Raw genomic sequence first — 70567 nt, forward strand, 5'->3', positions numbered from 1 at the left:
TGCAGAGTGAACTAATTGCTGGAGGATACACCCACCAGAGCGAACAGCCGAAACATTCACTAGATCATGGCCGAAGATTGCATAATAATTTTGGTTGTTTCCTCAAGTCCGTCCATCAAGACAACATCAACGGTCAACAGAGCTTCAACTGCGCCGTCTCCTTCGGGTGACGAGGTGAGCTTAGGTTTTTTTTATGCGCATTCATGGCTTCGTGCCGATAAGATTTTAGCGTGTGGTACTTCAAACAATTCAAGGGTTTATGGCCAGAACGGCAACTCTTGAGCACTGGTTCTTAGGGGCATGTACACGAAGACTTTTCGGTTACCATCAACACGACCGACCGAGCTAGCTGCGGTAGAGGAGCGACAACAACGCGCGTCGGCAGCTCATTCCGTTGGCAGGAATCACCGTTTGGTGGTGCATGGTCCTTGATGTAATTTTCAAGACCACTTTTCACCTCGCTTTTATTCACATGTGTACACTTTCATTCCGCACTACTCATTCGCACAACATAATCTCTGGCAACAAACTGGAGTTTACCGGAAGATGGATGACACTAGAATTCCAACGTACTGCCATCTCTTCAAGCTTGGAACTCTGAAGAGCGATTTTGAAAGCCAGCTAATTCTCGCTCTGAGGGGGGGTTGAGGCGATTGAATCTGATCGATAAGCGCCGAAATAGCGGGTGGTTACGCAAACACTGGACTAGTAGTAGTACACAACATGAGAAGGCTCCATGTGCAGCCCCCCATGTGGCGTTGTTCCTGCCACGTGGACGGATGGCCCCGCTGCCTGCCTGCGTACACCCTTTTGAATTTGGTTTGAGAGTCACCGCAGCAGCAAATTTTGACAATGTATGTCATTACAGTTTGGACATCAGACAGCTGGTACTGGTAGTCGTCGCACACGTATAAAACAGACATAATTCCCGTAATCGAAACCATTATCCTATGCAGCTAGATCGGCAAGCAAAATCAAGGTGAATTCACTGGTGCAAGGACGAGAACCACCTTCAGGAGTGCTAGAACAACTAAAGCCGGCCTTCTCAAATCTTCTTTAAACGTCTACGAAAGTGCCAGGTCACTGACCGGACAGAAAAGAGGGAAAACAAAGTGACTTAACCGGACCCCTCATATCATCCTTATACATTCGGGCTATCCACGAGCCTCCACATATTTTTTTTAGGGATTCAGTTAAAACTTGTCGAAACGTGGCACTGACTTGCAGGCCCTAGGCCTAGTCTAATAAAAAAAAGATTTTACAGCAAGATATTTACGGAAACTAGAAAAGTTTTCATAAATTATACAGACATCCCATAGAACGACTTTTACGGAATGTCTTTTAGGCGAGTACTTTGAGTTGCTCTTTTTCTTTTTCTTTTCATAAATCAAGGTGAATGTCTTTTGGTTTTTTTCGCTATTCGACCATTTTCCTCTTTTTCTTTTGCAGTCTTCCTTGTCCTTTAATTTTTCTTCTTATATTTTGTTTTCTATTCCCTTTAATTTTCATTTATTTTTTTTCTTTTCCTTTTCATTTTAATTTCATAAATATAATTATTTACACCTAAACTAGATTTTGAAAGTACATGCTGATTATTTTCCTGATACCTGATGAAAAAAATCAATACACATGGATCATTTTTTAAACACGTGATGAATATTTTTTCCATAAGTGTTTATAGATGTTTAAGATGTTCGCCAATTTTTTATTTAAAAAAAGTCATCATACTAAAAAAAATTCATGTTTTTTGAACAGTACTCATACTCTAAAAAATGTATTTGGAAATAAAAAATTCCACACTTCTACAAAATGTTCACATCGAAAACGTATAAACCAAAGTAAATCAAATCAGGAACGGTTCTTGCTAGTTGGCCGGCCCAATCGTCACTATGCGCAATGATAGGGATACATGTTACCTCCCTATCCATCGACATATGCGTCAAATAGGATCAACTGATCTTCTCCTTACAAAGATTAGTTCATGTTAGCTGTTGAAGACTTTTTTTTGGAAAAGATAAACCCTGAATGTTCGGATATTGTTCATGACAAACATAACGTTTTTTATGAAAACTTTAGTTGATGTGAGGATGACATGTTTAATTTGCCATCCTCGTGTCGATTAAAATTGTCATAAAAAATATTCGATTTATCATGGGCGAAATCCGAACGTTCGGGACTTATCAGGCTCTCTTTTCTTGTTGAAAAAAGCTTTCGGTTTCACTTTTTGGTGGTATCCAATTCATTTTTAGGCCTTGGCAAGCAGAACGGGCATGAGACGCTGGGTTCGTGGCCAGCGAGGCAGCGCGCCACCGTCTCATCTGATGGCGCCGAGTGTAGTCACCGGTGGCGATAAGTATAACGGCCAGCTCCAGCTGCGTGATTCCAAAACATAAATGGACGGGCCCAGCCAGCCAGCCGACACGAACCATGTGCGCGCGCCGTCCGCATTATCGAAGACGCTGCCGTGACGCCGCCCCACCGCCAGTTCACCACCAGCTCCGCCCAGCCCACGCGAGAGCATCTAACCAAGAAATCATCAGCCTAAAAGGGGAACAGCACACTGACACCCTCTGTACCAGCCCGCGCAGAGGTACTCTAGCAGAGCAGCAGCAGCAGCGACCATGGCGGCTAGGCCGTCGGCCCTCCTCGCCGTGCTGGCGGTAGCGCTCGCCGCCTTCACGGGGGCCAAGGCCGACTTCGACGACCAGTTCGAGGCGATCGGCGACCGCGACCACATCGGGTACCGGGACGACGGCAAGGACAAGGGCCAGGAGTTCTCGCTGGAGCTGGACCAGGAGTCCGGCTCCGGCTTCAAGTCCAAGGCCAAGTACCTCTTCGGCGAGTTCGAGGTCAAGATGAAGCTCGTCGACGGCAACTCCGCCGGCACAGTCACCTCCTTCTACGTACGTGAGCCTTTTCACCTTCATCTTCCGTCCTTGTGCTGTGCTAAGTAAAATGGAAAACGTGTGGTGCAGCTGACCTCCGGCGAGAGCGCGACCCACGACGAGATCGACATCGAGTTCATGGGCAACTCCAGCGGCGACCCCTACGTGATGAACACCAACGTGTGGGCCAGCGGCGACGGCAAGAAGGAGCACCAGTTCTACCTCTGGTTCGACCCCTCCGCCGACTTCCACACCTACAAGATCACCTGGAACCCCAAGAACATCATCTTCGAGGTCGACGGCGTGCCCGTGCGCACCTTCAAGAAGTACGACGGCCTGCCCTTCCCGTCGAGCCGGCCCATGACGGTGCACGCCACGCTGTGGGACGGCAGCTACTGGGCGACGCAGCACGGCACCGTCAAGATCCACTGGCGCCACCACCCATTCGTCGTCCCCTACAAGGCCTACCACGCCAACGGCTGCGTCCACGACAAGGCCACCAACAAGACGGCCTGCCCCGCCGGCAGCGACGCCTGGATGCGCCGCGAGCTCGGCGAGGAGGAGCTCAAGACCGTCGCCTGGGCCGAGCGCAACTGCCTCTCCTACAACTACTGCGCCGACGGCTGGAGGTTCCCCAAGGGATTCCCCGGCGAGTGCGGACGCGACCTATGAAGTATGATTACTGAGTGGTAGCACAACTAGCAGTACACCTCCGAGCCGAGATTTCATTGATTAATTTCTTCCTTGCTACAGTAGTACAATCAATTGTTCTTCTTGTTCATTCCATCCTACCTTACCTTACATAAACCTGTGCCATTTTTCTTTTCTTCTGTTCGTGTACATTCATTTTTGCCACCCTTTAATTGTTTAGAAGAGATGTGAAGAAAGTGAGAGGAAAAGGGTGTGCGTGCGTGTAGTTAATCTCTTTTGGTTGATGATGTGTTGACATCTTGTCTTGGGTGTCAGTGTGTCACTCACATGCATGTTGGCTCCAGAGGAAAATGGAGCTTTGTATGGATGCGTTTCTGACTTTTTGTTACAAGAAAGATAAGTGTGGATTCTTGCAAGCAAATTATATGGTTGTTGAGTGGGAAGCAGACAAGCGACGGTGGGTGCGCATTGAGTGATGGCACATGCTCTACTACTCGCACTCGGTGGCACCACGTTCGAGTGGTGCCCACTGGCCGATCTACCTCTCCCGCCCGGTACTCTGTACTACTAGTGTAGAAAATTAAAGAGCAATTAACCAATGCTCGTCGCTTGCATTGCACACGGGTAACACTAGGCCTGAAGGTGGTTCCTCGTCCTTGCACCAGTGAAGGAAGTCACCTTGATTTTGCTTGCCGATCGATCGAGCTGCATAGGATGATAATTGTTTCGATTACAAAAATTATGTATGTCTGTATATACGTGTGCGACGACTACCAGCATGCAGTTTGCCGTCCAAACCGTAATGCGAACGCCATGCATTGTCAAAATTGGCTGGCTGTCAAATTCAAATGGGTGTACGCAGTCAGTCAGCGGGGCCATCCATCCACGTGCCAGGAACAACGCCACATGGTGCCTGCACATGGAGCCTTCTCAGGTCTCATGTCGTGCACTGCCATTTTGAATGCGTTCCTACGGTAGACTGGTAAATAAAATCCTGCTGCTGGTAAAAGTGCTGGAAATATTAGTATCTTTTTGATTAATCTAGTCCACGAATAGATAAACATGATAATCACGATATACAACTCATACTGATACCTACGCACGTGAGCACGTGCAGTACGTAGAATCGAAACATCTATGAACCCAGTATATACGGCTAACACGTACGTGAACAAGCAAATAGGGGATAAACGAATCATACCCTCCGGTTGGCCATGCCAACGTGACGACGGCATCACCAATCTCAGCGTCGTCAGTGGCCTTCTTCTTGGCATCGACGTCGTCGACCGTGGGGTCGATGCAGGGAAAGTAGTCGAAGCATAGGAGGACGGAGACATGGACGGATCGGGAGCGGTCGCGCCGAGACGCTCCCCAAAAACCTTATCGCTGTTTTCCTAGGCAGGATCTCGAACGGCGTGGTTCCGGAGACACTTGCTCTCCCGATCAATCGTGGACGCGGTCGTCGCGATGAGATCGCCGAAAGCAGCACAATGAGAGGAACAGTAGATGACGGCTAGGGTTGTGCAGGAGAGAGAGAGAGAGTGGGTTAGGATTCACTCCACAGACCAGCACCTCCTTATATACGCCGTCGGGTAAATGAGCCTGGGCCCACGACTGAGTCCACGAACAGCCCATGGTCCAATGTCTCAGACGGTTGCACTTCCGTTAGTGACTTGTTAATTAATCTGTAATCATTTCTAGCTAGCAAAACCCGTGACACGTGCGCCGAGGCATGCGGCGGAGGAGAAAAAGCGCACGTGTATAACTCCTATCCCCAAGCTTCCAATGACACGTGATAGAGTAGCCTTTAGAAATGGGGCTCACTCTCACTACTGCAACAGTATAATAATAAACTTTACACCACTTATCATGCATCTAACGGGCCTCAGAGATTAACCAAAGATTATTGTCTTTTATGAATCAAATCCATCTATCATTAGAAAAGACGGCCACGAACAACGGCACATGCATGCATGCATGCATGGCGTCTTCTCAGGTTGGTCGTGTACATTTCTTAACGCGTTCCTTCCTGTGCATGGCCGCAGCGCAGCCTCGATCTTTCGTCCATTTGTGCGAGACGTCTCTTTCGCGCCTGCTAGACTCTGGACCCAGAGAGATCGATGTGGCTCCCCTGCATTCTAGGGCCATCCATGTTTCATAAACTCCAGTTTGTTGCCAGGCATTATGTTGTGAGAATGTAGTATTTTTTGCGGGTTTATGAGAACGGGTAGTGTGGGATAATAGTGCACACGGACGAATAAAAATGAGGTGAAAATCAGTCTTGAAAATTGCACCGAGGATCGTGCACCACCGAACGACCATTACCACCGTCTTGCGTTGTTGCGGCTCCTCTCTATCGGACCCAGCTTGACCGTGTTGATGATAGCCGAGAAATTTGCGTCCACATAAGAACCGCCGCCCCAAAGTCGCCGTCGTCGTCATAATATGTTTGTTTGCAGGGTTGAGCGTACTGTGGAGCTGGCATTTTTCTGCTCGGAGGAAGAGAGAGACAGCGGAATTCGACCTGTGGGCGGTGGGCGGGGCATGCATGCAGCACAAGCTGATGCACGCTAGTTGGTGGAGGGGGGCCACATGTCAGAAACGGGTCCAAGTGAAGCTGGGTGTGAGGGGGGCCCTCACGGCATGGCCAACGCTCCAGCTTGGCCCAATGCCCCGCGGGTACACGTCGGACTAGCAGCTGGCGTGGAGCCGTGGAGGAGAATGGGAACTGCTTGCAGAGCGTGACGAGTTGTACAAATAGGAAAAGCAAGGGCTGTGGGAAAGATGCGGGGTCCCTGAGGAGATGCTGCTTCTGTTGGATAGGTAATTGCATATACGTACGGTGGTCTTGCAAAAAATATCATACGTGGAGGTTGAAAACTACACACCATTCCAGTGCCACCATAGCTCTTGCCCTGAACAAGCTAGGGCGCCGAGAGGCGAGAGCCCTCCATGCAATGATGCAAGCATCCCAAGCTCGAGATTATCTTACGAAGCACTGTCATAATGAAATGTCTACAACTGGCTCTCAGTGTTTATTTAATTTGTGTCCGTGCGTTAATCAGGTGTGTTTTCTTAGTCATGATTTTGTAGTTGCCACCTTTTTTTTACGTCCGTGTGTTTGTTTCTACTGGAAAAATGCTCAGATCGCGCAAGAATTATTTTCCCAACTATATGTATTATGATGATTATCTTAGCTGCTTTTTGTGCTGTTCTTTTCCCGTGGTTGATTGTGTCTCCTTTCTTAGTTACTAGCTGTGTGCGCCATATAGGAAAAAAAGAAATTGATAAGATAACGCGATTGCAAAGTGTGGTGTTGCAGGATGCAACGTTTCTCTATAGCATACGTGGACCGTGTGCGAGCCACCTGCTGAGCAAGGCTTTTGAAAATGATGGAAATTAGGTTTTTGAAAGGATGGAAATCAACTTTTTGTATGAATTGAAATCAAATTTATAAATGGGTAAAATTATTATTTTTTGAAATATGATTTTTGATAGAGTAGGAAAACAATTTATGAAATAGTTGAGATTGTTTTTTGAAGAGTGAAATTAGTTTGTAAAACTAATTGAAATCCAACTTTTTTGAAAGAATTGAAACATATTTTTCGAAAGAATTGAAATCAATTTTTAAATGAGTGAAATAAGTTCTTTTTGGAATAATAGAAATCTATTCAGCTTCTCGAAAATAACTAAAACTACTATAAATCACTTGAAACAATAGAATAGGTAAAATCATGATTTCTAGAATGGGCATGGCTATGTCTCAATCGACTGAAACTTAATCAAGTCTAAGTCAAGCGACATAACATGGAAGAAAGAAAAAAAAAGTAAACTAAAAAGAGAAAAAAATACGCGGATCTCAATGTAAGATCTCACGAATATAACATCGATTCGGACTTAGTTATGTCTCAGTCGACTGAGATTTCGCAAGGCCGTTCTCGAATAATGAAATAACATGTAAAAAGTCTAATCTTCACATTATTTTGGATTTTTGTTGGAATATACATTTAAATAATATATTTATTAATTTTTTTATATATGAATAAATATAGGAAACCAACATATACATGCTATAAAGCCTAGAATACAAATGAGGAATACTTCTTTTACGAGATGTAGAGGAGCATTTTTTCGATAAAGGGTGGAGTACTTATTTCGTCGCCGCAGACCAAATCCAAGTAGTGGAAGTTCCCATTCGACGCCCAGCCACAGTCTACCACCACACCGACTAGCACCGATGACAGAGCACACGCTTCAGCCGCACGAACCTTGGCGCGAAAGGCCCAATCCTCCGGCCGTCCCTAACGCCGGTAGAGGCCTCCCACCGAGCTCAGGGCGCTGCAACCACCGCCTGTCAAGTCCTGCCCGCAACAGCGTTGCTGCCCGAACCACCAATGCTTCATGTGCCCACGAGCGCCCCTCCGCTGCGAGCAGGCACCCCGCTGCTGTTGTTGGGCTGCACAGGCTTGGCCCAGTGGCGTCCTCCGGCGACGGCAGGAAGAAGAATTATGAGATAGAGTACTTAGGACGTGTACAATGACGCTATCGCAGGATTACCGTGTAGGATAAATGCTTTGGTGAGGAGAGAAAAAAATAAAAAAGCATGCTTTCTTTTAATTAAGAGATGATCCCTTGGCAATAATTTCTCTCAGCGTATATGTTACTAAAGATAAGACTAACATATAACCAATAGTACCCATATTTTTTATTATTGTCTCTAAATTACGTGTTAGGCTTATAGGATAAAAATGTGCAAACCAGCCCTAATTGACCCTGTTTGATTGTTGAAGTTTAAAATTTTGATTTTTTTCAGACGGTACCAAATTCTCTCGGGCGTCACTGAAATTTTTAGAGCCACGCAGCTGCACATATGATCCCGGCCTACCACCGTACGCCCAGTTGTTGCATGACACGCCGCCGGATAAGGTTGTGGTACTCAACCAGCTTCTCGACCGCTCGTTCGCTAGCCCCTTCTCGTGTCCTCTCTCTACCTCTGAGCCGTTGCATCGCAGCCCCAGTCTGCTCTTCTTCCTCCCCTGCCAAACTCCTTGCAGTACCGTGGTTAATCAGTGTACAGCAATGGCTGTGGCCTCCATGGTTCACGCACCATCTCTGCTGGCAGTCCAGGCCCTCCGCGGACAGAAGAATGCTGCCAGCGCTAGGTGCTCACCAAGAGCGACGGCTTTCAGAGTCCGGGCAGCGAAGCTTCCTGCCGGAGTATGTTCCTGTATCCATGGCTCCCTTGCTCGCTTCCTTCAATTTCGTTTTTATCAGATAAAAATCTTTTGTGCTGGCTTCATGTCTAGCATTCAGAAGTAAGTGCGGGCTTTAACTTCTGAAGTTTATACTGGCAATTTTGGTGTTACTTTCTGTCAGGTCCAGGTGCCAAGGGCGCAGCCTAAACTGAGCGAGCCGTTCCTGGGGTTCACCAAGACCGCGGAGGTATGGAACTCCAGGGCCTGCATGATGGGCCTCATCGGAACCTTCATCGTGGAGCTGGTAAGAAAGTCTACCAATCGTTCAATTACAAAAGCACTATCATAATTCGATTTGCTTCATTGTATATATATGGCCATGCATGTATGATGATTGATGTGTTTTGGGGCTCTGTTTTTTTCTTTTCAGATATTGAACAAAGGTGTTCTCGAGATAATCGGTTTCGAAGTGGGAAAAGGCCTCGATATTCCATTGTAATCTGCTCTCCCATCCCTGTATATGAGATGTTGATCCTCGGGAGATAAGAGCCACAAGAAAACGTTACCAATGGCTATGCTATGCATCATAGTAAATATGTGATGGAGCTGTGAGCATTCCATTGCGCTTGCTATTTTTCATTCTACACTCGTCTTACCGAAGTGATCGACAGAGTGATCTTCAACACTCAACAATATTCTGCTGAGATGGGTGATAGTTCGTGCCGTTAATATGAAAACTTGTTCGTTGTTTTGAAAAGAAAAACTGAAGTTGTCCATGTTTTGAAACGTATGCTGACTTCTAAATCATAATGAAGTGGTTCTGATGCCATGATATTCTGAACTAGTGTTTCTACATATGAGTACAATGTTTCACTCTCTCTTTTCGGCTCGTGCTTTTGGATGGACTGCTAAGGTCAGGGTGGATTGACGAGCTGCTCGGCTCATTAAGGCTTGGCTCGCAAAGTTTGTACTCCCTCCGTTCGGGTTTATTGTGCTTCACAGTATGAGCTGTGAACATGTCCGTTTTTATAAGGCCTCACTTAGGAAGCTGCATGCATGCACCCACTTCAGTGGTTGCATCGAGAGCCTTGTTGCTGGTGCCATGGCTTGAGAAATAATTCGCTGCACCTGCATGCGTGATTTTTCTATTGGCTTCATGCGTGAGCTGGCATGTGAGAGAGTGCATTGGGACCATAATGGAAGAATTGTTATGAACAAATTACTACCAAGGGAGTACTCATTAAGGCTTGGCATATTAAGCTCTTTAAGCTTAACTAGCACAGAACCATGTCCGACTCTATTCGTCTAAAGCTCATTAAGCTCGTGCCTTTGTGAGCTTAACATACTACGATGATTTACGGCCCATGCGCTGAGAGTGTGGGTGTGATTTTTGCGAACGAAGATGGTGACTACATGAGGAGATGTGCTAGAGTGTTGCCTCTTATGAGCTAGGTTGGGTCGATTAGATAGAATAGATGAGTTGAGGTGTGATAAAAATATTTTCACGTAAGACATGAATATGTGTTGTGCTTCACTAGCGAGCTTAACGAGTTGCTTGTCAAACTCGTTATCTCTGCATTTGACTTTCTTCATTAAGAAGTGATCTACGAGCTTAACGAGGCGACCTATCAAGCGCTCATTAAGCTTGCAAGCTATGTGCTTTTTGTCCACCCCTAGCCAAGGGCATCCACACAATATGAAAAGCTATGTCCATAATGAAACAAGTGCTATTTGTGAACTCACATGACAGTTGGAATTTCCTGTTCTACACAAATTACCTAGCATAGTAGATAATAATTATTCTATGTGTGGTCGCAGTCAGTACTGGTCGTGGTGGTGGATGTTGGGCTACACGACATGCAATTGTTGCTAAAGAATTTTTTTTCTACCAAGCAGAACAATCAGGAACATGCTTAGGGTACACTAGAACACAAGTTTACAACTAGACACATCCATGCAGTGGAAGTAGAGTTGGAGTAGCATGTCGTCCAGCCAACTCATCTCCTCCAGTTGATTCCCTTGAGCACCCGATCGCCGGTACCCTTGAGCTGGTCAGCAGAGCGATATAAGCCTCGTCGAGAGGTTTCTGCGCATGTGGGTCAAAACGTCGAGTGGCTGGTTGCTAGACCCGATCGCAGGAGTACGGTGTGCGGAGGTGGCTAGGTCTTCTGACCGTCAATCACCCAACTCGGGTAAAATGCCTCAACTTATATAGTTGTTCCACTGTGGGCCCAACACTTGAAGCCCACTTGAACCATTAATCACAAAATCAACTTAGCCCATGAACCGAGTTGCCATGGGATCACATCCGAGTAGCGAAGTCGAAACCAACCAAGTGGGGTTTTCCCTTAAGCGCGCGCCCCTTTAGATTCATGCACACATGGTCTCGAGTCGGTACCGTCTGCTAGCAGAACATCCGACTTCCAAGTGTATGCAAAAAACCTGACCTGGCAGACCTGTAGAATTTGTTATATTCTGGTTCTTTCTGCCTTAGGATATATATTGTGGATCCATGGTGAGTCGGTCATGCCTGTGGCAGCCCGTCCTCTTTCCTCAACCTATGAAGCCGACTACCAAAATCATATTAACGATTAATCCAATTTGCATGGCCAAGCTTTGTTCGAGTCGGATCACACGAGAACATCCAAAGAATATCTCTCCAAGTTAGAGGGACAAATACCTTCTTGGTCAACCATGTCTCGCGATATGGATATGGACTTGCCAAGAATCTACTTTTATAACTACTCAGTTATGTACTAGCATTTGATGGTAGTTCATAAACTTGTCGCTCATCACCCCAGGTCCATATGTTGATTTTCTCGTCTAGTTTTCGTTCATTTTGTCTTTATTATATTCTTCGTTATTTTAAACCCACAAACAACTTTTCCAAATTTCATGAGCATTTTATAATAATTCATTTACAATTTCAACTTGTGATTTTTTAATTTCATGTTCAAATTTAGAAAATTAAATAGTTTAAACTAATGAACATTTTTTCAAATTCATCGTCATTTAAAAAAATCATAAATATTTTTAAAAAATAGAGAAATACTGATTGAATTGAGTAGATAGCTTGTATGGACATTTTTCGAATAACATGATTTCATTTTGCATTTTTTAAACCGGATAGAAAACAAAGAAAAGTCGGAAAAGGTCGGATAAAACCATCTACCGATCATTTTGCCAGTAATGGGCCAGCCCATGATGCTTCTTGTGTGCAATTTAGCGACAAATTTGTAGCTTCGAGCATAGAATAGTCTGCTTGTCATCAACCTACGTGTGCGGGGCTCCTGGGATGTCCTGGGCAGCCCTCTTCGGCCTGATGCCCGGGCTTTGACGTGTAAAGGATTGATCGAAATCACTAGTTAGAGGGTACCTTTTGCAAATGTTACTCCCACCTTCACTCATGGTGACAAGTGGTGCACTGGTTGTGTGACATTTGTCGAAACCTAGGAGCTTTGCATATTTTTCATAGATTTGTTTCTTCAATATCCAAATCACGAACAGTTTTCATCATTGGGTTTCTCGCGTTGAAACACATGTTAATAGGTTTGGAAGAACTTTGTTCACAAAAAATCCAGGAAAAAAAGAATATAAGAAACGGAAAGAGAAAAAACCAAACACTAGGGAAAAAAATAAAAAAGGAAACCGGAAGAACACCCAAAACCTGAAAATAAAAACCAAAAAAATCATAAGGACAATTGTGGTTTTCACTTTTTTTTTGGAAAGCATACTCGTGTTGTTCGCTTTTTCAGAAAGCATAGATGTGCTTTTACACGGAAGCACAATTGTGCTTTGTTATGCTTGACGCAGAAGTTTTTTTTTTTTAACGCTGAAGACAGTAGGAGAGGCTTCTACTGACGTTAGTTAACTTAGCAGAATGTTTACAGAGTTTCCATCCTCACATATATCCAGCTAAACAGGGGTGGACACCAACTTGGGGGGCCAACACCCTTTCTAGGGATAGGTATGTGGAGAGGTATTAAAAAACAAGATCAGCCCAAACTATTACACAGATCTAATTTAATGAAGCAACGAAGGTGCTCACAAACCCTTTGAGCAGCCCAAACTATTACGCAGAAGCACAGTTGTCATTTTCACTTTCCAAGAAGCACAAATGTGCTCTTCACTTTTCCAATGTTGTGCGCCAGTTGTCAAATGACCTTCAAACTATGTGTACCTGTTTTTTTTACAATATTTGTTAGGCCATCTCTGTTTGGTGCTTAAACTGGACGCTACGGATCAAAATATGAGATATATTTGACCCAAACGCTGACATCTACACTAGATTTAGAGTCTGGTGGATAAGAGAACACAACTTTTTTTTTTTGGCGAAACTCAACTCAACTCAACTTTTTAGTTGTGTCAGCACCCCGAGAGTAGTGTCTTTGATGCGAAAGAAAGTACTCGTTTTCTTATATTTGTATTAAATTCTAGTTTTCCTTAAATGTGTCCATAGTTTTTTTTTTGCGAGTGTGTTGATAGCATTCTTGCATTGGAGATGATCTTAGAAGCCCAATTAGATGGTCAACGTGTGTACTGATGCCAAGTTGGATCCTAACATTTTTATTTGTGTGACTGTAGAAATAGAAATAAATAGTGATACGTGGAAATGCACATTGAAATGCTTGAAGGTTGGCTGCTAAAGCTATCCTAGTTGACAGGACTCCATTTCCATCGGACAACAGTACACTGAAGGTAAAATTAATCAAATTCTACGACTCTACGTGATCAAGAAGTTAAGACACACCTTTTAGAAACATACGTGCATTCATGCAGGCAAGATGCAACTGGCGCTCCAGTCCCATGGTGTTCTATACATGCCATGCATATCGTGGATGCACGATCGACGATAATACTCTACTGTGCAATAGTTATCCAAACGTCAGCTCGCGGCCAAATATCAAGGAAAGAGCTCGCGACACTCGCCAGCACCAGCACAGTTCCATTTTCCACCTACACGCCCTCTTGTACGCATGCACTCGTGTCGGTCTTGCGGACCTGGCAAGCTGCAAGCTGGCAAAGCTACCAGCCAAGTCACACCGATCAAGCTCGCGACGTGGGCATGCTGCATGCAGCGGGGCCTTCACGTTGCCACGTCGCCACCGAGCTCCCACGCATAAATATCGCCCGTCCATGTCCATCTATCGATCTCATCTCATACTCACACTCCTCAACCTGTTTTAAGCTAGGGCAGCAGCCATGGGTGTCAAGGGTGGTGTGGGCGTGTGGTGTCTCCTGCTCGCCGGGCTCCTTCTCCTGGCCGTGGCCTCCGCGGCGGAGCGGGACACGAAGAAGGAGAAGGAGGAGGAGATCCGGTGGTGCAAGGAGGACTGCGACTGGAAGGCGGGGGAGGACACCGGGAAGGCCAGGGAGTGCAAGGAGCAGTGCGAGCGCCGCCGCCACGGCCACGAGCTGCTCCAGGAAGACGGCGACAGCTTCGACAGGTGTGTGAGCAAGTGTCGCGGCCATGGGGGCTGGTGGGGAAAGGAGCGGTGGGACCGGTGCAGGCAGATATGCAGGCAAAGCCAAGAAGGGGAGGGGGGGGACGACGACCTCGACGAGGGCGGCGGCAACGCCGACGACAGGTGCGAGAGGATGTGCCAGCACTACCACGACCGGCGGGAGAAGAAGCAGTGCATGAAAGGCTGCAAATATGGCGAGTCGGGCCTCCTCGGCTCCGACGACGGCCATGAACACGGAGACCGCTGCCAAACACAGTGCAAGCGCTTCCGGCCCGGGTCATACGACAGGCAGCAGTGCGTCGAAAAGTGCCAGTGCCAGCAGAAGGAGGACGAGGAGGCGATGGACCACCACAGCGGCGGTGGCCATGGCCACGGAGACCGCTGCCAGGCACAGTGCAAGCGCTTCCCGCGCGGGTCGTACGACAGATGGCAGTGCACTGAGAGGTGCCAGAGCCATCAGCAGGACGACGAGGAGGTGATGAACCACCACGGCGGCGGTGGCCATGGCCACGGCGGCGGCAGCTGCGAGCAGAAATGCCAGCAGCGATACCGCCATGAGCACGACAAGCAGCAGTGCGTGCGAGACTGCAAAAGCGGCGGTGGCGGCGGCGCCGGTGGGCGTGGCCGCGAGGGCGACGAGCGCCAGCACGGCAGGGAGATGGTGGTCGAAGCCATCCTCGAGGAGGTGTAGTGTAACGCCTCGATGAAAGTAGCCAGCTCAGCTCTTTCCAGGATCCTCGACCTTTTTACCGCTCCTGCATCTTGCTATGCGTACGTGGTAGGTGCATGTGTGAACTAGAATAAATCGCGGTAACTAGAAATGGCTCTCTAGCTTGGAGAGAGCCGATGTACGAGGAATCAATCTGGAAAGTTATGTGCTATATATAACGAGGCTATGAACTCATCTGCACCCGGTAAATGAGGTTCGCTCCAAATATGCACCCGGTAAATGAGGTTCGCTTCAAATATTAGCTCATTTGGACATCTGAGTAGTTTTTAGAAAAAACAAATCAGATCAAAATAGTACTCCCTTTATGTAAGGTGTATTATTTTTGGCATGGTGACCAAGACACATAATTATACACGTGGTAGGCCGAAATTAACCTTGGCAAAATCATTGATTAGCGGCAACTAAATCATTAGGCAAGGAAAGTAAGAGATAAACACAATCAGGAAAGAGATACTTCCCTTTTTTTTCTCTTTACAAAAAAAGAAGCATGCAATCAGGGGAGAGATACTCTTTTTTTTTGAAGGGGTAACAATGGAATTATGAGGAATTAGAAGAAATGCACCTTCCATTGTGGAATTTTATCAAAAAACAAATACACCTTATATAATATAAAGGAATGGAGGGAGTACATGAACAGTAAACTGTTTTCTAGACCCCGAATTTGTCTTTTTTAGCGATAGTTGCTCAGTTGTCCAAATGATTTGAAAATTGGGACGGACCTCACGCACCAAATTGTCTACTATGAGAATTTTTTTTAGAATTTTTTAGTATTTGTTTTGATTTTTTATTTAATACGGGTGCTGATGAGCCCGGGCTCAGAAAAGGATTTTCGCCCAAATATCGAAATCTTATAAACGAGAACTTACCTGAGTGACTCTTAACTCAAGAAGTCAAGATATATGTAGCCATGTGGTTGAATTTTTCTTCACATTTTCCTCCCAAGTATTATAAAGTGGACGCCTGTCATGTAAGAGCATATCCAATAGATGATGTAAATTTGGAGATGTAGAACTAAGCGAAAAGCGCATTTTACATCTTAAAAAAAGGCAACTCCAACAGATAATGTATATTGGTGATGTAAGAGTGCAACTTCAATAGATGATACAAATTGGAGATGGAAAACCAGCCGACGGCCGCGTGGCTGTGTACAACCCGATGTACAGCTGCATAATTTAAAATAAAAACATCCCGAATTATACTTAAAATTCCACCTATCCACGATTTCAAATAATTACATAATGCATAAAATCCACAACAACAAATGAAACAACAATACAACAAAGTTCATGCACAATACAACAAACAAACAATGAACTAGGTGACACTTTCGCCATTCCACTTTCAGTACTCCTCGATCAAGTCTTCAACCCTGATAAAAAGATTTCCATGTTTGCACGATTTTTTTACCTTGGAGGAATTTGCTCGAACACGTTGCGGGCGAGGTGGAGGCAATCGGCCGGTGCCGGGTCAGGTAGTAGATGGGCGGTGGCTACGGACGGTTCGCGAAGTCGTATAGAACAACGGTCACGACGAGGCTGCTCCACGCACGGGCGGGTGGGCGGCGGGTGGCTCCGGTGTCGTGCGGCTCCAGGCGGGTCCTCTAGCTTCGGCGGCATGCCGCGGCTAGCAGAAGCACCAACGCGGCCACGACCACACCGTTGATGGCATCACGACAGCAGCAACTCCGGTGAATCTCCGAATCGAATCGGCGGCCAAAATCATCGGCAGCGGCGGTCGTCGCTATGGCGGTGAGGCAAGCAGCGGGGATAGGCGAGCGGGGTCGCGGCGGGTCGGTGATGGACAGGTGGGCGGCAACTGCAATTTTGGGCGGGCGGCGGCGGCGGCGGAGGCGGGCAGCCGTCGAGCGGACGCGGGGCGGGAGGGCGGAAGCGAAACGAAGGATGTCGGGCGGTTGACGCGCGATTGCATCTACAGGTGTTGTATTTTACGTCTCCTGAAGGTGGAGTTGTAATGTTTTTTCCATCTACATCATCATCCGTTGGAGGTTGGTTTTGGGGCCTCCGAGATGTATATGTTCGTTATTTTTGAAACTATATCATCTATTGGAGATGCTCTAAGTATGATAAAATCTCTGGTTTTCATGATAACTATATAAATCATGGCAAAAAATACTAGGGATAAAAAATAGCCAAGCACATTTGTCATGCGCTAGTACCATCAGCGCGTGATGGTTGTGCCGTTGTGGTTGATTAATGCTTGAATATCAATACTTTTGGTATTGCTAAATATGTGTACAGCGCATGACGACGTCATGACATGGGCCTGATCTGGCTCATGCGTCGTCGGGTCTGCCACAATTTAGGCACGACATATGCTCGGCCCCGGCCATCTTATGAAGTGCGCGCAATTCACCAGGCTCCTTGACGAGGGACTAAAATGTTGAGCTAACTTGTTCGTGTAACTTGCCGAAATCACTAATCAAGGTGAGCTCCAGTTTTTTCCTCAAACTCCTGCGACTAGGGTTCTCCACCGTGAGTCTCATTGGTGGGCGGATAGATCCCGCGATCCAGGACATTTCTCCTCTTCTGCTTACCCTCTCCCCTCCCTCGCTTCTCTCCTGGGAATATGGTGTGCGCGGAATTAGAGTTTTGTGGGTTTTCTAATGGAGAATAAATCACTAATGCAGTTTACACAAAAATAGGGCATTTCTACAATATGCAAGAATAAGCATATATGAGTGGAACTTATGCAAAAAACAAGTTTTCTAAGAAGGAATGAATTAATATCATCGGTATTACCCTTTAAGAAAATAAAAAAAAATGAAATTTTGCACACAATTTACATATAAAATGTTACTATGCAAGAATAAGCATATAATAGAAAATTTTACAAAAGTAGTGTATTCTAAAACGTAATGAATAGTGACACTGGTATTACCCTTACAAAAGAAAAGAAAATGAAAACTAAAAATTTAAATAAGAAATAATTAATAAAAATAAAGTTTTCTATGGAAGAATGAATTCGTTGCATTGGTATTACCCTTCCAGATGAAAGAAAATAATAAAAAATTGAAATAATAAAGTTTTGCATGAAAGAATGAAACCCTTTAAGAAGAAAGAAACGAAAAAAGAAAAACTTTAAAAAACTTGCGCACAACTTTGCACTAAAATTGTGCTTTTTGAAATATGCAAATAATAGCACACTCTACTATAATTTACACACATGTTATTTAGAGCATCTTCAGCCGCGCCCCCAACAGCCCCCCTCCCCCCAGGCGTTCTTTTGGTGCCGGTGGCCGAAAATCGGCCCAGTCGCGCCCCAGGAGCACTTTTTCGCCGGTTTGGGTCGAAACTGGCGCCGGCGGACCCAGGCCGAACCCGGAGCGCCGGGGAACGCGTTTTTGGCGCGAACGGGGATCGGCCCGCCAAGTCAGCGAGACGCCGCTTCGTCGTCCTCATCGCCTCGGTTCCCGCGGGAATCAATGCCAAGGCTGGCCAAGGCTGCCGCGCCGGTCAGCCTCCATTGATGTCTCACGGGCAGCGCAGTGAATGCGCCACCGACGCGCGTCCCGCCCGCCACGCGTCGCCCGGCATGCAGGCTCTCGCCGCCCGGTTGCGGCTATAAAAGCCGATCTCCCCGCCGGTGAACGCCACACCTGCCACACTTCACCTCGCATCGCCACACAAAGCAACACACTCCCCCCTTCCCGCCGACGAGCAAATGGCTGTGAGGTACCCAGGCGACGGCGCGGCGGCGAACGGCTTCGGCCGCCGCCATCTCCAAGAGCCGGAGGCGCGCCTCCTCTACGAGGCCGACTATCCGGCGCCCCCGGACATGCGTGTGCCGGGGGCGTGGAAGTTGAGCGACGGCGGCATCGGTGCCACCGGTGCCCGAAGGGGCTGCACGGCGGGCCGAGATCGCTTGCATCCGCTCGTCGCTGACGGAGGCGCAACGAACCGCAGCTCCGACGCGGCGCGTGACGACGACGGCGACGGCGACTACACCCGTTTTTACAGGCTCCTCGGCATGTAGATGGTGGGCGGCGGCCGCGGCGTAGTAGCGCTAGGCGTAGGCGTAGTTTGGTGTAGTTGTAGGTGTAGTTTGCATGTTTATCTGTTTTGGTATAAATTTCGATGAAATATCGTCGGGTTTGTGCCAGATCGTCGAGTTTGTACAAATTTGTATGAAATATCGACGAGTTTGCGCGATTTTGGCGGCGACCTGGGGCGTTGACTGGGAACGCAGTCGCACCCACGCGCCGCGCAAGCGCCGGTTCACCCCAGACGGCTGTTTTTCGGCGTCTTGGGGGGCCGAATAGCTGGAGATGCTCTTAGTACTTGCGCGCATTTATACTTGGATGCATACAAAATGAATGAATTAGTGGCATTGATCCATTTAAGAAGAAAGAAAGTGAAAACAATAAAACAAAATAATGAATTAATGATATTGAAATTGCCCTTAAAGTACAATGAAAATGAAATAAAAACTAAAAGATATAAACATAATGAAGTTTCTGAAACAGAATGAATTAGGGGTTTTGGTATTTTCTTTAAGAAAAATAAATATAAAATAAAATAAAATAACTTGCACTCCGGAATTACAATTTTTTGAATATGCAAAGAATAATTATACAATAATGAAATTTTGGCACATAGTATATAGTGTTTGTATGTATATATTTACACTCACCCAACATCCCAAAAATATCCACAAAAAAGCCAACTAAAAGGAAAAGAAAACACATAAAAACAAAAGAAAAACAGAAAAAAAAACAAAGGAGAAAGAAGAAGGTTATGTCACACTGGAATGGGCTTTGGTCCGTTAAAGAATTGACTGACCCAAATATGGTATCGGTGAGAAAAAGCCCAAGACAACACATAGACTAGCCCAGAAAAAAAGGTATATGAATGTTAAAGTAGAAGACTAACAAACAAATCTTAAAGTAGAAATCAACGTGCCAAATATTGACTGGCCCAAAATTAATTTTCAGGCGACTAACGTATAGCTAAAGTGTTGACTTACATATGAGCAAGCCTATAGAAAATTCCCGATTGTACTGAAAACGACATTCACTCGGTACAATTGTCCATCCTCCAGAACCCAACTTTTCACCCGTGATAGCTAATCCGTTTAATATGGGAGTAATGGTTTTTACCGTGTTTTTCCATGTAGGCTTCCTCACATATGAAACATGCAAACAAGGTTTATGTTGTTGATCATCTTATTGCTCATATCAAAGGCATACAAGTTCCAGTTGTCACAGAGTGACACAAGAACCATGGTGTGTTGTCCTTTTTAGTCTCTTCAAAAATAGTGTACTCCCTATAAGTGCTAGTTTGGTAGCAACCTAAAAACCCAGGGCAACAAACCCCAAGGGATTTTCGGGGGCTAGATGAAATCCCTTTCCATTCAGGGGAACTTTCCCCAATCTGTACTATATTGTTTGGATGCTGGCGGATGTGGGGCAACGTCCAGGGTCGCTAGGCTCCAGGTCGATCGCGTGAGAGAAGTAGAGGAGTGGTTTTTCTCCCCGAGGACTCATGTCGTGGATTGGTCGCCCGGGGAAACACCACGGATCGGGCCAGAAAGTCCTGGGCGATGAGCGACAAAATGACCTACTGCTTTTCCACGGGCTGGTTCGCCGCGTGGGCCATGAGCCCTGGATTTTGACGGCGATCCCCCTTGGGATACCCGGTAACGAAAATGAGGCTTAAAAGACCATGCATGGAAGCACTCACACGACAGGATAAGATAACCACCTTTAAAACTTGATTTCACATACCGACATACCAGGAGGCAAAAAGATCCCACATAATACTTTAGCACTGCCCTCCGACACTACTCGTTCTTCTTCGGCGATATTCCTTCAGTGGAAGGAGACGTCCCCATAGACTTCGAGAGCGCTTGTGTCTTTGTCAAATTCAAGATGTAGTGCCGGCTCAGTATCTTGGATGTGTTTATAAGGGTAGGATGTGCGTGCGTACGTTCATAGGAGTGAATATATGTGTGTGTTTGTGGGCATCTGCATCTTGCTGCAGTAAAAACAAAAGGATTTTAGACCCCGTCACCGGCGACCAGCACCGCCTCGAAGAACCTCCGGGCCTCGACGCGATGAACGGGGCCGTGCTTCGTACCGGAGAGGACCATTTCCGGGTCGTCTTGGTGGGCCACGACGAGCATCACACACAGGCCCTCGCCTGCGTTTACTCATCGTGGACCCGTCAATGGGGCAGTGTCATCTCCGCACCAATTCCACCCGTTGTTTCCATAGTGACGGAAATTCCAGGTGTCCTGGCTGGGGATTCCCTTTACTGGTTGTCTTCTAGGAATCCGGATCATCCGACTCCCATTCTTGAGTTCAATTTGGGTACTCAGAGCCTCGCCGCGATACAGCTCCCGGTGAATATGTATGGACAGGGGAATCATAGCCTCTGGGTGATGCGGGCACAGGATGGTGGCCTTGGATTCCTCTTCCTGTGGGGCACCGATGCACAACTATGGAAAAGGACCGGTGATGGTGCTGCTAATTCATGGGTGATCACAAAGACTATTCAAATGGACAAGCTACTTTCCTTGAGCACGGAGGAGGAGAAGAGGAGCCTGTCGATAGAAGGGCTTGTTGAGGACCGTAATGTGGTGTTCTTCAGAACAGCAATCAGTCACTTTATGGTGCATCTTGAGTCACTCTGGCCATTGAGGTGCAAGGAACTTTCTGAAACCGACATCATACATGTGTTTCATCCATTCACAAGTGTCTACACCGCAGATAATAGCACAACTTCATGACACAGGTATAAAAATCTTCCTATAATGGTTGATATAAATGTATTTCACACCTTTAAGTCTTTTCTATTTTGCGGTGACCTTTTAGTGGTATAATAAACATATGTAAGTTGGTTCTTTTAACTGCTTGATGATTTCTCAAACACGCAGTGATGTTTTCTAGTGTTTTGTTCCAATACTTGTGTGGCACAATTGTTTGAGATGTTTAGGATCTTGGTAAACATTCTTTGGTCCTGGCTAGTTTCATTTATGTTTGTTATGCCATTATTTCTGCTTCCCTAACCAATGGGTCATCAGTGTTCTATTTTCTCGTGATTTTTTTAAATAAAAGTATGGGTGTGTGTCCCTTCTTCGGGAAAAGAAAAAATGTAGCATTTTTTTCTAATATACCCATGCCATTACTATTATTTATCCTGCACAACATGGTTTGAGTTAGAGCTAGAAAAAAAACAAATTATCAATTCATTCTATGATTCGTAGAATAAAGGAATGAATAAATTCTAAAATGGATTATCACGTATTGAATCCATCATCCAAATGGATTACTTGACTATTAACTGCTTTCATCACATATTATATATTTTTATTGGACTAACAAATGTTGTAATCAAAATGTATTGGCCAAAAGTTTGGTTTCCGATATTGTGCAAAGTTAAAGGAAATTTATGTCTATGTTGCAGTAAAAGAAGGATCAAGCCATTAGTTGATGCTTGCTTGACGCCTTGCTATGGTTGTGGTCGTAGCAGGCCCTTCCGCGGGGCCCCACCACAGTTTGGTTTATCACGTATCTGCCGGTGCCTTGCCTGCGAACATCACGCTCGATTCTGGTGGTATTATTATGTCAAGCCAAGCCCCTGGCTATAAACACTTATGGTCTCTTATTTCTCTATCGAGATTGTTTTCTTGATAACTGATAATGTAATAAACTCATTAATAAGTTTGACTGCATGGGTCTACTTCTAGCGTATAAAAGCTTTCATTATCAAAAAATTTGGTTTGGCCTCTTCAAAGAAATAATAATAATAATAAGAGAAAACCATCGGCTCGTTGCCGCCGCACCTTCCATGTCTGGCCCCACCCCACCGTGTCGTCGGTCTCTGGAGATTCATCTGTGCCTTCCATGCACGCGAGAGAGAAAGAGATAGAAAGGTTACCTACTGATAGATGGGGCACATATGTCACACCAAGTACAGAGGAAGTTGTTTTGGAGATCTGGTATAACGTCACACCTATGAAATGCAGTAAACATCAGGAATTCGCTTTGGCACATGGGAGCGTGTGCTCCAGCCACCGAATATTTGTTTTTAAGGTGTGAAAAATTGCAAACAAAAATTTGACGCGTACATCTCGACGTTATATGTGTGCACGTCAAGTTTTGGAGAAAACCAACTTTTTTTTGGCTTGTGTAAAAAAGACATTGTGATAAGCATTTTTTAACACCGGATTTTATCTTTTTCACACGCGACACATAACTTATCGGTTTTTGGCGAAACGACTTTCTGAGCATGTACACATAACTTCGAGATGCACGCGCCAAATTTTTGTTTGAATCTTTTTTGACATTTCAAAACACGTTTAAAACATATTTAAAAAATCAGGAGCGAAGCGCGTGCTTCCGTGTGCAAAAACGCCACTCTCGGTATTTGGTAGAGCCTATAATAAGCACATATAAAAAAGGTTTTTTTGGAATCTGCTCGAGACGCTCTAAATTCAGTTTAACAATAACGGTGAGCTACGCCCATCAAGCACGCCGGCCAGCTGCATGACTACTTCTTGGTGAAAGCTGGGCTCGCTCCTCCTGGGCTTCTTGTGGACGCTGCCTTGCTTCATTCCTTCTGATGGGAATTTTGTCTGGGTTTGGGGATGCACGGAGGGTGCTCCATGAAATGGGTACAAGGAACGTCGTGGCTGGAGACGCTATGGTAGCATGTTTCAAGGGGCATGGGACGTGGTGGCTGCATGTGAGGTGTTTGACGAAATGGTGGAGAGGCACCCGGTCTCATGGAACACACACATGCCCTGCGGCCTGTTTGGAGAGACGCCAGAGAAATGTCAACATTATGGATTTCCAGCCTGATGCTGGCGGTTGATGTCTGCGTGCGCAGACCTCGGTTTCTTGCCAAGTGCATGGATTTTTTACTCAAGGGGTTGTGTCATGGAGGGGACGACAACATTGAACTTCTATTAAGGAGCAGAGATCCCAATTTCATTCAACATGAAATTGATAACGCAGGGGTGCCGCCCCCCATGGGTTTGGCCTGAAATTCAAAACATATGGCAATCTTGTTACAGTTCAGCAACACACAGCTACAGCCAGAAACTTGTCCAAACCCTTGCAGAGCATCACAAGCTTGCTTTATATATGGATTTATGGTACATATTGTCTCTAATTATAATTCCCTACATTGAACCTCATTGTAGAAGTACAGTATGATGAGTGGTGATGTTGAGTCTCATAAATGGCATCCTCCTTTGTCATCAAATTCTTGTAGTAGTAGGGAGGTCCGATTGCGATACACTGAATCTCTGATCACTATTCTCAACAGGCACCACCTCTTTCATCTTCCTCCAGAAAGTCCTGTGATAGATGTTGCCACCGAGGGAGGGGGCACAACCTGGTCTTCAAATCCTTCATCTTTGCTTGAATTAGCAGTGAAAAAACTTGGTGGGAAATCTGGGAGCATTGCATCGCTTTCCAGGTACTGCATTACGAGTCGCATGCATGGCCTTTCCTTGGGGAGCGAGTGGGAGCATAGAAGTCCAAGTTTTAGAACTAATTCTATCTCTTCAGTGACATGGTCCTGTTCTAACCTCGTGTCCATTGCATCAACGAGTGAACCAGTTTGCCATGTGTTGAACACCCAGTCTGCTAGCACCAGAGGTTCACCATGGGCACTCGCCTCAATTGGCCGCCTTCCACATGCAACTTCCATCAAGAATATGCCAAATGCATACACATCTGTTGCCTTGGTCGCCTTCCCGAGCCTAGCCAGCTCAGGAGCAATGTAACCCCAGGTGCCTGCCACGCGCGTGGTATGGGCGTCGGCTTCATGTCCGTGCAACCTTGCAAGGCCAAAATCACCTAGTCTTCCATTCATTCCGTCATCAAGGAGCACGTTGCTCACCTTGATATCTCGATGGATAACAACCTGCTCCCAGTCCTCATGCAAGTACACAAGGCCAGCAGCGACCCCTTTGATGATGTGAAGCCTTTGATCCCAGCCCAGAGTTGGCTTATCCTTTTTATGCAAATACATATCAAGGCTACCATTTGGCATATAGTCATACACCAAAAGAAGTTCCTGCCTGTGGCGGCAGTAGCCAATCAGCTGCACAAGGTTACGGTGGCGGAGGTGACCAAGAATGGCGATTTCAGCCATGAATTCTTTCATCCCCTGCTTTGATTCTGGAGACACCCTCTTGATTGCAATAGTCTGCTTAGGGACAGCCAGCACACCCTTGTAGACCTTCCCAAATCCTCCTTTTCCTAGGAGCGATTTTTTGTTGAACCTGCTGGTGGCAATAAATAGATCTTTGTATGTGAAAGATTGCAACACCCCACAATCGATTTCCCATTTTTCGTGTGCAAGGGTTTTCTTCAACCACGACTTGACATCATAAGAAAAAATAACCACAAAAAGAACCAAGACAATGGGAACCAATGTGACTGTTGATAGCAGAGTACCCATGGGTAGGATGTGTTTTTTATGATGCTCTTGAACAGGAGGATTTGGCAGATCCTTTTCTACATGAGGATTTGGCAGGACTCGAGGAATATCAAAGGGGTTTAGTGGTGGAGCTTGTCCATTTTTCATGAAACTCCATCCAAGAACATATTGACTGCAATTTGTTTGCCCATTTGCAGCAGAGAACCCAGCATATACATGCTCAGAGTTTGACAGCAAAGGCGAAAGATTGACAATGGACGATAACTGTGGCAGGCTCAGCGGTTTAGACCGTTTGATCTGACCACCGAATTCTTCTAAGGTGACATTTAGCTTTTGCTCCGTGCCATTATAGTGTATCCACACTTGCATCGGTTTGGCACTGCTAAGGTTGGTGCTTTCGAATATGCTGTTGGCCCTGTATGAGCCGGTGGTATGGTTAACAGAGACTAAGCTTTTGACATTGATCTCCACATTGTCGTCATAGATGTAGTTGAGCTCGACTGTAAATAAGAATTGTTCACGTGAGTTGGAGCTGTTACCTCCTACATCAGCAAAACCCAGCTGGCCCTGAGCCAATGGGTTGTTGGGCAGATGTTGCAGCTCCATGGTGGAAGTGAGCACGAAGGCCATGCCAGGACCTCTCCAGATGCTTTCGGTGCTGCCAGAGTTGATGGCAAATACGAAGGTTGTCGAGAAGGAGGTCCCACCGCCACTGGGGTTGCTACTGAAATCGAGGGGCATGCTGTAGAAAGCATCCCCTTCTGTCAGGGTGACGCCACCGGTGAGCCTTATAGCACGGCCTACCATAGACGCTTGGCCACTCAGCTTCAGATTTGCCTCGGAGAAGCCGTTGAAGGTCAGTTTGTCGCTGCTGGCAGTGTGCTTAAATGCATGGAGGTTAACGACAATGGTGAGGAGGAGGAGGAGGAGGAGATGGTTACCCATGTCCATAGCTGAGTTACATGGACACTGAAGTATATGCCTGCTAATTAATGGAGGTGGCAGGAGCCCAGAAATTGTGCGGCCCAAAAATGCTCAAGATAACAGAAGACTAGAGCTGGCCGCAGGGACCAAGTGTGTGGTTGGAAACAAGAATCTTGGACTTCTTCCTGTTGCTTCTTGGATGGGGTTGTGAACAGATTTTTCCAATCAGTTGACAGTGAAACCCAGACTCCAGGTTGTCACCTATACTTCAAGTCGTCGGGGTTGTGAACAGATATTTGTTCTCTGTGGTGGTATGAATTTGCCACCCACCCGAAAAATCACCTAAACTTACCAGCACGACTTAACCTCCATCATGTTTACTCTAGCACAGATTTTGCACTATATATACCTGACTGCTTTAGTGTTTCCTTCACTCACTGCCCTACAGCTCAAGCTAGTTAGTTTACCTCTTTGGCAGAATGTTTCCTGTCTCTTGGCACCCCTACCTCCCTGTTCTCTTCTTCCTCTGTCTTGCCGACCACCTCCACACCTCTGGTGTTATCGCTGGTACAAATGAGCTGGTCTATAATGGCTTTTCAGCTGATCTGAAGCTTGACGGCAAAGCTTTGTGGATAGATGACCTGTTGAGTCTAACCAATGGCCCAGGTGGTACAAGCGGCCATGCTTTCTGCAGATATCCCCTAAGCTTTCAAGATAATCCCGGTGGCGCTATCTCCTCCTTCTCAACTACGTTTGTGTTCGTCATGGGCTTCAAGCAGTATAAAGGTAATGGGATGGCCTTCATACTTTCATCCACCAGTGACTTACCAGATGATTCGCCAGGCGAGTACCTTGGCCTCCCGCATTCTAACTTAGATGGCCATGCTTTCTTCGCCATCGAGTTCGACACCGTCTTGAATCCTGAGATCGGGGACATCGATGACAACCATGTTGGGATTGATGTCAACAGCTTGGCCTCAGTTGAATCCCAAACTGCTGGCTTCTATAACTTCTACGGTGAGTTCCAAACTGTTGTACTCAGAAGCGGTGAACGAATTCAGGCGTGGGTGGACTATGATAGCAAATTGTACCAGCTGAATGTTACCTTAGCACCTTGTCCTTCCTTTAAACCCCAACTTCCGTTGTTGTCGACCACTGTCAATCTGTCCTCTTTGTTATCATTAGGTCCAGTTTATGCTGGGTTCTCTGCATCCAGCAGAAAAGTCTCCTCCAGCCATTATGTACTTGGCTGGAGTCTGAAAGTAGATGGGGTGGCTCAGCCACTTCACAACTCTGTATCGTCTTTTGACACTGCATATGAACTTCAAAATCTATCCAACTTCGAATTTCCCAGAAAAATGAACATTTTAGGAGTGCCGTTGATTGTGCAGGCAGTCATCCTAATAGTTCTTGCTGTTCTGATCTGTCGGCAGTTGAGAAAGGCAAAGGAAGATGATGAGTGGGAGATTAAGTGTGGGATGCCATCTTTCACATACAAGGATCTAGTGACTGCCACTGAAGGCTTCAGCAATAAGATGCTCCTTGGGAAAGGAGGCTTTGGAAGAGTGTACAAAGGGGTGCTCCCTACCACCACACAGCATGTGGCCATCAAGCGGGTATCGCCAGAATCGAAGCAGGGGAAGAAGGAGTTCATGGCGGAGATCGCCATCCTTGGCCATGTCCGGCACCGAAACCTGGTCCAACTGCTAGGCTATTGCAGGTACAAGCAGGAGCTGCTCTTGGTCTATGATTACATGGCCAATGGCAGCCTTGATAGGTACTTGTATGACAAGACTACGCCGACCCTGGATTGGGCTCAGAGGCTTCGCATCATCAAAGGCGTAGCTTCCGGCCTCTACTACCTGCACGAGGATTGGGAGCAAGTCATCATCCATCGGGACATCAAGGCGAGCAACGTTCTCCTCGACGACGACATGAATGGGAGGCTTGGTGACTTTGGCCTCGCAAGGCTGCATGACCATGGAGTCGATGCCCACACCACACTTGTAGCAGGCACCTGGGGATACATTGCCCCTGAGCTGGCCCGGCTTGGCAAGGCGACCAAGGCGACTGACGTGTTTGCATTCGGAGTGTTTACCATAGAGGTGGTCTGCGGGAGAAAACCAATCGGCCCGGCCAACACCAGTGGCGGCCTTCTTGCGCTGGCGGATTGGGTACGTGGCACATGGCAGGGTGGCTCGATCGTCGATGCTGTGGACCCTGAGCTGAAAGATTACGACAGGGCCGAGGTTGAGCTTGTGCTGAAGCTTGGATTGCTGTGCTCCCATTCGCTGCCCAGGTCGCGGCCATGTATGCGTCTAGTCATGCTGTACTTGGAAGGAGGTGCAAGACTTCCAAACTTCCACCCAGCTTCTCTGGTCGCTGATGGACATGAGGATGAAGAGACTGATCATAAGGCGTTATCTACATCTGCAGCTACGACTGTGACCATTCTTTCTGGAAGGTGAAATTTCTGCTGGGGTGGTCATACCATCATACAAGCTTATCACCAATGTTTATTTGGGTCTCTGCAATTTCTCACCAATGTTTATTTGGATCTCTGCAATTTCTCGTGTTGTAGTCCGTGATGTGTGCACAAGTTTGCCAAATTTAACATTTTGTTGGGGAAAACCAGAATTACCTCGAAGTTTGTTGAACATTTTCCACATTAGCGTGTTATACTCCGTGCTAAAATTTTACTGTGTACGGTAAATCACCGGGAGCTCTAGTGGACTTGTGTCACAATGTTACTTGACCAAGGGCCAAGAAGCTCTGGCTGAAAGTTGCAACAATTAAAATGAACTTTGTTGGCACAGCTCGCAAACAAATTGGACACTAGTAGTATTGATGGTGTCAGCTGATCCGCAGTTTTTTTTTTCATCAGATTAGATTCATAATTTTAGATAGAACTTAGAGCTTGTAGAAAAACTGAATTAATCTGAATAGCTTGCTTGTCGAAGGCAACAGGGCATCACAAAACTCCCTGTCATACTTTCGGTGCCCAGGATCATCTGCACCCGGTTAGAAAAAAAATCGTAAAAAATTCAAAAAATTCTCAAAAAAATTCGTGCGGTAGAAAATTTGATGCGTGAGGCCCGCTCCAAATTTCAAGTCATTTGGACTTCTGAGCAGCTTTTAGCAAAAAAGAAAAATCCCTCCGTTCTGATGGACATGAGGATGAAGAGATTGATCAGGCTTTGTGTACATCTGCAGCTACGACTGTGACCATTCTGTCTGGAAGGTGATACTTCTATTGGGGAGTTCATATCATCATGCAAGCTTATCACCAACGTTTATTTTAGATCTTTGCAAGTTAACCTGCTGGATGCGCGGCCTCGGGGCCGGTGTGGTGTGTTGCTGATGTTTGTAAGCATGTACTCCCTCCGTTCCTAAATATAAGCCTTTGTAGAGATTCCACTAGTTAGACTACATACGGAGCAAAATGGATGAATCTACACTTCAAATGCATCTATATACATCCATATGTGGTTCATAGTAGAATCTCTACAAAGACTTATATTTAGGAACGGAGGGAGTAGTAGGGTGTCAACTAGGGTTGCTTGGGTGGTAGAGTCGTTGGGGTGCAGCCTCGAGGCTGGCGTGGGCTCGTTGTATCGGTTTTCGGCTGGTTTCCCTTATTGGCCAGTCAATTTTCTTCTTCTATATGAAAAGTTAGAACTCCTGCTGGTTACTCGAAAAGAAAAAAAATCACCGGGAGCTCTGGTGGACTTGTGTCACAATGTTACTTGTCCAAGGGCCGAAAAACTCTAGTTGCAAGTTGCAACAATTAGAACGAAATTTGTTGGCACACTCAGAAACAAACTGGACATTAGTAGTACTGATAATGTCAGATTTGCAGTTTCTTTTTCCACCAGAAAACTGAATTAATGTGTACAGATTGTTGGTGGAAGGCAACAGGGCCATCACAAATTTCCCTGTGATAGCTGGAGCCAGAAGCGTTATGTTCCGTTATCTTTATGATAGGCAGAACCTGATCCTATCCGGGATCACATGGGAGCTGGAGCCAGAAGTGGCACTATCGTTGGTCGTCGACGACTCGACTTCGGGGGAAAAATGCCGGCCTAATTACACTGTTCGTTTCATTGTGCAGTTGTCCCTAGCTAGTAGTAGCTACCAGATGGGAGTTGTTTTCCATGGCCGGCCCATCGCCATCACCATCCAGAGCAAGATTCCCACCATGTATGCATGTATGTGTGACCCCGGATGAAAGTCGAAGCCGCGTAAGAAAACTGAAACGATAATAGGAAACAAGAATATTCATATTAAGTTTAGATGCTTTTTCTCTCAGAAAGAGATTAGATGCAAATCAAATGGCAAAGAAGTTAGATGATACTTTCTTAATTCTCATCTAGATGTTAATTCTCATCTTCTCATCTAGATGTTAATTCTCATCTAGATGGGAATTACCAAAAACTGTTTTTAAACATCAGTTTTGTTAAAGCACATCTAGATGTGCCATAAGTATTGCATATCTAAGTCCTATATCATTGATCTTACGCGAAGATTCGTGTGAATATTTTCTTTTTTTTTCCTTTTCCTTTCTATGCTTGCTTGTGTCACTTAGATGTGCAATAACTAAGGCACATCTAGATGTGCCCTAGACAAACCTTTAAACATTGTAGCTCCATCTTTCTCTGTGTAAGTGCCCGAGTTCAATGTGTGTGGGCTAGTGTGGATCACCGCTACGAAACTCCAATAGCTCCCTAAAACCAGAATAAGATTAGATGTTTTTGTCTCGGAAAAAGAATACATACAAATCAAATGACAAAGAAGTAAGATGAGACTTTGTTAATTCTCATCTAAATGAGAATTAGCAAAATCTGTTTTTAAATATCGTAGCTCAATCTTTCTCTGTGTAAATGCCCGAGTTCAATGTGTGTGGGCCAGCATGGGTCACCGCTACGAAACTCCAATAGCTCCCTAAAACCTTATCATAAAAGTCGTTTTACGGGATGACTGATAATTTAGGAAAGTTGTATGACACCTATTTTTCTCAGTTCCCGTAAATATTTCACCATAACCTACAGCCTGCAAATCAGTGACATGTAGCGCATGTGGCCAACGTCATTGGCGGCGGCAGGACCGCAGCAGTGGTGGTGTCATGGCATGGCAGCGGCACGGGACCGCGGCAGTGGCGGCGCGAGGATGTCCGGTGTGAATGTCTAGGCAGTTTCAGGGCGCCAAAATTGCACGAGAAGGTCACCCCGTAAACTGAGGGGAGTTGGGGGCAATTATTCCAGATCCTGTAAAACAATTAGGTTTACGGGAGCTGTTGGAGAGCTATTTTTGCCTCAACTTTCCGTAAATAGTAGTTTTCTTTAAGGATACTGAAGCTATTGGAGTTTCTCTTAGGCCTTATACAATGCAAGGTGCTTATAGAGAAATAAAGCGGTGTTTCTTTAAGCACTGGTAGTTATTTGTAGAAGATAGAAGCTTAATTAGTCACCCCTCCTGTTAAAATAAGCATTGACGCTTGAGAAATTGACTAAGCACCTTGCATCGTACAAAGGCCTTACAGGTGGGTTTCTAACGGCATTGCACAAACCCATGACTCCTGACACAGACAGATCCATCCAATCTGAAAATATACATCTATATACTTTACACTTTAGCTCCGCAAATACTAAGTTACCAAGTGCATCGGTGTGTTTGTAGTTTGTGTACTTGTTAACTAGGGCTTGGTTCACGGCCCGGAGCGAGAGGATAGACGATTGCCCTCTTCAGCGATACCTTGGTGTGTTTCCCTAGGTGGTGTGGTTCAGTTACGGTTCGATAGTCTACGTCGCCGCATTTTAGGTGTGGCGACTGCTGTTTTTCACGATCATCTTCCGGTTGGTGGCGCTCTTCTCTCAGTTCCTTTTTAAATTTTGGGAGGAGGGGGGGCTGCACTGGAATCTTGTTAATCAAAAAAGGGGCAGGCCCCAGATGTACAGCAGTTATTACTCCTAGCCTCCTCCCCTAACCTCCCAGCCGCCGGCGCCTCGTTTTCCGCGTCTGCCCACTGTCCCGCCGCCACTTGTCGCCGTCCGGTTGGCCTGCGCCGCCGAGCAACCGCCAGCCTCCTCCACTCCCCTCTCGCCACGTCGCCTCCCCCTCAGCCCCCCCCCCCCCCCGCCACGGGCCGCAGGGCCCGGATCTGGCCCGCCCGAGCCCATCTGGGGCCCGGGTCAGCCCGCGTCGCGCCGCCACCTCCGAGCTCCCGCTCCAGCTCGTGTGCGCCGTCCCCGTCGCCCGGACGTCACCGGAGGCCACGCCCCGCCGCCTCGCGGCACCCCGGCGAGCCTCGCCGTCGCCAGCGCGCCTTCCCTCCGGCGCCTGCACCCCCGCTCGCCTCGCGCCGCCAGGAGGGCGAGCGCCCGACCCCGCGCCTTCCTGGAGTTCCGCCGTCGCCGATCTGGTCGGGGTCGCCGTCCTCGTCCCGGATCCCGCGGGAGCTCGTTCGCCGGCCCCGGATCCGCCCGTTCCCCCTCGTCCCCTTGCCGTTCCGGCCACCGGAGATCCCAGCGCCAGCGCCAGCGCCCGTCCTCCCTAGCGCCGTCGGCCTCGTCCTCGACCTGGCAGGAGAACGGCGCCCAGCGGCCTCCTGCGCGTGGGCACCCATGCCGGCCTCGGCCCATCGCGCCGCGTGGGCCGCGTCCAGCAGGCCCCTGCCTCCTGCCTCCTGCCTCCTCCTCCTTCTGGGCCGAAGCCCAATGGGTGAGCGTCATATTCCCCGCCCGTGCGTTGTTTTGCTATTAGACGCTCTCTGTTTTTTTTCTGTAAAAACGACTAAGTCCCAAAAAATTCATAATATGTGTGCATCTTTGAGTGGCCCTATCTGTGTGTATATAGCTTCGTTGTGCATGCATGAGATATCCAAATGTTCGTCATGAGATGCTTGTTTGAGGTCATGTTGATGCCCTAATCATCGTTGCAAGAGTGCTATATGCTGTTAACTGTTGCCTGTTTACAGAACTTGGTGATTTGTCTTTTTCATTGCATTTTGTGTGTGCATCCTATGAGCATGATCCATACATGTATTTTGATTTACATCATGCCATCTTTACAGTGGTGCTAGTGTTGTATTTTTAGGATATCTGTGGTGACTAGCACAAGCATGCAAAGTAGCCTCCGTGATGTGCTGATTTCTGTGACTTCATAATTTCTGCTAAGTCTGAGTCTATTATATTTTGTTGCCATATAAACCTGCTGCTACAAATCATTCTATGCATGATCTGGAGATGTTCACTAAGGATGTTTTGTTATACATGTTATGCTCTATCCATCTATGCCCATGTTTGCAATTATGAAGTGCTCTAGCATGTCTTAATCTTGCTCTACTTTTGCTATAAAATGTTCCTGGCAGATTGTTTACATGTTAATTAATTTTGCCATGGTTGTTACTAGTGATCCATGCACCCTATGACTATGCTATTGCCATGCTTAGCTTCATAATTATGCCTTCTTACTGCTGGTTACCTTGCCATGTCATGTAATGCTCTGTAGTGAGTGGTTCAAGCTCACCTACATGCCTACTTATCGTTATTTCTGCCATGCTCTGTTTTTCTTCTAAGTCTGAATCTGTTAATGTCCGGTTGTGTGGCAGATGGGAATTAACAAATTCCCATCTGCCACATAACCGCGGGCACGGCTTTCGAAAGATAATACCCTGCAGGGGTGTCCCAACTTAGCCCATTATAAGCTCTCACGGTCAACGAAGGATATTCCTTCTCCCGGTAAGACCCGATCAGTCTCGGAATCCCGGTTACAAGACATTTCGACAACGGTAAAACAAGTCCAGCAAAGCCGCCCGAATGTGCCGACAAATCCCGATAGGAGCTGCACATATCTCGTTCTCAGGGCACACCAGATTGTCCAAGCTTCCGATAGGCGAGCCCAGAGTTGCCCCTGGTGGCCACCGGCGACTGACAGGTTGGGCCAATACTCAGAGGAGCACTGGCCCGGGGGTTTAAATAAAGATGACCCTCGGGCTCACGAAAACCCAAGGGAAAAAGCCTTAGGTGGTGTCGTGGAATTGTCACGGCAGATGTCCTCGTGCAAGGACTTAGTCGTGGAGCCATCGCAGCTGGGAAGCTTAAAGGGGTTAAGCAGGACAAAGGACACGAGGATTATACTGGTTCGGCCCCTTACAGTGAAGGTAAAAGCCTACGTCCAGTTGAGGTTGTATTACTTAGGGTTTCGATGACCAGGAGCTAAACCGCCCTGCTTGGCTATCGATTTGATCTTACTTGTCCTGAACCGCCGCCGGGTCGTCCCTTTATATAGAGAGGTTGACGCCCCCGCGGCTCTCAGAGTTCCGGCAGGCTTATAAAAGTGTCCGGCTCGGACTCTTAGCTATTCTTGCCTTACACTACAAGTCTTGCCATAACGGCGGACCATCACTACGGGCCTTAAGCCGCCTCCGGGTCTTAAGCCCATTACTGACCTGCCTTCCGCAAGCTTGGTACTGGGCTTCACGTGATGATCATTATAACGTAACCCGGCCCCTCCTGGGCGGGTGACTCTAATGGTTATATCCTCAACATTAGGCCCCAGATTGATTTGAACCGGTTCACGTCAATCTTCAAAATCTTCCGGCTTCTGCTTGTGCAAAGGTTATAACCCGCCATGACGTCATCTTCTGGATTCTTGGTAACCCGCCATGATGTCATCTTCCATTAAATTCATTTTTTATTCTGTGATATCCCAACGGATCTTATCTTTAATGACCATCCCGAAAATTGAGGCGTTTCTGCGGCAAGATAATCACGTCTTCAGCCTCCTCGTTTCTCGCGCCCATTTACCAGCCGTCCCTTATAAATAGGCCCGGCCCATAAGCCTTCGTCACTCTTTTCCTCCATCGTCTTCCTCCTCTGACGCTCCAGAGCCCGAGCTCCGCCGCCGCCGCCGCGCACCTCGTCTTCACCGACCAAGGCCGCTGCATCAACCTGTCTTGACCAGAAACCTGCGACGCACCTCTGCTGCTCATCAGCACCAGTAAGTCCTCGCAGTCCTGTACCTTAGATCCGCATTAGGGCTCGCAAGTTCTCTGTGTTCTTCGTAGTTCATTGCGATTTCTTCACAGTTCCGCCACCGAGGTTCCTTTTGATCCAAAACGGTACAGACTCCCTGCGGTAGACTCACCCATTTTTATGCTAGTAGATCCCTTTTGTCCGCAAAAAGACCTCGTTTAGAGCTTATGAACTTCTCTGTATCAGCTTTTTAGGTCTAGAAATTTTTCCTTTCTGGACGATTGTTTGATCCAAAATAATCCCTGCAATCTATGAAACTTGTTTATGCAACACTTAGACAAAAACTGCATCTGTTAGCCATGGCGGCTCATACCGCCGGCTTAAAAGAAGCCATGCTTTGTGAAATTTCCGGCTTACTCATAATAGACTTAAATTGCTTATAATACCCACGGCGGCTTAAATAACCTGACACAATTAGTCATATATCATTAGGCCCCTTCATAAACCGTCGTCCTGAATACCGACCTGAAATCTTTCTCCGGCTTAAATTTGAACCGGAAATTTTCCTTTGTCATAGGCTTCCATTTTCCACAATGCCTCCCAAGGCTCCCAAGGCGCCCATTACGTGCAACTGGGTGAGGTCCAACGTTACTGAAAGCACCTTAGATGACTTCGTAAAAACGGGTTACCTGCCTAAGAAGGAGGTCATGTCCTATCGTGCCCCTGACCCGTCCGAAGAAAGACCTCAACCAAGAGACGGAGAGGTTGTTATATTTGCTGATCACATGAGCAGGGGTTTTGCACCTCCTGGCTCAAAATTCTTCAGAGATGTTCTGAACTTTTTCGATCTGCGACCTCAAGACATTGGACCCAATTCCGTGTCGAACATTTGTAACTTTCAAGTGTTGTGTGAGGTATACCTTGGAGAAGAACCCAGCCTGCTACTCTTTAGGGAGTTATTTTACCTGAACCGCCAAAATGAATGCGCCAACGGGCCTAGCTTGGAACTTGGTGGAATCTCAATTCAACGACGGAGAGATTGTCTCTTTCCTTATGCTGAGCCGCCAAGCCACCCAAAGGACTGGAACCAGACATAGTTCTACTGCCAGGATACTTCTCCGGCTGATGAGAACCCTCTGCCCGGCTTTCGCGCCCTGCGTCTGGAGTCAGATCACCCCCTGCCAGACAAATTATCTCAAGCTGAGCGTCAACCACTTATCCCCACCATCAACAAAATCAAAGCTCTTCTGGGAAACGGCCTTAACGGCGTTGATCTGGTACGGGTCTGGATTGCTTGGTGGGTGAGAACGTCGTTGATGACATGACCAAGTCCCTTCTGAACGAGAGCTTAGCAGATTACGGGAGGACAGGCTTAAGTCCCTTCTGCAAAGCTAACCCGGCTCCGGCGGTAAGCCATTGATCTGAACACCTTACTTTCCATTTTAACAATTTTCGTCTTAACTTCAAGAAACCTTTGTTGTATTTTTCAGGCTAATGATAAGTTCTGGAAGGTTAGGTATGACCATGAGGCTGCTAAAAAAGCCAGGAAGGTTAAAAAAGCCGCCAGGAGAGCCGCTCCCCGCAAGAAGGGGAGTAAGCCTAGCGCCTCAGACCTGCTTCAGCTGGATGACACCTCCGAGTCAGAGGTAGCCCTTGATTCTTTAGGCTCTTCTTTTGTTTTTTGTTTGTTTTTAACCACCTTATTGACACTGATTATCAGCAGGAGGATACCGGAGCGAGTAACCCGGTGATTGAAGAGGTAACTATACTTTCCTCCGACTCGGAGCCCTTGCCAAGGCTGAAAGTCCGAAGAGTAACCCGGAAAGTAAGATTTTCACATCCTTTAGCTTATCAAGATCCTCAATTTCTTTTGAAGCGACAGATTCATGAGAGCCGGAGGCAAACCCGGACCAACAAGGATGCAGACCTCTCCTCCGGCTTACCTGAAGCATCAAGGAAACGCCGGACCGAGGTTATCTCCAACTTATATCCTTTTCATCCTTTGGCGGGCGTCACTCGTCAACCACTCAATTCTTCTGATTCAAGTTATCAGGAAACTTCACCTTCCTCCGGTGACTCCATGCAATCTAACTTGCCGGCTTTCAAGACCGCACCCGGGTAATGATGATCAGCTTATTTTGTGCTTATCTTACTCATGTTTTTGCACTAACCTTTTGACTTTCAGTGCACAAGCAAAGCCCAGCAAGAGGGCAAAGAAAGGTAAACCGGTCGAAGAACCGGTCTTGACTGAACCCAACGCCTCTGTCTTTGAGCCGCCGTCTGCACCAGCTCCAGAAACCACCGCTCCAACTGAAAAACAAGCCATGGAGGGTTCTGATAACCCGGAGATTCCCAGTCCGGCTCACCCGGATGACCCGGATGTGGTGATTACCCGGACCGAATTTGTTGAACCGGGAAGACCCACCGTGCTGGCTAAGTGCTCTGCTAAGGAGGAACTTCTGGAACGCCGCAGAGCCAGGCTGGACATTACTAACTATGCCAATCTGAGCATTGGAGATATTGTCGCTGGTTATATTGGTCAAGTGCACAACAGCCGGGACCTGGAAATTGACATGGTGAAGCAGATACAGCAAAAATCTGAGGTACAACTCTCTTGCTTACTCCATAGTCATCCTTACCATGCTAGCCCCCAAGTCTATTACTTATGATAGAATATGTTGTAGACTTAATACCGGCTTACCTGGTAACACTCAAGGGCCGGGTTAAACAGCCTAGGTGAACCGGTCTTTTACCTTATGTTTTAATCAAGTGGTTGAGCAACTTTGCACATTAGCCCCCAAGTGCCGAGTACCTTTGCTTGCAAAGTGCTCGGGACTTACTCTCATGAACCGGCACTGTAAATAGAGCTTCTCAGCCTACATTAGCCCCCAAGTGCCAAGTGTCTTTGCTTGCAAAGGGCTTGGGACTTTGATGTTGCATGATAATCACTCAAACTGTAAGCCGGAATTTGTACAGGCTGCCTGCAAGAAATTTGAATTGGAAATCTCTGATCTGAAGAACCACCTGAAGACTCAGGAAGATGAGACCCAAAAGGCCAATGCCAAATTTGAATTCAGTGTCTCTGCACAAGAAAAACTGAAGAAAAAAATTTGAAACAGAAACAAAGCCTGGGCCGATGAGAAGACTGCCTTGCTCAGCCGGGCCGAACAAGCGGAGGCTGCTCTTACTGAAAGAACCGCCGAGCTGTCCGGCTTAAAACGCCATGTCTCTCAGATGGTCTCCGCAATCTTTGGTAAATTTCTAATCAGTTTACATCATTTAGTTCCGAGAAACATCTCAATTGCCAACAGCTCACTTGACTTTGTAATGTAGGTCCCAGGAGTTCCAACCTCAACCAGAGCGTGCTGACCAAGCTGAAGGCGGTTTACACTTTGGTGGAGCAACTTTACACCGGGTCACAACGTGCTTTAGCCGTTGTGGCTCTGTCCAATGAAGTTCCCACTCACCTGGCAGATGTACTCAGGCGGCTTGCCATACTTCCTCAGCGCTTCCAAGAGCTGAGACGGGCTTCTGCAAGAGCCGGAGCTATAGCTGGTCTGAGCCGGGCCAAGGCGTTTCTACCGGAGCTGGACCCGGCCGACATCGCTCTTGGATACCCCAGCCTGAAGGAAAACGGCACCCCCTTTGACCAGAAAGACTTCGCCGCCTGTGTGAAGAGCGTGCGCCCGGTGGCCACCTTGATTGGGAATGACACAGACCTTACCAAGTATCAACCGGGCTATGACGCAGAAAATCAGAGGATCCCAACTCCATGCTATGAAGCAGTCAGCCTGATCCCTCCGACTCGTAAGCATACCTTCGCCCCAGAAGTTGACCCGGCCGGGTTAATTGATGATGAGGCTCAATTTGAAGCCTTGAGTGGCATTGACTGGAAATCATCAACCTTCCAGGTCATGGAAACAGCCGGAGGAGCGGAGAGGGATGAGCCGGGAGCTTCAACCCAACAAGCAGTTTGATTTCTTAGGCGGCTCATGGTTATGTTTTAAAAACAATGCCTCACCTTTTGGACTCGGGGAGTCCTGTAATAGAGTAGGACAAACACTTGATTTGTCGTGCCATCGTGCACGCGTGCAGCGCTTAACTCTGTTGAAGCTGCTCTTTTATATTCCTCCGGGTTATGTTTGATCATTTACTTTCCTTAAGCTTAAAGAGTTGTCTTTAATTGTCCTACAAGCCTTCAAGTACACTTTCGGTTTATGTAACCCAAATAATGAGGTTGAGAACTCAACTCCGGTTCACCAGCACCTATAATGCTTATTGTGTGCTATCAACATTATTAATCAAAGTTAAGCCGGTGGAGTAAGAACCACCCGTGCACACTTTTGATATGACCAAAAGAACTTGTTGCAAACCAAAAGATCAAAAACTTAGGGGCTTCTGATTCGAATACGACCAGAGAGCCGTCCCAAAGGGGTTAAGCTAAGATTCGAATGCGATCATATAGCCCCCAGTGGCTTTGGCGTTGCCGATCAAGAGGGTACCGACAACTATGTTCTCTTAGGTTCGAATACGACCTATGTTTGAACAGGAAGCCCCCAAATGACCTTGAGAGTTGTTTAACGACGCTGATTCGAATATGATCCACGTCGGTTCCCAAAGGGGGTTGAGCTATGATTCAAATATGATCAAGAAAAACTCCCCAATGAGCTCGGCAATTTGCCAATCAAGTGGGCATCGACAGCTATGTTCTCTTTGGTTCGAATACGACCTATGTTTGAACAGGAAGCCCCCAAGTGATCATATTGTTAACGGCTAGGTTCGAATACGATCATAAGCCGGATCAACCTCCAAGTGACCATGTAATGTTGTAATGGAAATAACAATAATACATTTACCTTTGGAGGAAAAAAGGACAGAGGTCCTGCTTTATTATTTATCATAATATATACATGGCTATAGAAATATGTACATTATCAGAGCCGGTGGCTCAAGTGTAATAAGGCCGAAGCTGAGCTATGTTCCACGGCCGTCGGGTCTCTTCCTCCGACTTACGTGAATCTTTGTGCTCCCGAACATCAATAAGGTAGTATGACCCATTGTGCAAGTTCTTGCTGACCACAAAAGGCCCTTCCCAAGGCGGGGATAACTTGTGTGCATCTGTTTGATCTTGGATAAGCCGGAGCACCAGATCACCTTCCTGGAAGACCCTGGACTTAACCCGGCGGCTATGATAGCGGCGCAGGTCTTGTTGGTAAATCGCCGAGCGAGCTGCTGCCACATCACGTTGTTCGTCCAACAAGTCAAGAGCATCTTGACGCGCCTGCTCATTATCCGCCTCAACATAAGCCGCCACTCGAGGCGAGTCATGACGGATGTCGCTAGGGAGGACCGCCTCCGCTCCATAAACCATGAAGAAAGGCGTGTAACCCGTAGATCTGTTAGGAGTAGTATTGATGCTCCATAACACGGAGGGTAACTCCTCCACCCAACAACCCGGTGTCCGTTGCAAAGGGACCAAAAGCCGGGGCTTGATGCCCTTCAAGATTTCCTGATTGGCTCTCTCAGCTTGACCATTGGATTGAGGGTGAGCCACTGATGAAACATCAAGCCGAATATGCTCTCGTTGACAAAACTCCTCCATGGCGCCTTTAGACAGATTGGTACTGTTGAGGATATAACCCTTAGAGTCACCCGCCCGGCGGGGCCGGGTTACACATAAGGATCGTCACCTGAAGCCCGGCGCCAAGCTTGAAGACGGTGGGCCAAAGATGGGCTTAAGACCCGGAGATGGCTTAAGGCCCATAGTTACAACCGTCATTATGGTAGAACTTGTAGTATAAGGCAAGAATAGTTGAGAGTCCGAGCCGGACACTCTTATGAGCCGGCCGGGACTCTCAGAAGCGGCTGGATGTCAACCTCTCTATATAAAGGGGCGACCCGGCAGCGGTTTAGGGGCAAGAAAGATCTCATCGAGAGCCAGGCATAGCAGTTAAGCTCCTTGGTCATCGAAACCCTAATCAATACCACCTCAATTGGACGTAGGATTTTACCTTCACCATAAGGGGCCGAACCAGTATAAACCCTCGTGTTCCTTGTCCCGTTTAACCCCTTCAAGCTTCCTAGCGGCGATGGCTCCACGACTAAGTCCTAACTTGAGGACATCTGCCGTGACAATTCCACGACAGGTACCATTGTGAGTTATAATGCTGTGTGGAAAACCAAAGCGAAATATCACCCTTTTCATAAACTGAACCGCTGTGGCTGCGTCACACTTACTGACGGGCTCTGCCTCAACCTACTTTGTGAACTTGTCGACCGCCACCAAGAGGTGGGTCTTCTTATCCTTGGACCTTTTAAAAGGCCCAACCATGTCAAGCCCCCAGACCGCAAATGGCCAAGTGATTGGAATCATCCTCAACTCTTGAGCCGGCACATGAGCCCGTCGCGAGAACCTCTGACAACCGTCACATTTACTGACCAAGTCCTCTGCATCAGCATGAGCCGTCAGCCAATAAAAACCATGACGAAAAGCCTTGGCCGCAAGGGATTTTGAGCCGGCATGATGGCCACAATCCCCCTCGTGAATCTCACGTAAAATTTCTTGACCTTCCTCAGGGGAAACACAATGCTGGAAAGTTCCAGTGACACTGCGACGATGCAGCTCGCCATTGATAATTATCATTGACTTAGACCGCCGGGTTATTTGTCTGGCCAAAGTTTCATCCTCAGGCAATTCTCCCCGGGTCATGTAAGCCAAGTATGGTACTGTCCAGTCTGGGATAATGTGGAGAGCCGCCACCAACTGTGCCTCCGGGTCAGGAACAACCAAGTCTTCCTCTGTAGGCAACTTAACAGAAGGGTTATGCAAAATGTCCAAGAAAGTATTAGGCGGCACCGGGTTTCGCTGAGAGCCCAGCCGGCTTAATGCATCAGCCGCCTTGTTCTTCCTGCGATCGATGTGCTCTACTTGGTAACCCTGAAAATGTCCAGCAATGGCATCAACTTCGCGGCGATAAGCCGCCATGAGAGGGTCCTTGGAATCCCACTTGCCTGACACTTGTTGGGCCACTAAATTTGAGTCGCCAAAGCACCTTACCCGGCTCAAGCTCATCTCCTTAGCCATCCGAAGACCATGGAGCAAGGCCTCGTACTCAGCTGCATTGTTAGTACAGGGAAACATCAACCGTAGCACATAGCAAAAATTGTCATCTCGAGGGGAAGTTAATACAACTCCAGCCCCCGAGCCCTCCAATTGCCTAGACCCGTCGAAGTGAATAGTCCAGTATGTATTATCCGGTTTCTCTTCAGGCACCTGCAGCTCTGTCCAATCGTTGATGAAATCCACCAATGCTTGAGATTTGATAGCAGTGTGTGGCACGTATTTTAGACCATGAGGCCCAAGTTCTATAGCCCACTTAGCAACTCTTCATGTGGCCTCTCTGTTTTGGATGCTATCTCCTAGGGGAGCAGAACTAACCACAGTGATAGGGTGACCCTGGAAATAATGCTTAAGCTTCCGGCTTGCCATGAATACCCCATAAACAAGCTTCTGCCAATGTGGATACCGTTGTTTGGACTCAATGAGTACTTCGCTGACGTAGTAAACCGGCCGCTGAACCGGATACTCCTCACCCGCTTCCTTACGCTCCACCACCACCGCCACACTGACGGCTCGTGTGTTAGCGGCTACATACAGCAATAAGGGCTCCTTGTCAACGGGAGCAGCAAGGACTGGTGGCTCAGCTAGCTGTCTTTTCAAATCCTCAAAAGCAGTATTAGCGGCATCATTCCAGATAAAGTCATCTGTTTTCTTCATCATCTGGTACAATGGCATGGCCTTTTCGCCCAACCGGCTTATAAACCGGCTCAAAGCAGCGATGCGACCCGCCAGACGCTGGACGTCGTTTATGCATGTCGGCTTAGCCAGAGAGGTGATTGCCTTGATCTTTTCCAGGTTAGCTTCAATGCCTCTGTGAGAAACCAGAAAACCCAAGAGCTTGCCTGCAGGAACACCAAAAACACACTTGGTCGGGTTAAGCATCATCTTGTAGACCCGGAGATTATCAAAGGTCTCTCTCAGATCATCTATCAAGGTCTCCTTCTCCCTGGATTTAACCACGATATCATCCACATAGGCATGAACATTGCGCCCGATCTGGTTATGAAGACAATTCTGCACGCAACGCTGGTAAGTCGCCTGTGCACTCTTGAGCCCAAAAGGCATAGATACATAACAGAAGGCTCCAAAGGGAGTAATGAACGCCGTCTTCTCCTGGTCCTTAACTGCCATTTTGATCTGATGGTATCCAGAGTAAGCATCCAAAAAGCTTAAACGCTCGCAGCCCGCCATAGCATCAATAATTTGATCAATACGGGGGAGAGCAAAAGGATCAGCCGGACAAGCTTTGTTTAAATCCGTATAGTACACACACATCCGCCAGGTGCCGTTCTTCTTAAGCACGAGCACCGGGTTAGCTAACCATTCTGGATGAAAAACTTCAACAATAAACCCGGCCGCCAAGAGCCGGGCTACCTCCTCACCAATGGCTTTCCGCCTCTCCTCATTAAACCGCCGGAGGAATTGCCTGACCGGCTTAAATTTTGGATCAATATTGAGAGTGTGCTCAGCGAGTTCAATAGGTACACCCGGCATGTCAGAAGGTTTCTGTCATGGAATTGTCACGGCAGATGTCCTTGAGTTAGGACTTAGTCGTGGAGCCATCGCAGCTAGGAAGCTTAAAGGGGTTAAACGGGACAAGGAACACGAGGGTTATACTGGTTCGGCCCCTTACGGTGAAGGTAAAAGCCTACGTCCAGTTGAGGTTGTATTGCTTGAGGTTTCGATGACCAGGAGCTAAACCGCCTTGCCTAGTTATCGATCTTATCTTGCTTGTCCTTGAACCGCCGCCGGGTCGTCCCTTTATATAGAGAGGTTGACGCCCAGCGGCTCTCAGAGTCCCGGCCGGCTCATAAGAGTGTCCGGCTCGGACTCTCAACTATTCTTGCCTTACACTACAAGTCTCGCCATACGGCGGTTTATCACTACGGGCCTTAAGCCATCTCCGGGTCTTAGGCCCATCATTGACCCGCCGTCTTCAAGCTCGATACTGGGCTTCGCGTGATGACCATTATGAGTAACCCGGCATCTCCTGGCGGGTGACTCTAAGGGTTATATCCTCAACATTAGGCCCCAGATTGATTTGAACTGGTTCATGTCAATCTTCAATCCCCTTGAGAGAAAATCTTCCGGCTTAAATCTGTGCGAAGGTTTTCACCCGCCGTGATGTCATCTTCTGGATTCCTGATAACCCGCCATGACGTCATCTTCCATTAAGTTCATTTCTTTATTCCATTAAATCCCAACAGATCTTGTCTTTAATGGTCATCCCGAAAATCGAGGCGTTTTTGTGGTGAGATAATCACGCCGTGGCCTCGCCGCCGCCGCCGCGGGTCTCCTCGTCTTCACCGACTCAGGCGGCTGCATCAACCTGTCGTGACCAGAGAAACGGCGGCGAACCTCCGCAGTAACTCCGCATCCGGAAGCTTTCTCCTCCCTGTTCCTCAGATCCGCATTAGTAACCTTCGAGTTCATCGGTGTTCGTCATCGTTCGTCACGAACGCTTGATAGATCCCACTGTTAACACCCCTTCTTGATCTTTAGATAGTGTAGAACGGCTGCGGTAACTGTTTCGCACCCGTTTCCAAATGCACGTAGATCCTTTCCACTGCACAGAGGCTCCGTTCGAACCCTTGAACTTTTTCTGTGTCTGTTCTAGGTCTAGAAATTTTTCTTTTTAGCCAGCCGTTTGATCCAAAATAATTACTGCGATCTGTGAAACTTGTTTCACCACACTTAGTCAAAAATTGCATCTGCTGAGCTACGGCGGCTCACATTTCCGGCTTAAAAGAAGCCACGCGCTGTAAAATTTCTGGCTCATTTATGATAAAGCTGTAGACAATTTGAATTACTCACGATACCTTCAGCGGCTTAGATAACCCGATGCACTTAAATCATATGTCATTAGGCCCTTCTCATAAGCCGCCATTTGAGTATTAAACTGTAGACGTCTGCCAGCTTATAATTGAACCGGACATTTTCCTTTTGTCATAGGCTTCATCTTTCATAATGCCTCCCAAAGCTCCCAAGGCACCCATCACGTGCAACTGGATGAGATCCAATGTCACCGACGACACTCTAGCTGATTTCGTAAAGACGGGTTATTTGCCCAAGAAGGAAATCATGTCTTATCGTGCCCCTGACCCGTCGGAGGAAAGACCTCAACCAAAAGATGGTGAGGTGGTGATATTTGCTGATCACATGAGCCGGGGCTTCGCACCGCCCGGCTCAAAATTCTTTAGAGAGGTTCTGAACTTCTTTGATCTGCGGCCGCAAGACATAGGACCCAATTCCGTGTCAAATATATGCAACTTCCAAGTATTCTGCGAAGTCTATCTTGGAGAAGAGCCCAGCCTGCTGCTCTTTAGAGAGCTATTTTATCTGAACAGCCAGAATGAGTGCGCCAACGGACTGAGCCTGGAACTTGGTGGAATCTCCATTCAACGCCGGAGAGACTGCCTCTTTCCCTATGCTGAGCCGCCAAGCCATCCAAAGGATTGGAACCAGACGTGGTTTTATTGCCAGGATACTTCGCCGGCTGACGAGAGCCCTCTGCCCGGCTTTCGTGCCCTACGTCTGGAGCCAACTCACCCCCTGCCAGACAAGCTAACTCAATCTGAACGTCAACCTCTGATCCCCACCATCAATAAGATCAAGGCTCTCCTGGGAAACGGCCTCAACGGCATTGATCTGGTCCGGGTTTGGATCTCTTGGCGGGTGATCCCCTTGAGCCGCCGCCCCGGCTTAATGTGTGCTTACACGGGCCGGAAGGATGATCCTCTGCGGCATAGCCCCAACGATCTTCCTGAGGACGTTGTGGACGACATGACCAAGTCTCTCCTGAATGAGAGCTTAGCCGACTGTGGGAGAACCGGCCTGAACCCCTTCTGCCAAGCTAACCCGGCTCCAGCGGTAAGCCACTGACCTAAACACCTTGGTTTTCTTTTTAATAGTTTCCATCTGAACCTTAAGAAATCTTTGCTGTATGTGCTACTGACAAGTTCTGGAAGGTCAAATATGACCATGAAGCGGCCAAAAAAGCCAGGAAGGCTAAGAAAGCCGCCAGGAGAGCCGCTCCCCGCAAGAAGGGAAGCAGGCCTACTGCCTCAGAGCTGCTTCAGCTAAGTGACAGCTCCGAGTCAGAGGTAACCCCTGGATCTGTAGGCTCTTATTTTATTTCTTGTGTATTCCTGTCCACCTTATCGATACTGATTATCAGCAGGATGACACCGGAGCAAGTAACCCGGTGACTGAAGAGGTAACGACACTTTCCTCCGACTCGGAGCCCTTGCCAAGGCTGAAAGTCCGAAGAGTAACCCGGAAAGTAAGATTTTCACATCCTTTAGCTTATCAAGATCCTCAATTTCTTTTGAAGCAACAGATTCATGAGAGCCGGCGGCACACCCGGACCAACAAGGATGCAGACCTCTCCTCTGGCTTACCTGAAGCATCAAGGAAACGCCGGACCGAGGTTATCTCCAACTTATATCCTTTTCATCCTTTGGCGGGCGTTACTCGTCAACCGCTCAATTCTTCTGATTCAAATTATCAGGAAACTTCACCTTCCTCTGGTGATTCTATGCAATCTAACCTGCCGGCTTTCAAGACCGTACCCGAGTAACGATGATCATCTTGTATTGTTTTTATTTTTATTCATGCTTTTGTACTAACCTTTTGTCCTTTCAGTGCCCAGGCAAAGCTCAGCAAGAGGGCGAAAAAGAATAAACCGGTCGAAGAGCCGGTCTTGACTGAGCCGGAGGTTTCAACTCAAGAGCCGCCAGCTGCCTCTGCTCCTGAAGCCACCGCTCCAACCGACGAGCCAGTCATAGAGACTTCCACCAATCCGGACATCTCCAGCCCGGCTCAGCCGGCTGATGACCCGGACGTGGTAATCACCCGGACGGAGTTTGTCGATCCGGGGAGACCCACTGTGCTGGCTAAGTGCTCTGCCAAGGAAGAGTTGCTAGAGCGCCGCAGGGCCAAGCTGGACATCACCAACTACGCTAACTTGAGCATTGGAGATATCATCTCCGACTATGTCAATCAGGTGCACAACAGCCGGGACCTGGAGATTGACATGGTGAAGCAGATACAGCAGAAGTCTGAGGTACCACTCTCTTGCGTACTGCATAGTCATCTTTACCACACATAGCCCCCAAGTCTACGTCTTATGATATAATATGTTGTAGACTTAACTTCCGGCTTACTTTCACGAACCAGCAATTTGTAGATAGAACCTTTCAGCCTACATTAGCCCCCAAGTGCCAAGTGTCTTTGCTTGGAAAGTGCTTGGGACTTTAAAGTTGTATACTAATTATTCATACTATAACCCGGAAATTGTACAGGCTGCTTGCAAGAAATTTGAGGCTGATATCTATGAGCTGAAGAACCGCCTGAAGACTCAGGAAACTGAGACCCGGAAGGCCAACGCTAAATTTGAATCCAGTGTTGCTGCTCAAGAGAAGCTGAAGAAGAAGTTTGAAACCGAAAGGAAGACTTGGGCCGAAGAGAAGGCTGCTCTGGTCAGCCGGGCCGAACAGGCGGAGGCGGCTCTGACGGAGAGAACCGCCGAACTCTCCGGCTTAAAGCGCCATGTGTCACAGATGGTCACCGCAATCTTCGGTAAGTCATTCTGCAGACTTTCAACAAGTTTACATTCTCTATGTCTCATCATTCCCATCATTGCTAGCGGCTTACCTGACGTTGTAAAACAGGTCCCAGAAGCGCCAACCTCAATCAAAATGTGTTGACCAAGCTGAAGGCCGTGTACACTCTGGTGGAGCAACTCTACACCGGGTCACAGCGCGCCTTGGCCGTTGTGGCCCTGTCCAATGAGGTTCCGACTCACCTGGCGGGCGTACTTCGCCGGTTTGCCGTTCTTCCTCGGCGTTTCCAAGAGCTGCGACGGGCCTCTGCAAGAGCCGGAGCCATAGCTGCTCTGAGCCGGGCCAAGGCTTTCCTTCCAGAGCTAGACCCGGCTGACATCGCACTTGGATACCCCAGCCTGAAGGAAGACGGCACCCCCTTCGACCAAAAAGACTTTGCTGCCTGTGTGAAGATCGTGCGCCCGGTGGCCACCCTGATTGGGAATGACACCGACCTTACCAAGTACCAGCCGGGCTACGACGCAGAAAATCAGAGGATCCCCACTCCGCATTATGAAGCCATCAGCTTGGTCCCGCCGACTCGTAAGCACACCTTTGCCCCAGAAATTGACCCGGCCGGGTTAATTGACGAGGAGGCTCAATTTGAAGCTTTGAGCGGCATTGATTGGAAATCGTCAACCTTCCAGGTCATGGGAACAGCCGGAGGAGCGGAGAGGGATGAGCCGGAAGCTTCGACTCCACAAGCACCTTGATCTTTAGACGGCTTATGGTTGCACCTTAGAGCAATGCCTTACCTGTTGGACTCGGGGAGTCTTGTAATAGAGTAAGATAAACACTTAATTTTGTCGTGCCATCGTGCACGTATTGAATGCTTAACTCCATTGAAGCTGCTTCTTCTTATTCCTCCGGGTTATAATTGATCAGTTATTTTCCTTAAGCGCGAATAGCTGTCTTTAACCATCCTGCATAGAAAACGAGTCACAAGTCTCCAGACGGCTTACCGCACTGAGAATCATAGACCTTATATATATATAACCCGGAATATGAACCAAAGTCCCTAAAGACTGACCCTCAATTATGTCTTTGATGTAACCATGATTGCACACTTACAAGTCTTCAAGTATGCTTCCGGTTTAGGTAACCCGAATAATGAGATGAAGATCTCAATTCCGGTTTAATAGTATCAAAACTACTTACTATGTGTTTATCAACGTTGTGAATCAAAATTAAGTCGGCAAAGTAAAAGCTGCCCTTACACACTGTTGATATGACCAACAAAACTTGTTATAAGTCAGAAGATCAAAAACATAGGGGCTTCCGGTTCGAATACGACCAGAGAACCATCCCAAAGGGGTTAAGCTAAGATTCTAATGCGATCATATAGCCCCCAGTGGATTTGGTGATGCCAATCAAGAGGGTACCGACAGCTATGTTCTCTTTGGTTCGAATACGACCCATGTTTGAGCAGGAAGCCCCCAAATGACCTTAAGAGTTGTTTAACGACGCTGATTCGAATACGATCCACGTCGGTTCCCAAAGGGGGTTGCGCTATGATTCAAATATGATCAAAGAAAACTCCCCAATGAGCTCGGCACTTTGCCAATCAAGTGGGTATCGACAGCTATGTTCTCTTTGGTTCGAATACGACCTATGTTTGAACAGGAAGCCCCCGGGTGATTATATTGTTTACGGCTAGATTCGGATACGATCATGAGCCGGATCCACCTCCAAGTGACCATGTGATGTTTGTAATGGAAATAACACTTTTACCTTTGGAGAAAAAGGACAGAGGTCCTGCTGTATTATTCATCATAATATATACATGGCTATAGAAATATGTACATTATGAGAGCCGGTGGCTCAAGTGTAATAAGGCCGAAGCTGAGCTATGTTCCACGGCCGCCGGGTCTCTTCCTCCGACTTACGTGAATCTTTGTGCTCCCGAACATCGATAAGGTAGTATGACCCGTTGTACAAGTTCTTGCTGACCACAAAGGGCCCTTCCCAAGGCGGGGATAACTTGTGTGCATCTGTTTGATCTTGGATGAGCCGGAGCACCAGATCACCTTCCTGGAAGACCCGGGACTTAACCCGGCGACTGTGATAACGGCGCAGGTCTTGTTGGTATATCGTTGAGCGATCTGCTGCCACGTCACGCTGTTCGTCCAACAAGTCAAGAGCATCTTGGCGCGCCTGTTCATTATCCGCCTCAACATAAGCCGCCACTCGAGGCGAGTCATGATGGATGACTGGGGAGGACTGCTTCCGCTCCATAAACCATGAAGAAGGGCGTGTAACCCGTAGACCTGTTCGGAGTAGTATTGATGCTCCATAACACGGAGGGTAACTCCTCCACCCAACAACCCGGCGTCCGTTGCAAAGGGACCAAAAGCCGGGGCTTGATACCCTTCAAGATCTCCTGATTAGCCCTCTCAGCTTGACCATTGGATTGAGGGTGAGCCACTGAGGAAACGTCAAGTCGAATATGCTCACGTTGACAAAACTCCTCCATGGCGCCTTTAGACAGATTAGTCCCATTGTCAGTTATAATGTTGTGCGGAAAACCAAAGTGAAAAATCACCCTTTTCATGAACTGAACCGCCGTGGCTGCGTCACACTTGCTAACGGGCTCTGCCTCAACCCACTTTGTGAACTTGTCAACTGCCACCAAAAGGTGAGTCTTCTTATCCTTGGACCTTTTAAAAGGCCCAACCATATCAAGCCCCCAGACCTCAAATGGCCAGGTAATTGGAATCATCCTGAGCTCTTGAGCCGGCACATGAGCCCGTCGCGAGAACCTTTGACAATCGTCGCATTTACTGACCAAGTCCTCCGCATCAGCATGAGCTGTCAGCCAGTAAAAACCATGACGAAAAGCCTTGGCCACAAGGGATTTTGAGCCGGCATGATGGCCACAATCCCCTTCGTGAATCTCACGTAAGATTTCTTGACCCTCCTCAGGGGAAACACAACGTTGGAACGTTCCAGTAACACTGCGACGATGCAGCTCACCATTAATAATGACCATTGACTTAGACCGCCGGGTTATTTGTCTAGCCAAAGTTTCATCCTCAGGCAAATCTCCCCGGGTCATGTAAGCCAAATATGGCACTGTCCAGTCTGGGGTGATGTGGAGAGCCGCCACCAACAGTGCTTCCGGGTCAGGGACAGCCAAGTCTTCCTCCGTAGGCAACTTAATAGAAGGGTTATGTAAAATGTCCAGGAAAGTATTAGGCGGCACCGGCTTTCGCTGTGAGCCCAGCCGGCTTAAAGCATCAGCCGCCTCGTTCTTCCTGCGATCGATGTGCTCTACTTGGTAACCCTGAAAGTGTCCAGCAATAGCATCGACTTCACGGCGATAAGCCGCCATGAGAGGGTCCTTGGAGTCCCACTTGCCCGACACTTGTTGAGCCACTAAATCTGAATCGCCAAAGCATCTTACCCGGCTCAAACTCATCTCCTTAGCCATCCGAAGACCATGGAGCAAGGCCTCGTACTCAGCCGCATTGTTAGTGCAAGGAAACATCAATCGTAGCACATAATGAAACTTGTCACCTTTAGGGGAAGCCAACACAACTCCAGCCCCCGATCCCTCCAATTGCCTAGACCCATCAAAGTGAATAGTCCAATATGTATTATCCGGCTTTTCTTCAGGCACCTGTAGCTCTGTCCAATCGTTGATGAAATCCACCAAAGCTTGAGATTTGACGGCAATGCGTGGTACGTATTTCAGACCATGAGGCCCAAGCTCTATAGCCCACTTAGCCACTCTTCCTGTGGCTTCTCTGTTTTGGATGATATCCCCAAGGGGAGCAGAACTAACCACATTGATGGGGTGACCCTGAAAATAATGCTTAAGCTTCCGGCTTGCCATGAACACCCCATAAACAAGCTTCTGCCAATGTGGATACCGTTGTTTGGATTCTATGAGCACTTCGCTGACGTAGTAAACCGGCCGCTGAACCGGATACTCTTTACCCTCTTCCTTGCGCTCCACCACCACAGCCACACTGACGGCTCGTGTGTTAGCAGCCACATACAGTAATAAGGGCTCCTTATCAACCGGAGCAGCAAGGACTGGGGGCTCTGCCAGCTGTCTTTTCAAATCCTCAAAAGCAGCGTTAGCAGCATCATTCCAGATAAAGTCATCAGTTTTCTTCATCAACTGGTACAGTGGCATGGCCTTTTCACCCAAACGGCTTATAAACCGGCTTAAAGCAGCGATACGACCCGCCAGGCGCTGGACGTCGTTTATGCTCGCCGGCTTAGCCAGAGAGGTGATTGCCTTGATCTTCTCCGGGTTAGCTTCAATGCCTCTATGAGAAACCAGAAAACACAAGAGCTTGCCTGCAGGAACACCAAAAACACACTTGGTCGGGTTAAGCATCATCTTGTAGACCCGGAGATTATCAAAGGTTTTTCTCAGATCATCTATCAAGGTTTCCGTCTCCCTGGACTTCACCACAATATCATCCACATAGGCATGAACATTGCGCCCAATCTGGTTATGAAGACAGTTCTGCACGCAACGCTGATAAGTCGCCTGTGCACTCTTGAGTCCAAAAGGCATAGACACATAACAGAAGGCTCCAAAGGGAGTGATGAACGCCGTTTTCTCCTGGTCTTTAACTGCCATTTTAATCTGATGGTATCCAGAATAAGCATCCAGGAAACTTAAGCTCTCACAACCCGTCGTAGCATCAATCATTTGATCAATAAGGGGGAGGGCAAAAGGATCAGCTGGACATGCCTTGTTTAAGTCCGTGTAGTCCACACACATTCGCCAGGTGCCATTCTTCTTGAGCACGAGCACCGGGTTAGCTAACCACTCTGGGTGAAAGACTTCAACAATAAAACCGGCCGCCAAGAGCCGGGCCACCTCTTCACCAATGGCTTTCCGCCTCTCCTCATTAAACCGCCGAAGGAATTGCCTGACCGGCTTAAATTTTGGATCAGCATTGAGAGTGTGCTCAGCGAGTTCTCTAGGTACACCTGGCATGTCAGAAGGTTTCCATGCAAAAATGTCCCTATTCTCACGGATGAACTTGATGAGCGCGCTTTCCTATTTTGGATCCAGATTGGCACTGATGCTAAACTGCTGAGATGAGTCACCTGGAACGAAATCAACAAGTTTAGTCTCATCAGCTGACTTAAATTTCATTGCCGGCTCGTGCTCCGTGGTCGGCTTTTTCAGAGATGTCATATCTGTTGGGTCAACATTGTCCTTGTAAAACTTCAACTCCTCTGTCACACAAACAGATTCTGCATAAGCCGCGTCGCCTTCCTCACATTCCAAGGTTACCTTGCGGCTGCCATGAACCGTAATGGTCCCATTGTGACCCGGCATCTTGAGCTGCAAATATACGTAACACGGCCGTGCCATGAACTTGGCGTAAGCCGGCCGCCCAAATATAGCATGATATGGACTTCTTATCTTAACCACCTCAAAGGTCAATTTCTCCACCCGGTAGTTGTACTCATCTCCAAAGGCTACTTCCAATTCGATCTTACCAACTGGATAAGCCGACTTACCAGGCACCACGCCATGGAAAACAGTATTGGACTGGCTGAGGTTCTTATCAATCAACCCCATACGACGGAAAGTCTCCTAATAGAGGATGTTGATGCTGCTGCCTCCATCCATGAGCACCTTAGTGAATTTATATCCTCCCACCTGAGGAGCCACCACCAAGGCCAAGTGACCCGGATTATCAACCCGGGGGGGTGATCCTCCCTACTCCATACAATAGGCTGCTCAGACCATCTTAAATAGCGTGGAACCGCCGGCTCAACAGCATTTACAGCCCTCTTATGAAGCTTCTGATCTCGCTTACATAGACTGGTGGTAGACACATGATACTGTCCACCATTGAGCTGCTTTGGATTGGTCTGGTATCCTCCCTACTGCTGTTGATGACCCTGGCCGGACTGCTGATTAAAGCCCCCTTGACCACTCTGAGGTTTAGAATTTGAGCTGTCGCCCGGGCCATGAAAGCCGCCAGCGCCTGAGCCGCCGCCCGAGCCATTGTTGCCATTAAAGGCATTGGAATTCTTAAAGGCCTTCATGATTGCGCAATCTTTCCCTAGATGAGTAGCTGGCTTCTCCCTAGAACCATGCCTTGGACAAGGCTCATTCAACAACTGCTCAAGCGTTGGGCCTGAACCGCCGGCTCGGGGAGGTGGCCTCCCCTTACGTTGCTGGTTGTTACCCTGTGAGCTGGCATTGGCCACAAACTCCATGCTGCCATCAGCCTTACGCTTGTTACCTCCTTGGTTCACCGGGTTATGCTGAGGACCCTTGCCATTGCCGTTCTTCTTTCCCTTCCCTGTCCTTTCATCATCTGACGCAGGGTCCTTGGTACTATCAGAGTCGGCGTACTTGACGAGAGCCGCCATCAGCGTACCCATATCATTGCAGTCGCGCTTGAGCCGCCCAAGTTTCATCTTCAGGGGCAGGAAGCGACAATTCTGCTCCAACATTAAGACTGCAGAGCCGGCATCCATCTTATCAGATGAATGTATTATCTCTTTGACCCGGCGAACCCAATGCGTCGTAGACTCACCCTCCTGCTGTTTACAGTTAGTCAAATCCACAATTGACATAGACTGCCTATAGGTATCTTTGAAGTTTTGGATGAACCGGGCTTTCAGCTCAGCCCAAGACCCGATGGAATTCGGTGGCAGCCCTTTCAACCAAGTGCGGGCAGTCCCATCTAGCATCATGGTGAAGTACTTGGCCATCGCCGCTTCACTGCCCTCCAACAATTCCATGGCCATCTCGTAACTCTTGATCCCGGCTCCGGGTTATAAATCAGCCGTGTAATTGGGCACCTTCCTAGGCCCTTTGAAGTCCTTGGGTAGGCATTCATTGCGGAGAGCCGGCACTAAACAAGGGACACCTCCAGTCCTCGTAGGGATACCCACGTCGACGGAAGCCGTCGGATAAGCCGGGGGTGTCTGGTAAGTCGTCAGCTGAGGCACCTGCTCCGCCTCTTGCCGTGCTCTGTCTTGGTCTGTTGCGTGAAAGGCTCCGTTATGAGCCGGGCCGTGGCCAGGCGGCAAGTCATGGCGTCGGATATTACTTGAGCCGGTCGCTGAAACCATGTGTCTGCTATAACTCGGGCTCCGGCCTGGACGAGGGGTTGAATGGATCCTGTCCCGGCTGTAAGAGTACGCCTCTTGCTGCGCCAGAGCTGTCTGAAGGAGCTCCCTGACCCGGCGGGTTTCCACCGCTGTTGGAGAGTCGCCATCGATTGGGAGAGCCGCCAGCCGTGCCGCCGCGGCGACCATGTTTTCCAACGGGTTGGCATAATGACCCGGTGGTATTGGCACGTACTGAGGCGGGGCAGGGTTCACCCGGGGCGGTCCCATTACTTGGGGCTGAATTGGTGTCCCAGCCCCGGGCACTATGATCTCCGGCGGGTTGCTAGACCCTGCACCTGGCGTGTTGAAGAGGTTTCGAGGATCGTAAACCGGAGGGAGTCGAGATTGGGCCTTTTGCTGCCTCCTTCTCATGACCTCATGGGATGCGTTTTGATCCATCGTAAGCCGGAAGGACTGTGCCTGAATCAGCTGAGTCTGGGCGTTGAGAGCCGCCCTCTCTGCAGCCATCCTGATCCCTTCCGCCGCCAGATCCTCCTTGGCTTTTGCTAGATCTAACTTTAACTGTGCCACCTCCGCGTCATGCTGAGCTTGATCCGCCGGGGCAACCGTAACGGTTAACAGGGCCGTCATCTTGTCCGTGAGATCCATCAGCACCTGAGCCGGTGAAGGCACCGGGCTTCCTGACCCGGAGGCGGGGTTTTGAACAGGTTGCGCGCCGGCCATGAAGATTCCAACCCAGCTCGGCGGTTCAAAAGGGTCCGGAATGCTGTCGCCATCGGAACACCCCCTGAGCCTGCCGTCCTGAAGTTGATACAACGAATTTGACTCATCCGTGGATGACTCGCCGTCAGAGCCGGCAGCCGTCTCATCGCCAGATCCAGACCCTTCAGAGAGTCCTCCATGAACACATCCCACAAAGGCATGCTTCAAGGCAGGTAGAGCCCGGGCGGGTCGTGCACGCTGAGCCGTCTCGATGAGATCGGCGCAGAGATCCGGCTCAGGGCCCGGCTCACCAATCTTGCCAATGAAGACATGAATTCCGCCGAAGGGGACCCGGTACCCGTACTCAATTGAGCCGGCGTCGGGGCCCCAGTTTGCATCGTCGATGTAGAGCTTGCCGCGACGACTCTTGGTCATCTGGCCCACAGCGTATCCCTTGAGCCCTTCGAAGCTGCCCTTCAAGAACTCAAATCCACCGTGCGCTGGCCCCACGGTGGGCGCCAACTGTCGTGGAATTGTCACGGCAGATGTCCTTGAGCTAGGACTTAGTCGTGGAGCCATCGCAGCTAGGAAGCTTAAAGGGGTTAAACGGGACAAGGAACACGAGGGTTATACTGGTTCGGCCCCTTACGGTGAAGGTAAAAGCCTACGTCCAGTTGAGGTTGTATTGCTTGAGGTTTCGACGATCAGGAGCTAAACCGCCTTGCCTAGTTATCGATCTTATCTTGCTTGTCCTTGAACCGCGGGGTCTTCCCTTTATATAGAGAGGTTGACGCCCAGCGGCTCTCAGAGTCCCGGCCGGCTCATAAGAGTGTCCGGCTCGGACTCTCAACTATTCTTGCCTTACACTACAAGTCTCGCCATACGGCGGTTTATCACTACGGGCCTTAAGCCATCTCCGGGTCTTAGGCCCATCATTGACCCGCCGTCTTCAAGCTCGGTACTGGGCTTCGCGTGATGACCATTATGAGTAACCCGACATCTCTTGGCGGGTGACTCTAAGGGTTATATCCTCAACAGTTTCCATGCAAAGATGTCCCTGTTCTCACGGATGAACTCGATGAGCGCGCCTTCCTATTTTGGATCCAGATTGGCACTGATGCTGAACTGCTGAGATGAGTCACCTGGAACAAAGTCAACAAGTTTAGTCTCATCAGCTGACTTAAATTTCATTACCGGCTCATGCTCCGTGGTTGGCTTTTTCAAAGACGTCATATCTGTTGGGTCAACATTGTCCTTGTAAAACTTCAACTCCTCTGTTGCACAAACAGATTCAGTGTAAGACGCGTCACCTTCCTCACACTCCAAGGCTATCCTTCGGCTGCCATGAACCGTAATGGTCCCATTGTGACCCGGCATCTTGAGCTGCAAATACACGTAACACGGCCGTGCCATGAACTTGGCGTAAGCCGGCCGCCCAAATAAAGCATGATACGGACTTCTTATCTTAACCACCTCAAAGGTTAGTTTTTCCGCCCTGTAGTTGTACTCATCTCCAAAGGCCACTTCCAGCTCGATCTTACCGACTGGATACGCCTACTTACCGGGCACCACCCCATGGAAAACAGTATTGGACTGGCTGAGGTTCTTATCAGTCAATCCCATATGATGGAAGGTCTCATAATAGAGGATGTTGATGTTGATGCCTCCGTCCATGAGCACTTTAGTGAATTTATATCCCCCAACCTGAGGAGCCACCACCAAGGCCAGGTGACCCGGATTATCAACCCGGGGAGGATGATCTTCCCTACTCCACACAATAGGCTGCTCAGACCATCTTAAATAGTGCGGAACCGCCGGCTCAACAGCATTCACAGCCCTTTTATGGAGCTTCTGCTCTCGCTTGCAGAGACTGGTAGTAAACACATGATATTGTCCACCATTGAGCTGCTTTGGATTGGTCTGGTATCCCCCCTACTGCTGCTGCTGATTACCCTGGCCAGATTGCTGATTAAAGCCCCCTTGAAAATTCTGAGAGTTGGAATTTGAGCCGCCGCCCGGGCCATGAAAGCCGTCGGCCTGAGCCGCCGCCCGGGCCATTGTTGCCATTGAAAGCATTGGAATTTTTAAAGGCCTTCATGGTTGCGCAGTCCTTCCATAGATGAGTGGCCGGCTTTTCCCTAGAGCCATGCCTTGGACAGGGCTCATTCAACAACTGCTCAAGCGTCGGGCCTGACCCGCCGGCTCGGGGAGGTGGTCTCCCCTTACGTCGGTGGTTGTTACCCTGTGAATTGGCGTTGGCTACAAACTCCACACTGCCATCAGCCTTACGCTTGTTACCTCCCTGGTTCGCCGGGTTATGCTGGGGGCCCTTGCCATTGCCATTCCGTTTTCCCTTCCCTGTCCTTTCATCATCCGACGCGGGATCCTTGGTACTATCAGAGTCGGCGTACTTGACCAGAGCCGCCATCAGCGTACCCATATCATTGCAATCGCGCTTGAGCCGCCCGAGCTTCATCTTCAGGGGCGCAAAATGACAATTCTGCTCTAACATTAAGACTGCAGAGCCGGCATCCATCTTATCAGATGAATGTATTATCTCTTTGACCCGGCGAACCCAATGGGTTGTAGACTCACCCTCCTGCTGCTTGCAGTTAGTCAAATCCACAATGGACATAGATTGCCTACATGTATCTTTGAAGTTTTGGATGAATCAGGCTTTTAGCTCCGCCCACGACCCGATAGAATTAGGCGGCAGTCCTTTCAACCAAGTGCGAGCAGTTCCATCCAACATCATGGTGAAGTATTTGGCCATTGCCGCTTCGCTGACCTCCAGCAACTCCATAGCCATCTCGTAGCTCTCGATCCATGATCCGGGTTGTAAATCAGCCGTATAATTAGGTACCTTCCTAGGTCCTTTGAAATCCTTGGGCAGACGTTCATTACGGAGAGCCGGCACCAGACAAGGGACGCCTCCGGTCCTTGTAGGTATACCCGTGTCGACAGAAGCCGTCGGATGAGCCGGGAGCGGCTGGTAAGCCGTCAACTGAGGCGCCTGCTCCGCCTCTTGCCATGCTCTGTCTTGGTCTACCGCGTTAAAGGCTCCATTATGAGCCAGGCCGTGGCCCGTTGGCAAGTCACGGCGCCGGACGTTGCTTGAGCCGGTCGCTGAGACCATGTGTCTGCTGTAACTTGGGCTCCGGTCTGGACGAGGGGTTGAATGAATCCTGTCCCGGCTATATGAATATGCCTCCTGTTGCGCCAGAGCCGTCTGAAGAAGTTCTCTGACCCGGCGGGTTTCGACTGCCGTTGGAGAGTCGCCATCGATTGGGAGAGCCGCCAGTCGCGCCGCCGCGGCAACCATGTTTTCCAACGGGTTGGCATAATGACCCGGTGGTATTGGCACGTACCGAGGCGGGGTAGTGTTCACACGGGGAGGCCCCATCACTTGCGGCTGAAGCGGCGTTCCGGCCCCGGGTGCCGTGATCTCTGGCGGGTTACTGGGCCCTGCACCAGGCGTGTTGAAAAGGTTTCGAGGATCGTAAACCGGAGGGAGTCGAGATTGAGCCTTCTGATGCCTCCTTCTCATGATCTCATTGGATGCGTTCTGATCCATCGTGAGCCGGAAAGACTGCGCCTGAATCAGCTGAGTCTGGGCGTCGAGAGCCGCTCGCTCTGCAGCCATCCTGATCCCTTCCGCTGGTAGATCTTCCTTGGCTCTCGCTATGTCCAGCTTTAACTGTGCCACCTCCGCATCATGTTGAGCTTGATCCGCCGGGGTGACCGTAGCGGTTAACAGGGCCGTCATCTTGTCTGTGAGATCCATCAGCACCTGAGCCGGCGAGTGCACAGGGCTTCCTGCCCTGGCGGCGGGGTTTTGAACAGGTTGTGCGTCGGCCATAAAGATTCCAACCCGGCTCGGCGGCTCAAAGGGGTCTGGAACACTGTCGCCATCGGAACAACCCCTGAGCCTGCCATCTTGAAGCTGGTATAACGAGTCGGTCTCCTCTGTGGATGACTCGCCGTCAGAGCGAGCGGCCGTCTCATCGCCAGATCCAGATCCCTCATAGAGTCCTCCATGGACGCATCCCACGAAAGCATGCTTCAAGGCAGGCAGAGTCCGGGCGGGTCGTGCACGCTGAGCCGTCTCGATGAGATCGGCACAGAGGTCCGGCTCAGGGCCCGGCTCACCAATCTTGCCAATAAAGACATGGATTCCGCCGAAGGGGGCCCGGTACCCGTACTCGATTGAGCCGGCGTCGGGGCCCCAGTTTCCATCGTCGATGTAGAGCTTGCCGCGACGACTCTTGGTCATCCAGCCCACAGCGTATCCCTTGAGCCCTTCGAAGCTGCCCTTCAAGAACTCAAATCCACCGTGCGCTGGCCCCACGGTGGGCGCCAACTGTCGTGGAATTGTCACGGCAGATGTCCTCGTGCAAGGACTTAGTCATGGAGCCATCACAGCTGGGAAGCTTAAAGGGGTTAAGCGGGACAAAGGACACGAGGATTATACTGGTTCAGCCCCTTACAGTGAAGGTAAAAGCCTACGTCTAGTTGAGGTTGTATTACTTAGGGTTTCGATGACCAGGAGCTAAACCGCCCTGCTTGGCTATCGATTTGATCTTGCTTGTCCTGAACCGCCGCCGGGTCGTCCCTTTATATAGAGAGGTTGACGCCCCCGCGGCTCTCAGAGTTCCGGCTGGCTTATAAAAGTGTCCGGCTCGAACTCTTAGCTATTCTTGCCTTACACTACAAGTCTTGCCACAACGGCGGACCATCACTACGGGCCTTAAGCCGCCTCCGGGTCTTAAGCCCATTACTGACCCGCCTTCCGCAAGCTTGGTACTAGGCTTCACGTGATGATCATTATAACGTAACCCGGCCCCTCCTGGGCGGGTGACTCTAATGGTTATATCCTCAACAGGTGGCAAATGGTAAAACCAAAGTTGGGCCTTGCTGGAGGAGTTTTATTCAAGGCGAACTGTCAAGGGGGTCCCATAAATCACCCAACCGCGTAAGGAACGAAAATCAAGGAACATAATACCGGTATGACGGAAACTAGGGCGGCAAGAGTGGAGCAAAACACCAGGCATAAGGCCGAGCCTTCCACCCTTTACCAAATATATAGATACATTAATTAAATAAGAGATATTGTGATATCCCAAAATATCCATGTTCCAACATGGAACCAACTTCCACTTCACCTGCAACTAGCAACGCTATAAGAAGGGCTGAGCAAAAGCGGTAACTTAGCCAAACAACGGTTTACTAGGAAAGGATGGTTAGAGGCTTGACATGGCAATATGGGAGGCATGATATAGCAAGTGGTAGGTAGCGCAGCATGGCAAAAGAACGAACAACGAGCAAAGCAAAGATAGAAGTGATTTCGAGGGTATGGTCATCTTGCCTGCAAGGTTCTCAGAGTTGTCGAAAGCTTGATCCTCGTAAGCGTACTCAACAGGTTCCTCGTTCACGAACTTGTCACCCGGCTCTACCCACAGCAAGAACACAAGCAATGGAACCACAATCAATCACGGGAAATGCACAAGCAACATGATGCAATACATGAATGGTATGCAAGATATGATATGCGATGCATATGCGTGCTCCGAAAGAAAAATGATGAACAAGGCAGTAACTTGGAAACCCAAGCATGCCACTGGAAAGATGAGATGATTTCGGTCGAAATCGATATGAAGATCACCGGAAACGGATGCACGGTTTGCAAATGGCAAGCAAAACAAAAATGACATGAATCTGCGATTAACAGCATGATAGCACTTAGAATATATCAAGTAACTATGCTACAGCACTCCAACATAGCAACAAAGCATATGGAAGTAATCTACAGAAGATGCTTGACAAAAGATGAACACTGAGCTACGGCTAGATCACAACATAACAGGCTCAAACAAGCATGGCAAAAGTGCAAAAGATATCAGGTTCACAGACTTAGTGAAATTACTGAACATGGCTGAAACAGTATCAGGTAGCAATGTTCAGAGCAAGCAATCAACATGCTACAGGAACTTAACATAGCAAAACAAGGCATGACATGAATCTACTAAATGCATAGAACAAAAGCCCTTACTGACCATAAGCCAAAAAGGACCACAAGATATGATGGCACCAATGTAAACATAGCAAGTTTCGTTAACAGGTTTCAGACTTGCCAGAAAACAGAGCATGGCAGAAACAGACATTAAGAAGGCATCTTGGTGAGCTTGATGCACTCACCACAAAGCAATGCATGACAAAACAAGCATACCTACAGCAAGATGGCATGTTTATGAAGCTATCCATGACAATAGAAAATACATAGCATGAAAGGATCAACTACAACAACCTTGGCAAAATTGAATAACACGTAAACAATCTGTCAGGAACATTTTATAGCAAAAGTAGAGCAATATTGAGTCATGCTAGGACACTCCATAATTGCAAACAGGGGCATGGATGTATAGAGCACAACTATATATACAAAACATCCTTACTGAACATCTCCAAAAGGAGCATGGATCTCTCTGTAGACACATGGATACATAGCAACAAAATAACAGCAGTCACAGACTTAGCAAAATCATTAAGTCCCTGAAATCAGAAACATCACGAAGCCTAGTTTGCATGCTTGTGCTAGTCACCACAGAGATCAAAAAAATACATAGCATACACCTTTGTAAAGATGGCATGGCATATATCAAAACACATGTAGACCTCATGCCCATAAGATGCACACATCAAATACAACAAAAATAACAAATCCTCAATTTCTGATAAGTAACAGCAGTTAACAGCAATTAGCACTCTTGCACCAGAGATTTGGGCATCAAGATGGACTCAAACGAGCATGGCATAATGGAACAAAATGAAGAGCATCTCGAGACGAACATTTCGATATCTTACACGCAGAAACGGAACAGTGTGGGCTACAGGAGGACAGCAAAAGTGCCAAGAGGGGGTTAGAGAGGCGCGCGCGCACACAAACACAACCACGATGCGCGAACGCGCCGCGTCAAGATGGTTGTTGGTGCACCAGAGCGCGCAGCCAGACATCGATATGTGCACGCTGGTCGTTCTTGAAACCGCCAGAGAAGAGCATCGTCACGGCAGGGGTTGAGAGTGAGGTTGAGAGAGGGCGTCGCCTCCCTGAAGTCTTTTCTATTTTTTGATTTGACTGCATTGGATTTTTTTTTTCATCATGTCTCAGCTCGGCCTTTTTATGCTTTACATACAAAGCGGGGCGTAATCCATTCCATGAAGGAACAAGGGGCCTGCATTTGACTTGTCGGGGAGCGTGGAAAAGTCACCACACGGCTGCGGACGCGGCCACCAGCTTGCCCGTTTTCTGTGGCTCTCCAGGGATATCAATATAGACATATGCCGCCCGCGCCGTGCCTATCTTTCCTATATGGTCTAAGTCGACCTTACCTACTGCCTTCATCCACTATGCCAGTTAGTATTTCAAGACTATGCCATCCCGCACTTGTTCCAAATTTTAATCACTCCCTAAGATATTCCAAAGAGCATTCACCTCGGTCAGTTTCCATATAGCTGCGTGGTACTCTCGTCACTTGGCACAGGCAGACGAAGAAGAGGACTAATGGGTATGCCCTCCTCCATTCCCATTTTCTTCCTCCGCCTCTTCTTGAGTTCATTCTGCAAACCTGATGATACTCTTACACACACAAAGCCACTATTTTCTGGCGACAAGCTCGTCTCCAAGGGCGGGGACTTTGCCCTCGGCTTCTTCTCCCCACCAAGCTCAAACACAGGCACATACATTGGTATATGGTACAACAACATCCCTGAGCACCCCGTCGTCTGGGTCGCCAATCGCGATAACCCAATCGTCACTACCTCACCATCCACGAAGCTCGCCATCACCAACGAAGGTTGCGACATGGCGTTGTTCAACTCCGAAGGCCACACCATCTGGACGACGTCGAGCAACATAACCACCGGCGCCCGAGACGCCGCCGTGAGAGCATACGCGGTGCTGCTCAGCTCGGGGAACCTGGTCCTCCGGTACCCAAACGGCACATGCATACGGGAGAGCTTCGACCACCCGACAGACACCCTCCTCCCGTCCATGAAGTTCCTGATGAGCTCCAAGACGTGGGCCGTCGGTCGTCTCGTCGCATGGAAGGGCCCGGACGACCCGTCCTCCGGCGATTTCTCCTTCAGCAGCGACCCCAGCTCGCCGACCCTCCAGTTCTTCATCTGGCACGGGGTCAGACCGTACTGCCGCACCCTCGTGTTGAACGACGCGACGGTGGCGTCCGGAGCGGTGTCGTACCTCAGCAACGCCAGTTCCTTCGTGTACCAATCCTCACTCCACCAAGGGGACGAATTCTACCACGTGTACACTGTCATGGAAGGCTCGCCGTACGTGCGCGTCACGCTGGCCTACGCCGGCGAGTTGAGGCACCTGACATGGAATGGCAACACATCGTCATGGGTAGCCCTTACCACCACTCCCACCGGTTGCAACGTCTATGGCTAGTGTGGCCCATTCGGCTACTGCGGCTTCCGTGGTGCCTCGACGAGTTCGAGCCCGAGCCCGAGCCCGGTGGTCTTGACTTTAGGAGAGGGTGTAAGAGAAAGCAGCCGTTGAGCTGCGGAAAGCAAAGCCATTTCGTAACCATGCCGGGGATGAAAGTTCCTGACAAGTTTGTGCATGTGCTCAACAGAAGCTTTGACGATTGTGCTGCAGAGTGCACGAGAAACTGCTCGTGTACTGCATATGCTTACGCTAACTTGAGCAATGACGGTGCTATGGCTGATCCGTCAAGGTGCTTGATCTGGACTGGTGAGCTTGTCGACATGGGGAAGCCCATCAACTACGGCGAGAACCTGTACCTCCGGCTTGCCCACTCTCCTGGTAACATTCACGCTGTTTCAATTTTAGGCTTCTAGATTTTGTTTCTTTCGACACGAGAAAGCTTGTCACGTTAGCAATGTTTTGATGCAGTAATCCTGACCACGTACATTTTTGCAGGTCAAAACAATATGCTAAATATTGTCCTGCCTACTATAGCATGCTTGTTGATACTCATATGCGTAGCACTTTTCAGCATATTCAAATTAAGAGGTTGAACAATAAAAAAGTCCTTGTTTTCGAAATTCGGATTAACTGTCCACTGCTAAGAAAAATATGTATTGATCTTTAGCAGGAAAACGAAGAAAGGAAGAAATCCAGAGGAGACGGGTGCTAGGATACTTTAGCTCTTCCAATGAATTTGGAGAAGAAAATATAGAATTCCCATTTGTTAGTTTTGACAAGATCGGTGCCGCAACAGATAATTTCTGCGATTCCAAGCAAATCGGAAGAGGAGGTTTTGGCAAATTTTACAAGGTAATAACATAAGTTCTGCATCCGTGATCATAGTAGTAGCACATGGTTTTCTAAGGACTCTGATTATATTAGTAAAAATTAGTTGCCTTCATCATTTCGCAATCTGAGTGACACAATCGTGTAGGGAATGCTAGAAGGCGGCAAGGAAGTTGCTATCAAAAGGCTCAGTGAGGGTTCGCGGCAAGGTGTAGAGGAGTTTAAAAATGAATTAGTTCTATTTGCAAAACTGCAGCACAGAAATCTAGTTAGACTTCTTGGTTGTTGTATTCATGGTGATGAGAGGTTACTGATCTATGGATACTTACCTAACAAAAGTTTAGATGCCTCCCTTTTTGGTATGTTCCAAGTTTTTCTCATATGTTGCAAAGAATTACTAGATTAACCAAAAGGATATTCATGACGACTAGCTTCATTTCATATTGATTTTGCAAGATGCTACAAGGAAATATGTGCTTGATTGGTTCACACGGTTCAAAATAATCAAAGGAGTAGCAAGAGGACTTCTTTATCTCCACCAAGACTCAAGATTGAAAATAATCCATAGAGATCTCAAAGCAAGCAACATCTTGCTGGATGTGGAAATGAATGCTAAAATATCGGATTTTGGTATGGCAAGGATATTTGATGGAAATCAGCAACATGCAAACACTACCCGGGTTGTTGGGACATAGTAAGTAACTAGTGTACTTGCCAACCTTGGCATTAGTTTTTATGCCCCAATTTAACTTATCTTGCAATTTCTTTGTCAAAATGGTTTAAACAGTGGTTACACGTCGCCGGAATATGTGATGGACGGTGTCTTTTCTGTAAAATCGGATATTTATAGCTTTGGTGTTCTTCTCTTGGAGATTGTAAGTGGATTGAAGATCAGCTCATCACAACTTGAAGTGCACTCTTCTAGTCTTACAACTTACGTGAGTATTGAGCAATGCACATAATTTCAATAGCCCAAAAATATATTACGACTAAAACTTCATTATATTGATTTAGGCATGGAGTTTATGGAAAGATGGAAAAGCAATAGAATTGGTGGACCCTTGTCTTATTGAGAGTTGTCCACTTCATGAAGTTGTACGGTGTATTCACGTAGGACTACTGTGTATTCAAAATCTTCCAGATGACAGGCCATTTATGTCATCCATTATATTTCGAAAAGTTTAACGTCCACACGTGTGGGCGTCTGACAACTCGCCCACACGCATGGATCCTCGTCCAACCAATTCTGCACGAATCTTGGCGCGTTCTAGCAGTTTTTGTGTGCCACGTAGGACTAAGCTGGTGTGTGGGCATTCATCCGGTCGCCCACACATCCTTTTTTCACCACACGGGGGCTGGTGTGTGGACGTTTAGCAATTCGCCCACACACTAGTTTCACGCACGCATAGGGGGCTGGTGTATGGGCGTTTATCACTTCGCCCACACGCCCGTCTCATAGCCCACACCCAAAGCTGGCAGTTGCCATGTGTTTCTGCAGGTATATGGCAACTGCCCTAGTTTTGCTTGTAAGCAGATGGCAACTCTTTTTACCCGAGTTGCCATGTGTTTTTGCATGGTACATGGCAACTGCCGTAGCGTGCACGTAAGCATATGGCAACTCTTTCTTTTACATGGCAACTGCCCTAGCGTGCTTGTGAGCACATGGCAACTCTCTCTTTTACCCGAACATGTTTTTTTGCCATGCCTTCTTGTAGTGCTACATGGCAACTGCCTAGTGTTTAGTGGGTGGCAACTCCTAAAGTTTTGAAATCATGACAACTGCAGTAGATCAGACCATACATGGCAACTGCAGTTGAGCAACCATGGCAACCGAAGTTCAGCGACATGGCAACTGCAGTTAAACGAACATGGACGAGGGTCTGGACCATGGCAACTGCGGGACGCGCGGTGACTGTCACGCGGGCGTGCAGGGCCACGAGGTACGAGGCCTGACGTACGGGGCGTGTGGTACGTTCGCCCACACGCACGCGTGTGAGAGGGATCGGGAGGGGGAAAAAGAGGTGTGTGGGCTGTTCCTCTTATACACCACACAAAATGTGTGGGCAGCCCCCCCTAACGCCCACACGTGTGGCATTTATCGGCGTCCTTATTTTTATGTTAGAGAACGATGTCGCACTACTTCCAGCACCAAAGCAACCTGATTTTTTTGCTCTAATGAAGTGCAAAGCTGGAGAAACAAGGGAAAACATAGGCACTTCTATCAATACGGTTAGCACGACAAAACTAGAGGGGCGTTAGATGGTTAGCGCCTTAGAGTATAGACAAAGAAAATATACTTCATTATGTACTATTTGTTCATCGTGACCTTTTGCAGAGAAAATGGCGATGTTCCCGTCAATAGTGCAGAATGATATATTACTGATTACTCCCTCCATCCAAGATAAATTATTGATTACTCCCTTGATCTAAGATTAAAAAGCCTGAGGAATATTGTTCTAGGACCAAGGCATGCATATACATTAACTTACTTTGTGTCATACATGCAACCAATAAAGGCAAATTTTAACATGGTCCCTCTTACCTCATGTTTTCACATGGGAGGTAAGAAAGACTTACTCAGACGGACTACTTAATGAAATAAACGGCTTAGATCTGTTATATACTATTACCGCTCATGTGAAAAGAGGTGGTTTGTGGGAGAAAATCAATTGGCCCGGCCAACAGCAGCGGCGGCCTTGCGCCGGCAGATTGGGTACGTGGCACATGGCAGGGTGGCTCGATCATCGACGGGCGTGGACCCTGAGCTGAAATATTACGATGCGGTGGAGGTTGAGCTTGTGTTGAAGCTTGGGCTGCTGTGCTCTCATTCATTGTCCAGGTCGCGGCCATGTATGCATCTAGTCATGCTGTACTTGGAAGGAGGTGCAAGACTTCCAGACTTCCAGCTGGCTTCTCTGGTCACTGATGGACATGAGGATGAACGATCAGGCGGCATGTACATCTTCAGCTACAACAATGACCATTCTATCTGGAAGGTGATACTTTTGTTGTGGTGTTCACAACTTCACATCATCATGCAAGCTTATCACCAATGTTTATTTTGGATCTCTGCAAGTTAACCTGCTTGATGCACCGCTTGGGTGGCAGAGTCGTCGGCCCGTTGGGGCGCAGCCTCGGGGCTGGCGTGTTTGTATGTCTCATTGTATCGGTCTTCGTCCGGTTTTTCTTATTAACTAGTCAATTCTTATCTTCTACTCCTATATGAAAATGCAGACCTCTGGCCAGTTGCTCGAAAAGAGGAAAACAAATCACCGGGAGCTCTGGTGGACTTGTGTCACAATGTTACTTGTCCAAGGGCCGAAAAGCTCTAGTTGCAATTTGCAACAATTAGAATGAAATTTGTTGGCACAACTCAGAAACAAATTGGACACTAGTAGTACTGATGATGATGTCAGACCCGCGGTTCTTTTTGCACCAGATCAGATTCATAATTTTAGATAGAAATGGTAGAAGACTGAATTAATCTGAATAGCTTGTTCGTCGAAGGTTACAGGGCATCACAAAACTCCCTCTCATACATGCATACTGTTTCTAAAAGGTTTTACTGCTTCACTGAACCTATTCTCTGATGGTTCAGCTGAGACGGTTGCTCTGTATTATCAGTTCTCATCTTACATTCTGAAGAAGTTGATCCTCACTACTAGCAATTCTCTCTACATGCACACCATCCACATCAGCATGATGCCACATCAGCTTTCTCTCAACATGCAGCTTCCACCTCAGCAGAAAAAAAAATCAACAAATCGTTTCCAATCTGAGTGGGTCATCATAATTGTTCTAGGCATTGATTCAATATAGCCTAGCCAACTACAGCCATCTAATGTCTTCTCATCCTTGTGCTTCATCTCTTCTGCTGCACGCGGCTGGTCCCATGGCCACCGAAAAGAGCGGCCCCTTCCTCTTCTGCGTCTCGTAACTAACGGTTCAATCAAGGCAGAGACCCACCCAAGGTTGCCCAGCGTAAATAGCCGTCTCTCCCTTGATTCAGCTGAGCCCATCGACCTCCTTTCCCCTATGTACAGTCCGGCATGGTCGAGATCCCATCTCACTCCTCTCCGGTAGGACTACCGACTTGGCTGTCCTCTGCAATTCCCCGGGGTTCGCTCGGGGTATGTTCCCTGTCTGTGGTTCCTGAGTCCGTGGCTTGAAGGTCCTCTTGAGCTGTCGGTCCGTATTCATGCACTAGTAGAAAAAGGGCCTATTGTCCCGGTTGGTAAGGGCCTTTTGTCCTGGTTTTTGAACCGGGACTAAAGGGTCGTTACTAATGCCCTAACCCTTTAGTCCCGGTTCTTACACGAACCGGGACAGATGGGCCTCCACGTGGCCGGTGCGGCGAGCCCAGGTAGGAGGGCCTTTGGTCCCGGTTAGTGGCACTAACCGGGACCAATAGGCATCCACGCGTCAGCATTTCAGTGGCTGGGGTTTTTGTTTTTTTTTTTAAGGGGGGGAGGGGGTTGGGGGTTTTGGGGGGTTAATTTAGGTGTTTCATATATTGTGTTAGCTAGCTAATTAATAGAGAGAAGTGTCCTCTCTTATCTCCGTGCATGGTCGACGCTACGTACTATATACGTATGGAGAAGACTAGACACGCTAGCTAGTAATCAAATGAAGGAAACAGAAGATCGTCATGAACATATGCATACAGAGAGAAGTGATATCGACCACCTCTCCTTTTCTGAGAGATTGGTCGAACAACAAGTTCTCGTATATCTATCCGACACTACCGGCTACATATATACAATAATTATCTCTTACAATATAATCTCCTAATTAAATTGTAAGAACACAGGGTCCACATAGTATTCTCCGTTTTCAGCGATCACGTGGTCAAGGAAGAATGCCGCCAATTCCTCTTGAATTGCTCGCATACGATCTGGTGCTAGGAGTTCATCCCGCTTCCGAAACATCTAATTTGAAGAAGGGGGTCAATACATATATATATATATATATATATATATATATATATATATATATATATATGAATAAATGAAACTCAACACAAATGATGGTAATAAAAAAATGTGAATATTATTGCTTACGCACTTCATATTGTTCGTCAGAGTAGCCCCGCTCACAGGTCGTGTAGCGGATGGACTCGCAAACGTAGTATCCACAGTAATTATTCCCGGGTTCCTGCCACAACCACTTTACAAGAAATAGAGGTCAATCAAACTGATAAGCAAGCATGCTAAATGGTATTGATGAAACTAGCGCTTGAATCACTAGGAGATGCGCGGAACATGCTACTATAGTACTTACTTTCGGGTGTTTAAATTGCAGCTTCTTCGGCAGTCCCGGAGCTTTTTTGGTGAATTTTCTCCAAACCCTGCCAGGCAAAGAAAACAATTACTTGATATCAGGAAATGAACAAAGTTGCCGATATGGTGGATAATGATCGATTTAACTTACTTCTCGAGCATTTGAGTTATGTCCGCATAGTCCTGGGGATCTTTTCGTCTCGAGTCTAAGACGGTTACTACTCCCTGCTCAAGCTTAATCTCTAGAAAAATATAGTGGAAGCTGCGCACGCATG

The 70567-nt window shown here is 48.0% G+C and overlaps 6 protein-coding genes across 7 annotated transcripts; 5 read left to right on the forward strand and 1 right to left on the reverse strand.

Annotated features, from left to right (window-relative positions):
* The first annotated feature begins 2469 nt into the window (after positions 1–2469).
* On the forward strand, positions 2470–3957 carry LOC109785971 (xyloglucan endotransglycosylase/hydrolase protein 8). The gene is made up of 2 exons (XM_020344558.4): positions 2470–2903; positions 2976–3957. The coding sequence occupies exons 1-2, from the start codon at positions 2622–2624 to the stop codon at positions 3555–3557; spliced, it is 864 nt and encodes a 287-aa protein (XP_020200147.1). The 5' UTR covers positions 2470–2621; the 3' UTR covers positions 3558–3957.
* Positions 3958–8416: 4459 nt separating this feature from the next.
* Positions 8417–9517, forward strand: LOC109785959 (light-harvesting complex-like protein OHP1, chloroplastic). Its single transcript, XM_020344545.4, has 3 exons — positions 8417–8753; positions 8913–9035; positions 9162–9517. The coding sequence occupies exons 1-3, from the start codon at positions 8616–8618 to the stop codon at positions 9228–9230; spliced, it is 330 nt and encodes a 109-aa protein (XP_020200134.1). The 5' UTR covers positions 8417–8615; the 3' UTR covers positions 9231–9517.
* A 4368-nt stretch (positions 9518–13885) lies between these two features.
* On the forward strand, positions 13886–15115 carry LOC109785958 (uncharacterized). Of its 2 annotated transcripts, XM_045230199.2 has the most exons (2): positions 13886–14533; positions 14672–15115. In XM_045230199.2, the coding sequence occupies exons 1-2, from the start codon at positions 13934–13936 to the stop codon at positions 14885–14887; spliced, it is 816 nt and encodes a 271-aa protein (XP_045086134.1). In that variant the 5' UTR covers positions 13886–13933; the 3' UTR covers positions 14888–15115. The 2 variants fall into 2 exon arrangements, with proteins under 2 accessions (XP_045086134.1, XP_020200133.1); XM_020344544.4 differs by having other exon boundaries at positions 13887–15115.
* Positions 15116–23934: 8819 nt separating this feature from the next.
* On the reverse strand, positions 23935–26404 carry LOC109785968 (L-type lectin-domain containing receptor kinase SIT2-like). Its single transcript, XM_020344555.4, has one exon. The coding sequence runs from the start codon at positions 26287–26289 to the stop codon at positions 24229–24231; it is 2061 nt and encodes a 686-aa protein (XP_020200144.1). The 5' UTR covers positions 26290–26404; the 3' UTR covers positions 23935–24228.
* Positions 26405–26628: 224 nt separating this feature from the next.
* On the forward strand, positions 26629–30493 carry LOC109785969 (L-type lectin-domain containing receptor kinase SIT2). The gene is made up of 2 exons (XM_020344556.4): positions 26629–28726; positions 30160–30493. The coding sequence occupies exons 1-2, from the start codon at positions 26742–26744 to the stop codon at positions 30488–30490; spliced, it is 2316 nt and encodes a 771-aa protein (XP_020200145.2). The 5' UTR covers positions 26629–26741; the 3' UTR covers positions 30491–30493.
* A 32673-nt stretch (positions 30494–63166) lies between these two features.
* Positions 63167–67488, forward strand: LOC109785962 (G-type lectin S-receptor-like serine/threonine-protein kinase B120). Its single transcript, XM_045230200.2, is given in 9 exon segments — positions 63167–64204; positions 64207–64563; positions 64681–64773; positions 64856–65037; positions 65162–65372; positions 65470–65707; positions 65801–65951; positions 66028–66178; positions 67121–67488. Coding segments are annotated over 9 exon segments (2457 nt in total). The 5' UTR covers positions 63167–63282; the 3' UTR covers positions 67273–67488.
* The last annotated feature ends 3079 nt before the right edge of the window (positions 67489–70567 follow it).

The sequence above is a fragment of the Aegilops tauschii genome, chromosome 6 (assembly GCF_002575655.3).
Source record: "Aegilops tauschii subsp. strangulata cultivar AL8/78 chromosome 6, Aet v6.0, whole genome shotgun sequence".
NCBI lineage: Eukaryota > Viridiplantae > Streptophyta > Magnoliopsida > Poales > Poaceae > Aegilops > Aegilops tauschii.

Bases quoted from the DNA above. Each gene is read 5' to 3' on its own strand.
- LOC109785971 (XM_020344558.4), top strand. From the start codon at position 2,622: ATGGCGGCTAGGCCGTCGGCCCTCCTCGCCGTGCTGGCGGTAGCGCTC. The intron at 2,904-2,975 runs GTACGTGAGCCT...CGTGTGGTGCAG, and splicing joins GCACAGTCACCTCCTTCTAC to CTGACCTCCGGCGAGAGCGC.
- LOC109785959 (XM_020344545.4), top strand. From the start codon at position 8,616: ATGGCTGTGGCCTCCATGGTTCACGCACCATCTCTGCTGGCAGTCCAG. The intron at 8,754-8,912 runs GTATGTTCCTGT...ACTTTCTGTCAG, and splicing joins CAGCGAAGCTTCCTGCCGGA to GTCCAGGTGCCAAGGGCGCA. The intron at 9,036-9,161 runs GTAAGAAAGTCT...TTTTCTTTTCAG, and splicing joins GAACCTTCATCGTGGAGCTG to ATATTGAACAAAGGTGTTCT.
- LOC109785958 (XM_020344544.4), top strand. From the start codon at position 13,934: ATGGGTGTCAAGGGTGGTGTGGGCGTGTGGTGTCTCCTGCTCGCCGGG.
- LOC109785968 (XM_020344555.4), bottom strand. From the start codon at position 26,289: ATGGACATGGGTAACCATCTCCTCCTCCTCCTCCTCCTCACCATTGTC.
- LOC109785969 (XM_020344556.4), top strand. From the start codon at position 26,742: ATGTTTCCTGTCTCTTGGCACCCCTACCTCCCTGTTCTCTTCTTCCTC. The intron at 28,727-30,159 runs GTGAAATTTCTG...TAATGTGTACAG, and splicing joins GTGACCATTCTTTCTGGAAG to ATTGTTGGTGGAAGGCAACA.